The following is a 53205-nucleotide window of genomic DNA, read 5'->3' as shown; positions in this document are numbered from 1 at the left end:
TGAAAACTGAGCTTTTTGAAGCGGACCTCCCCAGAAAAAGAGTAGCATTGGTCAATTGTTCAAGTGGATTAAATGCCCCACTCTATTCTACTGCTGGAGTCGTAGTGTGACATCCTTAGGGCGGCTGTAGCTCATGGGGATGAGCGGTTGTCCTGCAACCACAAGGTAGCCGGCTCGATCCCCAGTCTCCGCCATAGTTAGCATGTCAAAGTGTCCTTGAGCAAGACACTGAAACCTCAATCGCTCCTCGGGTGCCTCTAAGCAGCCAACTGCTCCTAAATTTATATGGATCGGTTAAATGCAGAGAGCAAATTGCATGTATGTATGTAATATGACTAGGTCAAAAGGTTTCGTTCACACTCCCGTGAAAGGTCTTACGAAGTCAAAAAGGACCAAACGGATATTCGCGTCCCGTCTTTGACAAACAGTCAATGCTAGATTCTTAAACTGTCCGTTTGTACCCGGAATCAACATCGTTCAACGGCACAGAACAAAACCAAAACGCACAAGAGGCTGCTTTGGTGAACGTGCGTCGTGTCAGGTACCGGGGAAATGGCCGCAAAAGCACCGGAAAGTCCAGTTTCACGATACACCCATGAGTTTGAAAACATATATCAAACAACAAAACACTGCACATCGGTTTAGAATACTATGAAACGCGACAGACAGAAGCCTTCTCCTCAGTCTTGATGATTGCTTTATGTTTAACAGCAGAATAAAACCATTCACGTTGCTAAGTAATCTACCATAAATGTGGGCTGAGTGGTCACTTTGTCAGCTTGAATAATTCACAGTTTTGTTATTTACCATTTAAAAGCTGTTTTGCATTTCAACAAAGTCAACAAAAGTTCAGCAAAATGCTCATCTGAGTTGCTTTGTATATGCATTGGCAAAGAAACATATGATGCATGATAGTGAACCACATTATTGACGACACCTGTTTTGTGCGATTGGCTGCATTTCAAATTGAAATAATAGTAATAATAAGATCACAGAGGGAACAAAGCCTCATACTGCTGAGAGACCAACAAAGAGGAACGCACCATGTTTGTGCCAGATGCTGGTGAAAGATTTTGTTGTTTGGGACTTCTTTGAGAAAACAATGAGAAAATACAAAGCGTGGAAAATAACTGTGACACATAAAAGACATTTTCAAACAGCGCGGACAGGTCTAATGAGCGAAAGCATGCGATGGAGTCAGCTCGGGTCACATCGGCACAAAGAGCGTCTCTTTCCACAAAAAGGGGCGAGATCACACCAGAGCCGCTCTGTCAGTTTGGGAAGTTTGGGACCCAAATAAAGAAAGTAAGGGTCGTCTGGCGGGCACTGCGACGCAAAGCAGAGTGTTGCGTAACACTTGAGGTGCCTGATGATGATGATGATGATGATGATGATGATGATGATGATGGGAAAGAAAGTGGGCAACAACGGGCAGCCCTGCCAGCCTCCCCATGGCAACCCCTCGTGTTTACGTTAAATGTGGGACATGTAACAGCGGCAGGGCTCTGATGTGGTGTCGGAGGATCATGTCACCCAGAGACAGAGACCTAGAGGGAGAATCTCTTTGAGAAACGATCAACACCAACAAACACACTGATGAAGGCGCTTGGCCTCGGATTTCAAACGGCTCGTTGCGTGAATACGTTTAGACGGGCGTTCAGAAAAGCTGCTGCGGTGGCGACAGCAGATACATTTATGAGGCTGTAACTCAAATTAGATAAACAAGCGGCATAAATCAAATTACTCAGCTGTCTATTTGTGTGCGACTGCAAGAACTGTTTAAAGCACGTTCCCCCAAAGGGAATTATCATTTCCTCACATGATAACTGAACAACACCACTTCACGTCATGTCATGTGTGTCTCAGGAGCAAATAGCTGCTTCTGAGCCAGAAGTGTTTTCCCTTTTCCCAAACCTCCTTTGGGTTAAGGTCAATTTCTTTTGTGAATATGCTTCTTTTTTTTTGGTCTACTTTGTTTAGTCTGTTATTGTGTTGTTTCTTAGGCAGAGGGGTGGGCATTTTGCCCTCATTTTCAGTTGACAGAAAGTTTGGGAGAAGCAGCTCCAGAACAATGTACGCCATTGTTCTGGAGCTGCTTCTCAAATACAGAAACATTCTCATTCTAAACGTGGCCTGCAAAGCTCGATTGTTTTTCCCAAACCAGGGAAACTGCAGTCATTAAACTTGACTGTTTGGATCGTTGAAACAATCAGACGTGGGCTGCAATGCTGATTGACGATTTTTGTGACATCTAAAGAAGGTAGGACGAGACGGCAACTACCTTCCTAAAGACTTCCTACAATTAGAAATGTAATACATGACATATGAAAAACAAACTGAACCACAAGGTCACGTCCTGCTTTCATTCTGTTTCCGTTGTCCTCTTGGCTTTGTCACAAACAGATTTTAGCATCCAACTCCATGAATGAACGTTGACTAAATGTGCACACACACACACACACACACACACACACACACACACACACACACACACACACACACACACACTGTATTTTAAAGTGTAGCACAAGCATGCATGATGAGTACTTTGAGTGATATCAACAGGAGTCCTGGTGCAGTTGGTTTGTGTACCAGTGTGAATATGTGTGTGTGTGTGTGTGTGTGTGTGTGTGTGTGTGTGTGTGTGTGTGTGTGTGTGTGTGTGTGTGTGCGCTTATCTTCGTCATTGGTTCCCATGGCATCAGACCACCATGTTCCCAGTCCCGCAGTATCAGCTGGCCTACGATGGGAATCCGTCACCCAGAGTCAAAAGCGTCGGGATGTTTAGAATCAGGCCCACACAATATGGAGGTGGTTTCTGAGGGGAATAGCTCGACGAGTCGGTCCCTGGATCTGATTAACTGTGTGTTTGTGGGAAGATGTCTTAATCAGTGTGTGTGTGTGTGTGTGTGTGTGTGTGAGTGTGTGTGTGAGTGTGAGAGAGAGACAATTCACATTGTACCCTCCATACTAGCTCCTCAGATACCATTTTCGGATATGTGTTCAGCAAGTAGCAGCTGTGGACGACGTTCTCCTTTATGGAAGCTACAACCAGTAATGAGGCAACATGAAAAATACTCAATTAAGTTACAATATAATACAAGTGAAAAGTGTTGCTGTAAATTACATGAAATGCGTGTAAGACCAAATAGAATGGACTAATTAGAAAACATATGTAGTTTGTGTAATTTTATATTGTGCTTCTGGTAAAGTGAGTGGATGCTTGCTTTTCTATTTCTATTTCTAATTTTGCATTTCATTTACATTGCATCCATCTGGCTTTTGTCTAATGTGACGTGCAGGTTTTCCATGCACACATATATTTAGGGGACATTTTCGGAAAGTCAGAACACTTTGGGAATGTGAAGACAAAGTGAGGACGTTTAAGGAAAGTGAAGACCTTTTTGGAATGTCAGGATGTTTTTGTAAAGTAAAGGCATTGTTGATAGCGAGACCCTTTTTGGGGAAAAGGAAGGACATAGTGGGTATGTTTGGGGATTTTTGGCGTCATATTATGAAATGTGGATATATTGGGAAACATAGGGACACAGTGAGGATATTCCCAAGAGGAAAGAAATTGAGGACACATTTGGAAATTTTGGAAAACCAATTGGAAAGTGAGGACATTTTGGAATATTATAGGACATGTGTGCAAAGCTAGGACATTTTGGGAAGTTAAGACCGTTATGGTAAAGACGATCTGAAGAGTGAGGGCACAGTGGGTAGATTTTATTGACGTAATTATTATTATTATTATTATTTTGGGAAGTTCAGGACATGTTCTGAAACATAGTGTGAAAGTGTGGACATTTCCTCCAGTCTGCTTCGGGTTGGGAGGAATGTCTTACGTGTGTGATGGTGGTTGTGGTTCTGGTCTGTTGAGAGTTCATCTACATCAAAACGTTCATTCTCTTGGATTCACTTCATGATGTTTCTCATCATTTATTTTAAATCTTTCCAGCCTGCTCATTCTCTCTACAAGAAATCAAAACAATTTAAAACGCTTTCAAATCCCAACAGATGTTTCAAAGACAAAACAACAACGAGGATCTTTCACCAACCGGGGTTCTACCTTTAATAAAAGCTTATGTACAGGAATGCTTTCTATTAGTCTAGTTGCAGTGAAGCAGGACCCCTTGTCTCAACCGATTGTATTGTTTTATATCTCCAATCCAGTAATCCTGATAAAATCAGATAAAAAAATTAAAAAATCTAATCAGTTTAATGTAATTGTTAATGAAGTACATAAAAAGGCTGAACAAGGAAAGGTCATACATTAGCATAATTATAACAGCTTTTTTTATTTTTATTTTTTGAACAATGAGTCATTATTGCTTTTCATATCCACAAACACGACACATACTTAGGTTTAATATGATTAACTCTGCATTTCTGTGTCATAAATCTTAACTCTGGTCTCAGTGGGGGCTCCTTACCTCCAGCGCTGCCAGAAAAAACCCAAATCCACAACTCCTGTTCATTCTGTTTCCCTCCTAATGAAATCTGGTAATAAGGGTGTGGCAAAGGAGCTGAGTGAGAGCTTGTATACAGCTGAAAACTACCAGAAACTCCAGGGGAGATGGGGCACCACTGTTCACAATGTACCTATGCCAGAGGCTGCTAGGCATTCTCTCCCTCTCCTTAATTGGGAACAGATGTGTGTGTGTGTTACACTCTGGGAAATGGCTGAGATGAGAGACTGCGAGGCCGCCAGAGCCACAATAAATTCGTGGAATGGCTAATGAATAAAACAACAGCGGATTAAATGTGCCATAGCTAAAAATAATTTGATTAAGAATCTGATTCGGCGGCCAAATTGTTCGAGGCCATGCTGGAGACAGCTGCGTCTTTATTTGAGCTCTGGTGTGCGAGACCACATTTTCCCTCCTAACGAGCTTCAACGAGACTTCGATCAAGGTCTTTTTATGGGGACTTTCTGGGCAAAGCTCGAGGCCTAATGAATCGGTTGTCATCACGTGTGATTGCATGTTTAAAAAGTCCCAAACTTTCTCACTCGGTTTAGTCAGGTTCAGCCAGGGTCAATTCAAAGTCAAAACACTCCCACTGATCGGCCAATAACCTGCCTTCATCAGCAAGTGTCTCCAGCTCCCAGTCGTTTTAATTAATCACAGATCCCGGAGAAGGCACAAGTGTTTGTGGGGCTTTAATAACAGCTCCAAAGAATTAAATACAGTACAAATTTAATCAAAATAAGTAATTGGGTATGCATATTGGCTTTACTTCTGAGAGTGTGATCGATGTAAATCTCGCGTCTGTGTGTTCAGCGAAGAGCTGGAGTCAGGACATGGTTAGCCTAGCTTAGCATTAAGACTGGATCCAAGGGAAAACGGCTTGCTTGGCTCTGTCTAAATGCTACGTTCACACCAAAAGCTGCGAATATTCGCGCCGCGTTTACCGCGTCAGTTCACTCGCTCGACAATAATGATGCGTTCACACCAAACGCGTTGCGAATGTTACTCGCCCGAAAGGGGGCGTGGCGTCGTCTGCGCATTGACTTTGCATGTAATCTACTCGCGTGTCAAATTCAAAACGTCTTTAGTGTGGACGCAGCATAAAAAAGACCAAAAAAGTACACATACCAACACCTACAATTTATTTATTCACATGGTATCTGTTGTTTCTTTGACTTGAACTTAAAGTCACTAGTGTGTCTGGCAATCGTACATCTGTGCAACATCACCAGCTATAACGATACTGTTGAGCACAATTTTTTTGTTTTTTACAGGCACAATGATACCAAACCTGACAAGAAATAGTAGTCCAAGTTGTGTTGATCCTAGCTTAGCACAAATGCTAGCAGCAGGAGGAGACTGCTAGCCTCTGAAAGTTATACCGACCAACTCAAACTCAAAAATGACTACCGGAGGTTGCATCTTGTTTGCTCTGTTGACTTTGCCTCTCAGTGACAGCAGACTACAAGAGGCTGCTTGACATGAAACATAGTTCGACAACATCTTTTTGGATGAGAACAGGCAGCCAAGTTATATTTACAAGATGCAACTGGGAGTTGATAGGAGACACTTTGATCAAGTGAGGCCATTTCCGGGCTACGCTGGTATTGATCTCTGTACAGGACCCAGAGAGAATAATTGTGTCCATCTTCTCATCTGACTCTCGGTAAGAAACCAAAGATCCCAAAGAGAGTTCACATTTGCAGTTTGTTTGAGATCCCTGTGATGGATGGAGGGGTCTGTATGCCTCCGAGCTGATTTTCTTTTTCCACTTATAGTACTTCCCATGTGTCCTTTTGTTCTACTCCTGCCCTCTTTTTTCTGTGTCTGAGTGTCTGTCTTATCTAACTGCTTGTATTTTCCATCTCAACGCAAACTGACAGCCCGACTCCAGACTGACTTGCACCCTGTCCGCCCTGCCAGCTGCCGAGGCTGCAGCTGAACGTCTGGGCGTCAGACTGTTAAAGGCCTGCGTTGAAAGCCTGATCGCTGTCCAAAGAGATCACCGGTGCGTTCAAAAGGACCCGCACATCGAACGGACTGCCAGGGGAAACAGAGGGGTGGAGGCAGGTGAGACAGAGAGGCAATGTTTTGTCCTGTTTCTCCCCCTTACAGGTGAGACTCCTCAGAGTCTGCAGCACAGACCTCTGTTCAGATGGATCAGGGACACTCTCCAAGAACAGTAAGAGGGCTTGACGTGAGGTTGGCGCGACTGAGAGCCAAGTCTAGAGGAAATGGTGATGATGGTAGAGCAGCTCAAGAGAGGCCCTTATTCTGTGGTGGGACAGCCGTTGGCTTTAGCAGAATTAAGTGATGATATCTGTAGTTTTGTGTACACTTTAACCTCATCAACACCAAAGATTGTTCGAGTTTGAGTTGAAGGTTTTCCTGTGATTTAAAGATTACCACAGGAATAATCATAATAATCACTTTCTTCCTGGGATTTCATGCTGACAACAATGCGATTTTTTTGCCTGGGGATTATAACACATGGTACCCTGACTTTGGTGCAAATTGTACTCAAGATCCGAAAGCTGTCAAAAATACTAATGTGCTCAATACAAAATCCTGACGAAGCAAAAGAAGAAAAAAAGAGATGACAAAGCAGCGCTTTCTTGTCTAGAGTGAACAGGGAGGTTGGAGAAATACACAGGACAATCGAGGGACAGACGCTGAGGGGGAAGAGAGTTAGAGATAAAGGGAAACAGCGTGCATGATGTCAGGCCGCTGCTCGGCGCTGCAAACCGGCTGCAGATGGCGGGACGAGAGGTCAGGGATGGAAATTAAAGAACAAATTCAGAGCAGCAGCTAAGGGGGAGAGGGAGGCGCTCTGACTGGGGCGGGGGTCAGCGTGGACCCGGCATGTAGACCCTTTTTTTTAAAACAGCAATTAGAACTTCCTCCAGCTTCCAGCTCAGAGCCTCGGCGACGGCCTGACCCCTAATCATCCTCAATTTGGTTCAGGCTCTGACTCTCTGATGCATGTCTCCTCAGATTGGCTGTTTATTTTTCACAGCACTTCCTGTTTGATTGAGCACCCCGGGCTTTAGGGCTTCACCGAGCGCACGGGGGGGGCATAGGTGATGTGCACGCTTACTGCTCGTGTTAAATCATCCACCGCCACGAGCAGTCAATCCTCACAAAGATATATCACCTAAATTCCCATTCCTTGCACAGAATAGCGCCAAACGTATGTGTTGATTTACGTATTTTGCATCAAATGTCCACTTCCTGTGTAACAGAGAGGATGAACTTTCTCTGGTTCTTAAAAGACTCGTCTCGACACACGTGGACAACATATCTGACACGCTGAACTTCTGAACTGTGCTCAGTCATCGCGGTAACCTCCTTCTCTCCTATCAGTTCCACCCTTTCCTACCGAGGGGAATCATACACTTCTTCTCACCCCACCTCTCGCCCTGATGTGCCTCCACAGGTCACCCCAGTAATGAGCCATGTGGTCCCCTCTGGCGCTCACTAATCAGGGATCCAAGGCCGTCCCATCATCGACCCGACGCCGCGGCAGCAAAACACGCTCCGGTTGTCTCCCTTCCATCTGGCCTCCATGCCTGGCCCTGTCTCCACTCTGCCAGCGATTTATGCCCTCCTGAGGTGTTTTGCCTTTTAACTTGCACATAATTGGCCCCCAGATGCAAAAACAACGATGTGGAGGCCAGTTTTTATTAGTTGGCAAGCAGAGGTCATTGTTTTTGCATCGCTTCGACTCCTCAGTGCAGCCAAGGTTATAAAGACACACTTTTATGTCTGTACCTTGACCAATTACGGAAAGAAACGAGGAGACAAAGTCAATTATAAAATGACGCAATGATGGAATATAGAGGTGAACGAAGGCAGCGTGTGATGGTGTGTGCTGAATAACAGCGGTAAGGAAGCCACAATCAAATCATATGGACTCAGAAATACCTTCGGTTCTGTTTCCTGTCCATAGACTCCACCTCCACAGCTGACTCACCAAGCATAATACGCCTGCTGTCAATTTGTATGAATTTATAGGCGATATTCACAAGGAAAGCACATGACATGACAAGAATGAAACACTTTACGGGTTTCTGGGTAGCTTGCAAAACCAGATTAAAAGTCAGACATAATTTTTAAGTGTAACCTAAACAAGTGATAAATGGTGGAACCTGTTTCAAGGCAATGTTAAGACTGACAATAGCACTGTGTGAAAACATGTAGCCCTCATATACCTCGATTGGTACAACATGGTGCAGAGGCTACACAGCAAAAACATCCAGGGCATTTAGGAAAAAAAGTGCTTCCACCATTTAAATACGTGCAAGCACACACTTAATGATGAATTACTTTGTAATGTGAGCTATGTACCTCTACTTTACCTGATTATCATGGAGATGGAAGATGAGTGACAGCTGTAAAATCCTGTTTACTCTGTAAACCTCTGTGTTGGAAGCTCAAGCTACTATCCTCAAACCATGCAGCCTTCCTTGATCCTATTTCATCTTCACCGCTGTACCTGAAGTAACACCATCGCCAGACTTGTTTAAGACGGTGCTGTTTTGCTGGTCGTGTAACAAGAAATTCCAACGATATACACATTCAAGGCCAATTTGTTTTGCTACCCTCTTCCTTATTCTTACATGTTTAAAGTAAATCCGCTTTAGATAATTCTTTTTTTTTTTTATGAGACAGAGAGTAGTCACATTAAAGTCAACAAAAAAATATGATATAAATTGTTCTCTGCCTTGTAGTCCATCTACAAGAAAAGACCTGGGCGAGGCAGTGCATGAAACAGTTTGCAGAAATCGGATGGAAACTTAAATCAACACCTACACAATTTGGAATATCAGAAGCTGTGTACAGTTCTGTGGAGCTAGTATGAGGTACACCACAATAAATGCCTTATGCATTGTCACCGCCAAAGTAAAATGTACGTACAGAACGATGCATAACAAACTCAAATTATTCTAAAATGTACACAAAAGTTCTATAACTGTATAAGATCAAATGTGTATTTATTCATTTATATTTCACGTTAGCGTTAAGTGTTTTTTTATTTTTTATTCAGGCAATATCTGGAACATCTACTTCTCTGGTCTTTTGGGGTCCTTGACGTGGCATCAATAAACAAAGATGGCGGCGGCAGTTAGAGCTTCATAGAGTTTGACTTTATATTTAGTAGTTTAGAATGATTATCTTAAGCCAGTAGGCCCATATATGTTCTATATGCATAATTTACGCTGTGTTTTTGAGGCATTGACGGTGTGACGCTGTAAAATGAGCGGCTGGGCCGGTTTTTCTGAGTCGGAGCTTCGGAAGATGCAGCAGCAAGGTAACACTTCATACAGCTAATGCTAGTGTTAGCCGGACAAGTTGACGTCTCTCTCTCTGTTCTCGTTGTTGGCTTGTTTTTAAACACAATTTTCACTAAGAGTAAAAACCTTTGCATCTTTTGTAATAACAGACGCAGCGATGCCCGCAGCGGCAGCCCGAGGGCGGAAACCGGTTCCGGCCAACCGGAGTCGGCAGCAGCTACAGCGGGACAGGGCCCTTCAGGTAGTCGCTCAAAAGAGCGCTGGAGCCGCGGCTCTCTGCCTTCCACCCGAGCAACAGCTCACCAAGCCGCCGCCGAAAGATCCCGAGCCTCAGCCCGCAGCCCCTCCAGCAGGAGCTCCGGCTGTCAGACACGGGGAGCCGCACAAACCCACCGAGATGAAGCCTCTAGAGGAGGAGACCCCGGCCGTTAAAGAGCTGGAGAAACAAGAGGTGGCACTGTTAGTATATACTTTTTTTATATATATATCGTACTCACTATTGGGATGTCATTGGCTGTAAACAAAAAAAAGAGTCTGTCCTGCGTTGTGACTACTATTGTTGAAGCTAGTGACTTATTGTGAGTGTTTAATCCAGTCTCCCTGTAGTTGTGCTGCTTTAATGTTCAGGCGTTGACCTTGGTTTCATATCGTTCCCTGTGCAAACATTAGTAGAACAAGTCAGTGTCTCTCTCTTTCATCTATGACCAAAGGAAGCTGACTGATGAGATGACAGAGAGAGACACTGAGGAGATGTCACTCAATCAATAATCACACAAGCGACAACACTGAAGGAGTGTTTTTTGGGGGATATTCTGAAATCTGAACATGTACAGATATAGATTTGTCACTGATGCTGATATTTTATGTACCGTTTATTATGAAATAAGCATGTGTTGCACCACAAATGTAACCATTTCCACGCAATTCAAGGTTCATGTTGCATCATGGTGAATGTTATACGTTGTTTTAATTGTATTAACTTTTAGTCACACCGCTGTTTAAAGTACATATTTGTTTTGATGTGTCTTTGGCATCAGACACAACACTCCTTTCTTAGTGTGGATTTAGTTTTTAGTTTTGTATTTGTTCCGCATTTCTGTGTGTTAAATTCTCTCTGTGTTTGATCACAGACGGGAAAAGACGCGTCTGGAACAACTACAGCAGGGGCAAAAGATAATCGAAGAGAGGAATAAGCGCAAGAAAGCTCTGCTGACAAAAACGATTGCTGAGAAGTAAGCACGGCTGTCTTGGTACTGCAGTGAGAAACACGTTGTAAGGAAAGTAAAAAACAAAATTAGGGCTGAAAGGTGACATTTAACTCAAGAGTTTGTCATTGTCCAGGTCCAAACAGACTCAGGCAGAGGCTGTGAAGCTGAAGAGGATCCAGAGGGAGCTCCAGGCCCTCGATGACATGGTGTCCAATGATATCGGCATCCTGAGAGGAAAGATAGAACAAGCCAGCTGGGACTACTCCGCTGCCAGGTAGAGAGACAACACGAGGAAATGAGAAATTACAAGAAGTGAATTGTTCTTATCTTATGATTTAAATGTACAATAATGCACAGTGCAAAGTCTCCACAATATTGTGAAATATTAATTTTCATTAGCCATATAAACTGCTTATTAGGAGTTTTTTCTTTTTTGGGAATACAAGCAAAAAATGGAATATTTTGTGCCTGTAAACAATTGAGGAATCCGGTCAGACCAATCCCAAACACCTTTCTCCTCTGGTGCTAAGCGTGTATACATGTCCTCGTTGATGCACCTTGTAATACACAAGTAGCTCCTATATCTAATAGTATTCCCAAAAGCCCCTACACACCGTGCTCTCATGTTTGAAACTCTTTGAATTTGATCCAGATGTAGCGCCCCTATTTTGAATTAACCACCAGATAATATTTCACCACGTTTCTCTGAGAATTGTGAACTCTCGTCAGGGACAGACCAGAATCACACAGTGAACAGGGCCCTGAACATAGCTGGAAGTAAAAGAGTTAACGACCTGCCACAGTTGAAATTTAACTCACAGACTTTAATGGAGACGCGACAGCTCCACTAATCAAGTTAATGTCAATTTATGTTGAAATGTTTAGGGCAGATTGTCTCACCCGAGGACACTTCAACACGTGGACAGATGAGTTGGTTCACTGCTGGAACATCAGCAACAATAAGACATGTGTAAATAAATGGCCACTAAGCTTTCAGGATTTTATAAATTCACATTTGTATTTAAAAGACAAACCAGTCACTCTGATTTGAATAACTGAAATGGAACTAAACAGCACTGTGAGCTCTTAGATTTTAACAAAGCTAAGTGACCAGGTAACGCAGCCTACATCCACTGTAAATGCTGCCCCCTGCAGCTTGGTACCAGTACTCATGTAAACCCCCCCCTGGGGAGTCTTTCACTTTGCTTTTACTTACAGAAACTAATGAAGCAGGATAACATCTAAACGCTCAATATAACATTCAAATGATATGCATGTTACTTGTTATTCAGCCGCATTGAACTTCCACAGCAGTCACAGAAGGTATAAAGACTGAATAGTTTTATAACGTGTTTTATCCTTTTTCTACCAACATTGATCCATGAATCAGTTTGACAGCCTCTTGTTCACGATGAACACCGTTCATTACAGATGTTTGTATAACAGGAAGAGGACCTGACCTTCACATAGTCATGATGCTGGATTCTGTTACGATTCTGTTGATATAATCAATTGTTGAGGTTTTGCTGAGGTACAACGTAAAATCCCCCGAGGGGAAATGTTTGACATCATCTGTTTAGTTACCACAATGTTTCTAAACAGCATGTGCTGTTCTGTTCTTCACAATTCCAACAATGTTTCTGCATCCAGACATTGTAGGAGGAGCTGCGGGGTTGTTATACCATTATAATACCTTAGTTTTCAAACAGATACCAAAACGATGCTTGTTTTTATGTATGTATGTATGTTTTTCTACCAAAACAATCCCACATTCATCAAAAGAAGCCAAAGCTTTAAAATGCTAAATATTCTGATTCTGCCAATTGTCTGTAGGTTATGATACTCATATTTCAGGCCGTACCAAACAAGTTTAATGTTAAAAACCCAAGCAGGGCGATTCAGACTCAATCAATCAATCAATCAATCAATCAATTGGTCTGATCACTTTTGTATTTGTTCCAAAAATACTGATGAAAGATCTTAACAGTAACATCTTCATATTGTCAATTTGTCTTCCATAGAAATCTAAACTTAAATACATAAACGATTATAAAGGGATATAGATTATAGAAAAGAAAATCCTCATTTTAGAAGCTGGAAAAAGATAATATTTTTTATTTATGTTTTGCTTTGTGAATAATTGAAACAATGACATGATAATCGATTAACAATTAAACTAATCAGTTCATTGACAAATCCTTTCTGCACTACAACTAACCGAGCTCCTCGGTGTTTTTGGATTTAATATCAGTCAGACGTGTTGTCTCTGATCTTTAATACATTTGCTGGATGATTTCTGTCTTGAGCAAATTAGAATTATCTTATTTCCGTCTTCTTTAACACAAAAAAGCAGGAGTTAGAAGAGGAAGATGTTGCATGATGCGCACTCGGCATATTCAGCAGGTGAGGAATGCAGACGGGAGTACTTTTATTTGTTGCATCAAATATTGTAAATGAAATCAACCACCCCTACTGTCACACAATGAAGGTTATTAATCGTATGTGAGATACTCTGCAGAGTGTAAGTGAAAAATTGTGCACTGACTTTATTTAGTTTCTGTTTTAAGTTTTCTTTCAAATCGTCCCGGTGTATATTTTTCTCAGAAAGCGGTACGAGAGGGCGGAAGTGGAGTACGTGACGGCCAAGCTGGACCTGCACAAGAAGACGGAGGTAAAGGAGCAGCTGACGGAGCACCTCTGCGCCATCATCCAGCAGAACGAGCTGCGTAAAGCCCACAAGCTGGAGGAGCTCATGCAGCAGCTGCAGCTTCAGGCCACCGAGGAAGAGCTGGAGAAGCAGAGAGAGGAGGAAGAGGAGGAGAAGAAGATTAAAAACTACGTGGAGACGCAGAGTGACGGGAAATGGGCAAACGGCTCGGTGGCGGATCCGGAGGGAGCGGTGCGATCAACCAACGACGGTCGACCCGCCGAGGAGGAGACTGTGATGGAGGAGAAAGGAGGGGGCGACCGGCAGGAGCTCCACCTGACGACTGAAGCACCGACGACTGAAGCACCGACGACCGAACACGACGGTCAGACTCTAGAAAACTCTGTTCTGGGTGGAGTCGCTGCCTCCTGAGGCTCAGTAAAATATTAGCGCATGTGCCGCACTGTCGGGACTCGAGTAACGCAGTAATGTTTTCCAGCAATTCCCTCAGCCAGAGGACGTGATCCTCGACGCCGTAACGTCCAGGGCTGGTCCAACGTCTATTCCCTGGTTTTTTATGGAAAAGGAAGCGCGTCCTGTGACCGGTTGACTGTTTTAAGACGACATGTGACCTTAACAAAGGGCTCGTCGCATTTGTCCCCACGAGCTCCAACAGTGAAGTAGCTTTCACAAATTTGAAAGTTAGGTGGCGGGTAAAAGAGAGCGTTTGGATTGGGATCGGGGGAGAACGGTTGTAGCGGTGCAGATTTGTACATTGCATTTATTATGTTTAGAAAAAACACAATCTGGGTGGTATTGCGTGTCCAAAAGACATTTGCTGTTGCTGATTAGTGGTGTATATATCAAAAAACTGTCAAGTATCCAAAGTTGATACTATCTGGTTCAGCAATCTATATGTGCTGATTTTCTGATCTGATTTAAATCAAAACTTTGACAGTTTTAGACTTTATAAAGGAGATCTTCTTATAAGGCTTCTTGTGTTGAGACCACATTTAACATTTGAGAACCTAAGCTTCTTTTGTTAAATGTAGAAAGGTGTTGGGGTAAGTATGAAAAGTAGTAAAATACATATTTATTTTGGTAAACTTGAGTACGATATCGGCAGGTTGCGATCAACACTCAGCCCTCACTATGTGTGTACCTGCAGGATCAGACCCAGATCCTATTCAGCTGCAGAGTAAATCAAGTATATTTTTAATAGCGTCCGCGCCCGTGGATAAAACATCACTCGCATGAATCATCCTTCCGAGCGAAGGTTGTATTCAAACGATGAACGCGGTGGATTGTTGTCTCTTTGCGGCAGCAGTGAGATCGGCCCGGCTTACTTTCTGGAAGGAGGCACGGTTCCGTTTCTGTTTCTGAACACGAACCCTCCCGTCTTGTATGTTGTAGACGAACATGTCCGCCGGCCCTGGGCTCGCGTTTCTCAAAGCTAATTCTCGCCTTGTCAGTGCAGTTGAGGAGCAGCGGGCTTCCTGAATGGTAAGATAATACCAGTTAATGTGTGTACTTCCAGCTGCATATGGTAAGATAATACCTGTTTATGTGTGTACTTCCAGCTGCATGCCATTCTGCAGTTTACTTTCTCCGGCTGCACAATGTGTCAACAATAATCTGATGTGGACCTGTATGTATGTTAACCAATTGACATGAATATAAATAGTTATTTAAATTAAATAAATATTTAAAGATGTGATATTTAGATATACATGTACAGTATCTTTTTTGCTTTTTTTTTTTACTAAAATAAACTCTTTAAAAAAAAAACATTTCCCCTGGTGCATGTTGTCCTCATGTCAGTCATTTTAAGCGTATTAAATAATGAGTTATCTGCAGAACTGGAGCTTGTGGTGCTGGAAGGAATGTTTCCCGGGCACTTTGGGACTCGTCGCTTTTAAAAGTCGTTTTCTTTTTTTTTTTTTAAGTGCAGTAAGTGTTTCTGTAAACCGCTTTGAGATTTTACAGCGCTCCGGTCACATCTGGCCGTCTGAAGGGGAGGCCGTAAAAGCAGCTCTCTTAATTAGTTGGTAGGTAGACGCTCAGAGCGGGAGAGTGACCACCGTCCCGTCCGCACACAACCTCCAAGGTCAACGTTTGAAGTCCCCCGGAGCAGACTTCAGGTCAGATTTGACCAAATTATCTAGACGTTCCAATGAAGAAGGACTGAATTATGTCGTTTGCACAACAGCCACTGGTGGAATGTAACTTAAGCATGAAGTACTGTTGAGGTTCTCATTTGATCTCACAAGTCCATATAGTTCTAAAAAAAAAAAAGGAGATTAATTATATTATATTCCAGACTATCAATGCAGATCAACTTGTTCAAGTTTTTCTTCTTCATAATTGTTCTGCAGCCACCTGCATTATGCTGTCAAACCTTTTTTAGTTTTGTTTCCACTTTTGAGAAAATACAATTTTAGGAGTTCTGGATTTATACGATTGGGTCCCACCTCGACCGACTTCAACATTCAAATGCTGCCTATGTTATTACATCAATAGTAACAAACATCTACAATGTAAAAAAACTTTTTAAAAAAGGGCCATTTTTCATAATGCCTACGTTTGCTTTTGATATTTTAAATGCAGAGATGTATATTAAGTAAAGTATTTTGAATACTGATATTACTGGAGTAGATTTCTCATTATGGTATTTATTTATTTATTGATATTGTAGGAGCTACTACTCGTTTAGATGAAAAGCAGCAAAGAATAGTGCCAACTGAACATGAGGGTGTTTATGCTCCTCTACATTTCCACATGATCCACCTCACTGCTTCGTTTAAAAAAAGGGAGGTGGTAATAATGATTGTGCAACTCCTCAGAGGAGGTCTCCTGCGAAAAGAAAAGTACTCTGGATTATGACAAAGAAAGATGAGAAGATACAGGCAGTGGAGATTAAGGCATCGGCAGAAATGGCTTCTACATTAGAAATACATTTCCATAGGGGAGTGTGTGTGTGTGCGCGTGTGTGTTGGGCCGGACTTCAGAGAGCAGGGTTTATAAAGTAAAGTGTGATTTATGTGGCGCTGGCGTCCTCCGACAGGCCGAGAGAGACCGTGAAACCTGAGAAGTCCGACAGGCAAGAAAGAGAAGAAGAAGAAAAAAAGAAAAGAAACCCAAATCAAGTTCTCCTGAAAAAAAATCTCCGCCATCTGGACGAGCCCGAGCTTCACCTCCACATCAACTGACCTTTGAACTCACTGTCGGTTCAACTGTGAAGCGACAGAAAATAGAGAAATAGATGTAACTGGTTTCATGTTTTGTTTTTTTTGTGATGTAAAACAAGGTCTTTAATCGAGGCCTAATTCGCTTTGGCAATTAACAAAACCTGGTCCTGGTTAATTTGAGCTGCTGGATAATTAACCCAATTCCACTTGTACCATTGATTGCGTCACTGCTGTAACCGAAATAATGTTATTACCAACAAGAACCCACCGGTGGACTCCAAATAGATCCACCCGCAGGATAAATACACAATGAGTCTCTTTCGATGACAAAATGTACAGAAACGTGAATCAAACATGGTTTCATGTCACGGCTGTTAAAATATTTGATGGGAAACGAATTCAGTTCACCCAAAAAATATAGATGTTTATGAAGGAAAAAAAAACATATAATAAAAATAAAACGACTTTGACCTGTTTGGAAAACGCTTCACTCTCTAACTATAAATATAAATTAACCAACCCCTAATCTGACAAACAAGTGAACCAAAACCCAGAGGAAGAAAACCACTAATAAGCCTGACTGATTTATTTATTTCTGTCCCTGATGATCAGCTCTGTTTGCGGTGTTCCCGGCCGCCTTTTTCTGAGCGGTTTTTGGGGCTTTGCAATGAAGAGAATCTGAATTAATTTCACACGGCCACTTGCTCTGTAAACTCTGCGTGTTGTTTTAATCAGCAGCAGATTGGCTGTTTTATGTCGGAGCACCACAGACCGTTTACAGTTACAGCGGCGCGCGCAACAATAGAGACAACGAGTCGTAAAACATAAGGAGGGGACGCAGATAGTTCATATAAGTAGCACACATTTACTCACGATTAAAAACAATTACTGGCAGTGTAGTATTTATCTTTTTCTTTTTCTTTTTATACCGCATTTATCAGACAGCTGGAGTTCATTTGCAGATCATAATCATAAAACATTGCTGTTTTCTCCAAAGGAGGCTTTCAGGCTCATTTCAGCTCGATAACAAAAACGCAACACGGGCATCATGTAGAGAGTTTTCATTCCGACGACCCGGAACAACACGTGATGCTCCAATTTAATTGGATTTTAATTGGTGGGAGTGAAAACAACCTCATATCTCCTAAATGGGCAGAATTTCATTTATTGCATGTTTTCTGCTTCAAAAAGTTGGTGATTTATTGATGCATTAATCATTTAGCAATTTGCTATAAGTACATTTTAATATTAGGCCTAATTCTTTTGAATTCAATGCTTTTTAATTTAAATATTTTACCTTTGATTGAAAAAAATGTATATATATATATATATATATATATATATATATATATATATATATATATATATATATATATATATATAAATGTATATATATATAAATATATAAATGTATATATATAAATGTATATATATACATATATATATATGTATGTATATATATATATATATACATATATATATATATATATATATATATATATATATATATATATATATATATATATATATATATATATATATATATATATATATCAATCGTGCAACACAAATAATACATGAAAGGGACAAATCTGTCTCCAGGCCTTAATCCTGTGTGCATATTGTGAAGCTTCATCCTGTTATTCCAGATCAAAATATCATAGCAGCAGCATGCAAGTATTCAGTAAACGTAGCAATAGGTCATTTAAAAATGACCAATTACAAGTAAATGTCCTGCAATAAAAAAGAGAGAACATCATCAACATGTATAAAACATTATTTTTTTTAAAGCACAAAAAAAGTCTGATATATGCTGGGTAGTTTGAACAGATAGCTCACAATCCTGCAGTATTGCGTCCCATTAGCATGCACTTCGTCTTCTACCTTGTGTATGCGGCACACGAAATCTAAGAGATCGAACTTATTGTGAAAAGTGAAGGATGAGTACAGCTGCATGTTCAACACAACCTTCATGCTGACATGTTCAGGCCGCGCCGCGTCGCGAACCCGCGGCTCCAGTCCTGACTCCTCCGCCTCTGACAGCGTCCTCTGAAAGAGCTCTAATGAGCCCCAGAGTCTGCCTGTCTGCGAGGGGTCCCGCCGCTCGGCAGCAGCCGGTGCGCAGCGCAGCAATCAGGCGCACAGGGAGCGCGTCTGCAGCGTGCGGCTCCTGCACAGGATGCAGGAGCCGACGAGGAGGCTATTTACTCCCAATTAGGGAAATACAACAGGACAGGGGCCAAAGTGCTGCTCCAATCAGCACCGGGGGTCACTGGACAGCGGCGGCGGAATCTTCATCATCATCATCCTCATCCTTCACAGCCCGGGGCCGAGACGCCACGGAGGGACTGAGTTGACACAGAACCAGAGAGAGGAAGCGCATTAAGACTCTTTTATTCTAATGGCTCGTTTTGATTGACAGGTCTGGTAGGGCACGTTTTTAGACGCTATTTAACTTCCAATACCACAGTGTACAAATACTTTTCCAAAGTGAAAGTATTGCATTTAAATAGTATTATATTACTGAGGTTTTATCATGTAAGCAGCATTTTAATGCTTATACTCTATGGAGAGGAGTCAGAGGAGTACAAAGTACAATGTCCCTCTGAGATGTAGTGCAGATTATAGAAGTGCTCACAATAAGTACAGGAAGAAAATGTACTTGTGTTTATTTTCTTATGCGGCTCCACTAAAGGTCTAACACATCTCCACCACTCTCAAGATAATTGGAGATATTTACACCAAACAGGTTTGTACATGAATACAGTGTTTTATGATTTGAAGATGAGTTTGATCTCCTGTAATATGTAAGACTGTATCTGAAAGCAACTTTTTCCGTCAGACAAGTGAGTAGAAATACCCTATGTGCTTCTGAAATGTAACGTAAGGATTCTATTATATTAGTATAAGAGTATTAGTTGCTTTCAGTCCTTGTAGCTTTGTCCTTTGAGTGAAACTAAAAGGCAGTAAAGGTGGCAGGTCATCATTATGGTAAAAGAACTCTCTGTATAGAGACAGAAATGTTGGGTTTTCTGTGTGACACACACACTGTCACCTGGCTGCTGAATTCCCCTCATTAGGATTTACGCCGCTCTCAGAGGGTCAGCAGGCTTTTATGAGTTCCAACGTTCAGCTACCACCCACGGGCTCCTCGAGCTGGATCAGACAAACCGATAGAGACCTTAATTATCCCGGTTTCGGTCTTCCAGTCCTGACACGAGTTAAGGTGCGGCGTTTCACAACTCTGTGATCAAGTTCCCTTTCAGACTCACAGAACATCTGATGCCCCGGCATTCATTTAGTCATCCGTGTTCCTGGCGTGTTTCGTACAGAGTGAAAGAGATCAGTGTTTGAGATTTATGTGGAGCAACTTTATCGACGTGAACTCCGAGCCCAGAACCTGCCTGTCAGACGCAGACAGACGCCTGTATCTGATCAAACACTCGGGGCCTTTATTGAACTGTCAAGTGCTTTGTGTTGCAGATCAGAGGAGGCCAGTGATGGGACAAGTGAAGATTAATTTATTTAACACACAGGTAAAACTGTGCTAATGTGCTGTCGGTCTACGCTCCATCATGGGCCCATTTAACTATTATTAGTATTATGGCACACACACTATAGGTTCCTTCTTGATCCTGGGAATTGAAGGTGTCCTGTCTGTCTGTGAGGCCGCTGTAACGTGTTTTATGTTTTATAAATGCAACGACTGACGTGATGCAGACATGGTGTAAATATACTATAATATGGTGTAATATGTGACATTTCGAAGGTTCTCCGTTACTAGTCAGGGTGGAAGAGGTATTGGGATGTTTTGCCTCACTGCTACTGAAAAACACGCAGCAATTCAAGTAAAATACCCAGCTTCGGGCAAATTCACAATATTACGCAAGTAAAAGCATTTAAGTAAACAACATACATCAAATTTCAAAAGTAAAGTTACTAATTTTGCAAAAAACAGCCACAGTGTTAGTTATATATAAATATGGAATATAACAGGTTCATTAACTTGTAAGCAACATTTGATGTTGTTAAAAAAAGAGGTAATTTATTCTAAAATAATTCATACTGTATCATGTGATTACTATAGTTTATATAATGTTGATCTGAAAAGTAACTACAGCTGTGAGGTATAAAAAGTATATCAACTTGTGTCTGAAATGTCGCAGGAGCAACAAAAGTATGAAATATCATGAAATGCAGATGCAAGTACCTTTAAATATACATACATGTACTGTAATTGAGTTCCTTTTAAGAATGCAAGTTTTACACAGACGTTTTTAAACACAACATAATGGAGCGCTGATTGTTTACTTTGAAAAGTCTGTCAAGACTCGTGGAGGGTTTATTCTAGATGGATTTGACGTGCCAACCTTGTACTTTTGGGCACTTTAGCCTTTAATCAGATCGCTACAGTAAAGAGGCACACAGGTGTTGTCGGCCGGATTCCAACTCTGGACGTTATGACTGCGTGGTTTGCACCTTAAGCTGCTGCTGCACCACAGATGGTTTCCTGATTCATCTTCAGGGTCTCTAAAGCCGCCGACGCAATCCTGCGGCGTCGGGCTGTTTCAACTACATGCACTTGATCTGAAATGACCTAATAATTTAGTTAAAGTCTTCCGCAGTTGTTCAGGATGACTGAGAAGAACCATGACAGCTCACACTTACCCGTTAACCTCTGCAATGACCTTTAAAATATGCACGCTGCGTTTAATGTGCTCTGCTGCTATCGAGCCAATATTTTGATGACCTTTTATATCAGCTGAAAGCGGCTTTTTAAAAACTTTTTCTGTTCCTCCTGATTTGGAGGAACGGTGGCGGACACAGCACTACTTCAAAAAACATTTCTAAAAAATAAATTAAAGAACATTTGAAACAGACCGCAGCACACTTATTTTCTTGTTTTTGTTGTTTGGCGCCAAAGCATTTGAGCCTCTTTTCACAGCCTCTTCCCGCTAACGTCAGCTCTGCAGGATGGCATTTTCCTTTTCGGAGATGTTTGGACTTTTCCATTCGCCGCAGACAAACTGTAGCGGTGGGAGCAAACAGGCCACTTTCACATGGAGCTCTGAACAAAGAATAGGGCCCCTGGAGGAGAAGACTGAGAGTCTGAGACATGGGGAGGCCTTTTTTCCTCCTTTTTTTCTTCTTCTCTCTCTGCCCTAGCTGGCACCGGAATAGACTTGTAGGCAGGAATAGAGAATCTGGGGGGAAAACTAATGATGAAAAAGTCTACTCTATCCCTGTGCCTTCATTAAATACATGGAAAGAACGAGAGAGGCACATCTGGATTCAATCCGCGTCCCTTTGATGGCATCAAGTGTTCTTTTCCCAGATCAGGGGGCTGCGAGCTACGGGATGTCTATGGCAGCTTGGAGCCCAGAGTCGACTCTTGCCATCTGAACACATGACCCCCCCCACACACACACACACACACACCTCCACCACCCAGCTCTCTCCATTCCTTCATCCCTTCACCCCCACCACCCTCCAACCCGACTAACCTACAGTTCAGTAAACACTGAGAGACTTTTACTCCACAATGCAGGTTTATCTGACGGCTGCAGTTACTTTGCATATCCAGAGCGCAAAGCATTTTTTTTTACCGAAATCAGAGGTTCCTAAGAGTTTGGGCGTTTTTTGTAATGACGTGACCAAGTTATTGGTGAGCAGTTCGACCAAACAGTGAATGTTCCCTCTCAGATTTGTTAATTTTGAGGCCTTTTTAAGGGCCTGTAGAGGTACAAGTACCCACAAATACACATGTCACCTTGAGGGTGACCCCATCAAATGTTCTTGGGACTGCTTGAAGAGTCCCGACCCTCGGGTTGAGCAACTGTCTCTTCCCCCTTCAACTGATCTGACAGCATGAAAATTCCTGCTCAGTTCAAATTAGAAGAGACGGGCTGAGATAGAACATGTTTTTTTTGGGGAGTTGATGGAGTGGTCCAGACTCTCTTCCAGCTCTGATTGGCAGAGCTGAGCCTCTGTAAACCTGAGAATCACACACCTGATTAACCTTACAAGTCTGCCGCTGTGGCTTGATGATAAGAGCTGAGTCTGGCTGTTTGAGTCCCGTGCACAAACAACGAGGCAAGGAGACAAAGCTCAGAGCAGCAGTTTGATATGATTAACCAAATACCAGCAGAGACATTTCAGTTATATCTCTGTGCAACTAATGTACGTCCAATATTCCCTCTCCTTTTAGCTCTAGTTTGGTCTCCACCAACTGAGAACTGACTCGTACATTCCTGTTGTTTTCCATGAAGAAGAAAATCCACCAGGTATCCTTTCAATACTTTGCGTTGACCCTCTGCTTTCTTGGAAAGAGCATAGAATCTGTCTGCAAAGAGACAAAACAAAGAATCTATTTTCTCCGTGGTTTTCTAGAGCGAGTTGACAAATTATTCTTTTGTTCTTTACTTCTGTGCCTATGAATACTCTAAAGCAGGAGTGTTAAACTACTTTTCTCCCCGGGCCACATCAGCATTATGGTCGCCCTCAAAGGGCCGATTGTAACTGTAACACAGTATAAACTACTCCCTAACATATTGTTAAATAGCTGTCTTTGCATGTTGTTATTGTTTATTCAAGTGTACAAATATTGTACATGCATTTATATAAATGTAAAAATATAAGTAAGCAAATTTCTCTGTTATTACAACAGAAATCCATTTAATTTAGGGCTAAATTACACATTACTCACCTGCTCACATTATATTCTTCATCACCGACACTTCCTCATAACACAGAAGACTTACCGGTTTGTCTCCTTGATTTTGGGATTATTTGTCGATCATTTTTAAGTTAATCACTTGTCTTTAGTTAAACGCTGATATGGAAGCACTGATTTTCTCGCGGTAGGATGCTGTTCATTCGCAGGTCACAAAATCAATATGCATTGTGGGAGATGTAGTCTATGGTCACTGTACTCTGTAAAGCAGCATATACTTTAATTGTAAGACGATCATTTGCCTTTCAAGCTGTTGTGGGCCACATAAAATGACGTAGCGTGCATTGAGTTCAATATCTATGGTCTATAGCTCTACGGTGTTGAAATACATCATCATCAAATAAAAAAAAAAGTAACTTAAAGCTACAACGTGGAACTTACATTTATTTGTTGATTCTGGCGGTCCCTGTGGACAAAAGCGGAAGTGTTTAGCACCAGCAGGGTCTGACAGTCTGCCAGCAGAATCTGGTTCTGGAGCTTTCCCGTGCCTCTCTTCCCCTCCAATACGGACGGGGCCCTTCAGCAGCGTGGTGCGGTGTCCTCGTGGTGCGGAGCAGCGGGGCCCAACTCTGCCTCTTGCTGCCGGGTCGCAGGGCTCAACACGTCCCGCCTGAGATCTGACTGCAGGTCGAAGGCTGCGGTGAAGCCAGATGTAGAATGTGCCGCTGAAGGAGTTTTGGTACCTGCATGATTTCACCAGACCCAGTGGCCCCGATGACAAGCATTAAGAATACCTAAATCGCCAATATTTTTGCTTTTCTTATCATATCGAGGAATCAGTATTATCTGAGACAGTTTCATAACCAGTTAAAGGTCCTTCCAAAACAACCAAAACTAAGAGGCTGAAATGCTCCATAGAGTTGGTGACAAATCTCTGGAGGTTCGTTACACGTGACACTTTTCACCTCATAGTCATGTAACTCATGTATTTTCCTGTTGCACATTTTGGGGCCCCACGGTGGCCCCAAACCGCTGCTCGCTTCCATTTATTTTTCCCAACTCCATTTTTTTCTTCTTCTTTGAAATCATGGATCCAGTTAGACTTCTTTATATTTGTGTTCCCTGCTGCCCCGACAGCCGAGCCTCATGAGGACGGATCTGTGGACAGGCTGACTGGCACGGGCTGCGTTGCTTTCATCGGTGGTGGACCGCAGGGCAGTCGGAGAGGGTTTATCAGCACAAGCAGTGATAACACCAGTGTCTCCTGCAGACCCCCCCCCCCCCCCCCCCCCCCCCCCCCACACACACACACACCCACACACACACACACTTATTAGGCGGTGAGGTTTGCCAGCCAGGGGAACAAAAACAGGCCAAACCAGGGTGTTGATGGTGCTGATGGTGATGTTTCTGCCTGTAAGGGGGTGAGGAGGAGGAGGAGGAGGAAGAGGAGGAGGAGGAGGAGGAGGAAGGGGAGGAGGAGGAGGAGGAGGGGCAGCTCGTGGTGAGGGCCTGTGAAACGTCAGACACAACATAAAGGCATTGCCACGTAATTACGGGGCTAGCTTTCATTAGAGAGAGAGACAGAGAGAGAGTGAGAGAGAGAGAGAGAGAGAGAGAGAGAGAGAGAGAGAGAGAGAGACTACAGGATATGTAGCCTGGAGGAGCGGCGGGAACGTCCAGCCTCCCAGCGCCTTGCTGCCGCTGAGCAAGTTTTTGCGCACACTGAGCTTCGCGCATCTGGTCGTCATCATCATCATCATCCTCATCATCATCATCATCATCAGCAGCAGCAGCTCTTCCTGCTCAGATGTGACTCAACCAGAGTAGGAAGAGAGCTCCTTCTCCTCAGAGGACTTCTGCGAAACGCGTCTTTGAGACTTTGAGACTTTTCTCTCTCCGGCAGCAGGACAGGCTGATATTTTTCCTCGTGTGCCGGTGACGCGCGCCGCTGGATGGATTGTCTGTGAGGGTTTGATCGGGGGGAAAGAAAAGAGAAAAGGCAGGCGAGGAGAAAACGTTGCTGAAGTTTGTTCGAGCCCCGCGCGGCTGATCTGGATGTGAACAGATCCGCGTTCCGCTTTTGGAAGAACCGAGTCTCTCTCGGGCTGCTTCCTGGAGCCCGTGCGCTCTTCACGCGCGGATCTTTTTCTGCTCGGTTGTTGATTCCCTCTCTTTCTTCTCTTCAGCGCTTCTTTTTTCTTTTCTTTGCAAAAGTTTTTTCTGTTTCTTCCACGCTTGCGTCATGACTTCTAGCTATGCACATGTAATGGACAGGCAAGCCTCGCTATCAAACCGCCTGGAGAGTCCGATCTCGTCGAACCTGGACAACCTGCAGGCCAAGAAGAACTTCTCGGTCAGCCACCTGTTGGACCTGGAGGAGGCCGGGGAGATGGTCGGCACCCAGGCGGACGAGAGCGTCGGGGAGGCGGGGAGGAGTATGCTGGAGTCCCCGGGGCTGACGAGCGGGAGCGACACGACCCAGCAGGAGAGTAAGTGAAACGCAGACCGAGGCTGGGACCGAGCGGAGGAGATCGAACCCAACTTTTAAATCGCGTGACTAAAATGTTACATGTCCACCCGAGTGTGTGTGTGTGTGTGTGTGTGTGTGTGTGTGTGTGTGTGTGTGTGTGTGTGTGTGTGTGTGTGTGTGTTAGTGTAGCCTCGGTGGGAAAACCCGGCTCGATACCCGGGGAGAAAACCCCACAGATCTCACACAAATGCAGTTCTAGTGTCCAGCTGAGAATAAAGTCATTTGTTTTCATTACCTTCCGGCGTGTGCGCGTCGTGCATAGCGCATGAATGGAGCTCTGCAGAATGCAGCGCGCACGGAAGGAATCCTTTAGTGAGTTTTGGCAATGCATCATCCCTGACGGCCTCCCCCTCCAAATGGCCATTAATTTACCATTAACACTTTGATGTCAGTGAGGTATGGTGATGTTGGTGGACATGGTCAGTGAAGGAACCTCGCGAGTCAGACTCGGGGGTAATAAATCTCTCTTTCATGACCTAAACGAGGCCACGTTTCTTGATCGATTTTTTGTTTTACTCGAGATAAATACAATTCAAGACTAATTCAAAATAGCTATATGTTTTAATTACTTAGAGCGAGTCACGTGACGATTGCGTCACGTGTATGATAGTTTAATGACACAAATATGTATTCATTTATCACGAAATAATGATGTGCCATTTTTTTCTTCTTCAATCCACACATTCCTCCGTGTGTGCGTAGAAATGTGGCCGATCTAAGCCGGGGTTGGTGAGCTAAGAGGCGGGTACTGCTCGCTGAGCTCCCGCTCGTGCACCAACCTGACAATCGGAGCTATTATTTTCAACTTTTTTCTGTTTTTTTTTCTTCTGTTTTCGTGCGTGGAAGTTGACGAAAAACAGGGATAAGCCCACAAAAAGGCGCCGCTCGCTCTCTCCGGCGCACCGTCGAGAGAGTAAATAAACGCTCCTTCCTTCCACCTCCTCCTCCTCCTCCTCTGCTCAAAGGGCCATTTGCAGCGGCTGACAGGAACGTTATGGGCTTTAATGAGTGTTATTGTTAGTTTTTTAAAAGGCTAAAAATCGTGTGAGAAATATGCGGGAGGAAGTGGCCGGGTCACGTCGTTAATTCCCGGTTATTTTCGGCCTGTCAAACACTCTCAGAATATCGGAGCCTAAATCATTTGTCATAATTACAGCGCGTGTCCTCGCGCCAACAATTAAGGAATCAAATGGCAGCATCTCATCTGGTTTTAAAGTGAATCAGTCGGGTTTAGGAAACATTTTCAGATTTACACAAGATACAGAAAGAAATAATGACACGTGTTGGACCTAATCATAGAGCCTATAATTCATAGTAATATTTTTTCCGATTTTTTGTCAGGAACGTGAAAGCAACAGTTTGACTTTTGGCATGTTTTAATCAATTTCACAAATTACCATTAATATTAGCAAAATAGACCACGAACACACAACAAAAATAAAACCAAATTTCAAAGTAAAATGGGGGGAAAAGTGTTTTATTATTTTAGGAATCAGTAACCTCTCCTCTCACGAATGAGCTTTGGCAGCAGACTAATTAACTTTCACTGATGGCTGCTAATGAGATCAGTCTACTCACACGTGTTGGTCACACTGCAGCTGGATGATGATGGTGACGGGAATAGCTTTGATTTGTTTGATTTAGTTTAAATGTCATCTTGATTAAAATCTTCCCATCCAAACGCTCTGCAAGACTAATGAAATCAACACAGATCCCTTTATGGGATATTTGGATTTCATCTGTTATATTTGTGTTATTTTGAAGCTGCCAGGACAGAATATAATATAGTCAAATTAATTCATGAAAAAAATGGATATATGTATTTAGATATTTTGCATACAATGTTTTTGCCACAAATATTGCTTTCATAAAGAACAAGTAGATTAAATCTGTTTTATTTTGTCATGCGATTCAATTAACATTTTTGAAATCTTTTTTAGTGATTTAAATGCTCTACAATTGCTTTAAAAATAGTAATTTCAGTAGAATACATTTTTAACATGCCAAGACCCAATCATATTTAATAACCGACTTTATGTCGTTTTAATATGTTTGTTTATGTTTTTGTAGCTCACTCTTCGACAGACACACCTTAATTTGTTGTCGCACTTTTCTCCGCTTGTCACGTCATCACCGGGCGCACTAATGAAGTGCGTCACGGTTTTCATTCTAACCTCGAGCCTGTAAAACGGCTGCGCGCGCGTGTGTGACTGCGCGTGCGCGCGCGTGTTTTTAAGGGGGAAACTCTGCGCGGTCGCTGGTTCGCCATGTGCGGCTGCCATCCGCGTTAAAGCCGCACTTTACTGTCCCACTGCTCAACTACCCTGCTGCCGCATGTGCTGCGCCAACTGATCCAACGAGTCAGCGTCAGAGGAGAGAGCACGATCAGCTGCTAAGTGTTTCCTCATGAACCACAAACACGTTCACGACTGTATTAAATATGACCTCATCTGTGAAGTACAGATTATTAGCACAGAATAGTTTCTGGTACATCATTTTCTATTTTGTTATTTTTTAGATTTCTTTCATATGACGGATTTAATCACAGGAACATGTTTTTGAAAGACATGGCAATAATAATAACAATAGTGATAATCATTGTTATAATAATACTAATGATAAAATATCCACCCAACAAATGCAATGTTGCTTTCCCTTTTCTGACATGTGGAGTTTTACTTTGTCAAAACATAATAAATTCATCAATGATTTAGTATTTTATGTTTTTAATCTATAGGCGTTTAACTGCGGGGTCAGGACCCCACAGAGGAGGGAAGATAAAGTCTGAAAGGTCACGGAAGGATTAGCAGGATTAGGAAGAAAGAAAAAAACAATTTACTTTTCTTTATTTGTATTTGTAATCTTTAAGTCTCAGTATGTGAATTGATTTGTTTTTTAAAGAGCAAAACAGCCCACAAACGAAGAGAAAGAAGAACTTTAAAACAAAAGGATGGAGAGAAACAATATACGTCTCACTAAAAGTCAGTCTGTTTAATTTAAACATGACGAGTGGGTGTAGTTTCATTGTGGAGCAGCGTTTTAAAACTTCTCAACCACATATGGGCCGGCACCATAAAAACCCTTAACGCATCTCAGTCTGCAGAAATGAAAATGAGCATTTGTTTTTTATGTAGGCAACATTTGACCAAGATTTACATCCGATGTACAAGGTGAATACACCCTGGATCCTCAAGTGGTCACAGGATGATCAAATTAAATTCATCAATGAACAAGAATAGTTTTTTCTTTCTCTCAATTTCTTTTTCTTCTCAAATCCTTCCCTTTTTTCTTCTGGTGAAATACCGAACGCCTTTAATGTGGCTTGTAAAAATCCTTCAATGTGAGACGTCCCTTTCAAGCGGCTCAACAACCAAACTGTAGTTAAACACAGACTAATATTTGAGGTCACACGTGGTTTTTGCTTTATAGTCTGTTCTGTCATTTTTCAACCAGCAGATGTGAGAGTTTAAATCTAGTGTCTCCTGATTGGCTGAGACTGCAGGGGGGCTTTTCTCTCATTAGACAACAAAGAAAACAGGCCCAGTGTTGACACACTGCAGCATCTGACACCGAGCCTGCTGTGTGTGTGTGTGTGTGTGTGTGTGTGTGTGTGTGTGTGTGTGTGTGTGTGTGTGTGTGTGTGTGTGTGTGTGTGTGTGTGCGTGTGTGGAAGAAGTAAAAACAATCCTTTACAAGTTGCTCTGAGCATGTTTGAGTCCAGCTGAGAAAGTTTTGGTGCAAGTCTCCTGTTAATTTAAAAAATAAAATAAAGGTACATGTACTTACACTTCAATTTAATATTGACATAATAATGTTCCCGAAGAGTTAAAATATTAATTAAGTAAAATTGCTGTGGAGATAAAAAATCTGTCGTTTTGTGATTTGAAGGACAACCTGTATACCTCTACATTTTGGGGATTTATTGTATCATCCAGTTCTTTGTCTTTTAAATCAAACATGTCCTCAACCAGCTGATAAGAAAACACTCTAAATCTTTATATTCACTGAGCCATCCCATCTGCTGAATGACCTGATTTGTTTTTGTTGTTCTTCTAGAAGTTCATAAGGTAAAGACTGAACTCTTAGTTTCCTCTTTGGATGATGTTTCTGATCATGAGGTGACATTTTGGAGATACAAGTTGCACATGAGTGATGGACGGAGGGTTCAAATCATTTAAGTAAAAGTATCAATATTGCCGGGGTTTTCAAAATCTACGCTGAAGTAAAACAGTAAACAAGGAATCAGTCGGTTCTCCGTAATATTGCATTCATACGCGGCTATTTTGCATCAGCTAAAACATAACGCTGCAGAGATTTTATTTTTTGAATCAGCAAATTGCCAAAATCCTCACACCGACAATCTGCAAATGATTAACTTTTCTTTTCAGCATCCCTTTAAACGCATTTCATGAATCTGATTTTGTTCAGGCATTTATCGTAAAAGGATCATAAAAGACGTCCAAACCTTTGAGACTTCACCAGGCTGTAACACACGACTGATGTTAGTTTGATGCTAACATTTGTCCTCCACCACTCGCTTCATTTAATCCAAAGAAATAACACCTTTGTCAAACTCTAAGATAATAAAAAAAATCTTCATACTACAATAATACATAAATAACTTTTAGATCGTTGCCGTTTGAAAATGTACATTGAACTAACATCATTTCAATACTATTTTCTGTTTTGCATTAGTTCAGAAAGTTTGTTATTTTAGTGACACAAGATTTTTAGCGGACGAAAGGGCGTTTTTTAATTCATGATGAAACTAAAATCTGACTTTGCAAAGTGCGTCATTGCTCGAGCCGTCAGATAAACATAATGCAGTGAAAAATATGAGATTTCCCTCTGAAAGCTCTCAACATCAAAATACTTGAATAAAGTTTATAAAGCCCTAAACTGTACTGCAAGAGAACACGAATGAATGTACAGAGTAACTTCCCACCTGTGTGTGTGTGTGTGTGTGTGTGTGTGTGTGTGTGTGTGTGTGTGTGTGTGTGTCTCGCTACAGATTGTGTAGTAAGTGTGTAATTAGGCAGTAACATGGATGATCACGGCCTGGGTTTTTCTCGATGTGAAAGTGTTATTTGTGGTCTTGTTGTGCAGCCACAAGGCACCGGCACTGCTTCCAGCCTGCAGGAGCATTCCGGCCCAACACCTTCACACGCAGCACATGCAAGGTGCTCGGGGTCCAGAGCGGATTACATATCCATCCTGTTTGTTTGCCTGGACGTGTGTCTTGTTCGTTGGTTAGTCAGGCTGTGGGATCCAGCAACAAGTGGGCTGTTTTTTTGGTGCAGATCCAGGAATTGTTTTGAAGGATCTTTTAAACAATCACGTCACCCAATTTCCCCACATGCCATCAGTGTTCTCTCGCCATGTTTTGAGATGGCTGTCCCTGACATGTCTGCCTCCACACCCAATATACTGGGCCGTTTTTGTATTCATTTATTTGGGTTATCCAGCTTAGACATTTTTTTGTGTCATTTCGTGCTTTTCTTTTTTCTTTTAAGAACATTATTTTGGGGCATATTTGCCTTTAATCGATAGTTTAGAGTTGAGAGTCAGACAGGAAGTGTAGAGCGACAGAGAGAGAGAGAGAGAGAGAGAGAAGGAGAGAGCGAGAGAAAGAGATGCAAAATGAGGGCGTTGTAGTCTCTCGTTAGTTACAGCTGCCATATTATCAGATTATTAGCCAGCAGCATTCAGAATTCAGATCTTTTACTTAAGTAGAAACAGTAACATAGTTGTGTTGTAAACATGTTCTGATGAACAAAAGTATGACCTGTACTCGCCTGTCAAAGTGAAAGCACTCGGTAGAGGCTGCAGGTGGAGAGCATCGGACCTGAACCCCAAAGTGCGCATGCATGGGAAATACAATTGGACAAAAGCTCATCAGACAAAAGCGCCTAAATGAATGCAATGCTATGCTTAATTTAAAGAACTGCCATCTGTATTGAAGGGTCATTGATATATTAATGTGTCAGCAGTATTTTAATGCAAATTAAAAGTGCAGTTAAGTTACATACTGCAAAGATCGCCCGCGTCGATACTTCATCTTCTCTGAACAGCCTTGAGCAGCAGTTGTTGCATGAATGCAGGGAGCTGTATTTATTATTAAAATGTAACATGGTCCGACACGGGGGCTTTTGTTTTTTTTATAATATTCTTTTTGCATCTCCTCGGGCAAAGTGCACCGATGGGAGAGCTGTGTTCCCGTCGAGTCTTATCGAGGCTACATCACCCTCTTCTTCTCCCCGCAGACGAACAGATGAACACGGAGGAGAAGAAGAAGAGGAAGCAGCGCAGGAACCGGACCACCTTCAACAGCAGCCAGCTGCAGGCTCTGGAGAGAGTGTTCGAGAGGACACACTACCCCGACGCCTTCGTCAGGGAGGACCTGGCCCGCCGGGTCAACCTCACCGAGGCCAGAGTCCAGGTAACCAAAGCCTGTTAATCTCATGTGACCTCTGGAGTCAGTCGGGTACTTCTATTTTTGACAGGTCCTCCCTTACAAAATAAGAGCCTTCCTTGAAGTCCTTAAGCAGCAGTGATTTATCAGGCGGGTTTAACCTTTGATCAAAGAAGACAGCAGTCATAAAACTCACCAGATCTCAAAGTATGTACAGACTCGAAGTATAGAAGGAGGCCCTTTAAAACCACTTTGGAGGAGGGACGCTCAAATAAACCGATTCTTATGAACACACAGAAACTAGCTGAACCCCAGTGGGACCTATTGAGTCCTTTGGGTCCTCATGACTCGAAACAGGGGTTAAAAAACGATTAATGAATAGCTTTGTTTGTATGATCAACAGAGAGCAGCAGAACCAACTTGTTATTGAAAATAAGTTTTACAAAACACTGGAGGGCATCTTCACGCCATCATTTGGCTCTCACCCTAATAGATTCAGCTGTTAGTCCTACTTAGTGGCGAGCAGTTATCATGGTCCATTAATATGTTTAGCCTCTCCATTATGGGGTTTTAAAGGAACTGATAAGAACTCGTCAGCATGCCACAAACATCCTCTATCATTCTCATGCAATCTCTGAAATGACCGCTGAGCCTTTAAGCAGCTTGCAAACTCCCAGAGGGGACTGGATGTGATCAGAAAAGTGGATGTAATGATTGTATAATTTCCTCAGCGGTTTACAGATCAGTGATAAAATGTGCAACACATGCGGGCTGCAGCAGAACAGGAGCTACAGGACGCAGTATTTGGCCAAATGAGTGAGATCACTCCCCTGAATGTCGTCATTGACACGACCGAGAACATGGATTCCATGTTTCCAAAGCCGCTGAGAAAAGAGACCGCTACTTTCTGTCTTTACATGCAGTTCTACAGTTAACAAAAGAGCGAGAAATGACATTGATGCGTGAAGGCAACTGAAAACAGCCTTTAGTTCCACTGAAAGAGAAGTGAGACTGAGATAAGTTGTGTTTACAACTTAAAACCAACATTATAAATTAAGTACAGCGAAAGAATGAAGTGGATGCGGGAGTGTGTTGCTGCTACCGGCCAAGGGGCAAAAGAATAAACACTAATTCACGATTTCAAATAAAGAAAAAAAAAATCCCTCAATAAACTAGTAAAAAAACGCATCTAAATCAAAATGAATTGATTTTAAAATGTCTATTTCTGACTTGTGTAATCAGAACATCCCTGCATGTCACCCCATGGAGCTCTACCAATTATGTTGCTGCATCAACCAATGTTATGCCGGACATAAAATAAACAAGGGCAAAAAAAAAAGTCCTATGAATACTTACTGTGGCTCATGAAGCTGTGAGATTGTGGATCTGCATTTATGCAATCAGAATGTCTTTCATCTTCAAGAGAGGACACTGTTTTTAGTGATTTTGCAGAGTCACTCAAATGGCAACTGTAAAAGTCAGAGGAACACAACTGTGATCCTGATTAGTGAGGGAGGACATGTCCCCCGCTCCTGGTTGCACTGGATTAGCTTTGAAATAAAAGTACATTTCTTCTACTCACGAGCAGCTGAAGATAAGTAGCGTGCAAATATAAGATAAATGCACACTTGCTTTATGCACTTCTTTATCCAATGCATTCACATTAATATGTAACTATCAGGCATTTTGGTGTGTTTTTGAAGACAACAGTGAGTATTTCTTCAGTGGGCAGAGAGAGACAGAGAGAGAGAGAGAGGGAGAGGGAAAGAGGAAATGGTGATGTCGGAGGGAGAGAAGCGGCACATCTGTGAATAATGTGTAGCAGAGAGCGTTGCAGCGCGGCTTTGATAAAAGAGACTTTGGGCTCATTCCTGAGGCTGTGCGTCAGCAGACACAGAGACCCTGCGAGCGCCCACGGCATCTAATAATGGATTTGATTTCACAGCGAGGAACAACACTAGCAACCCCCGAGTCACATCATCATGTGTTTGGTAAAGGGCGGCGGTACGTTCTTAGGAAAGGGCAGGAGGGAGGAAGGATGAGGGGTGGATGGTGAATTGGAGATGAAGTATGCGTGTGGAAGCGAGAGGGGGATGCATACGTGAGAATATAAAGTGTGTAACTGAGAAAAGAGTTTAAAGCCAGAGAATTACCCTGGGAAAAAAAAACAAAAAACACTTCTGGTTTATTTAATTTAGATTTTAGATTTTCATGGCCTCTGTTTCCTTTAAGAAACACAGTCAGCACACGGGAGAATCGTCTCATGTTCAGGCCGGAATACAACCAGGAAGCGTGCGTTGTTTAACCCTCTGATGAAGACCATGAGATGTGGTAGAGAGCGCAGAAGAAAACGCTGAATGGTGGAGCTTTGAGTTGAGAAGATATTGTCACACAATGTAAGAGCAGACTGAGGAGCAGAGCAACATTTTGCACTTCAGGATCCCATTGGTTTACCCTTTAAGGTTCAAATGATTCGGCCTCTTTGGAACTGTGAATGCTTCTGTAAAGAGTTTGTAATGCTAGTAGCATCCGCGGAGGAAAATATGACAATAAGACAACAAGAAAAGTGACGTTTGAATTGCTTCATCCCGTTGTCTTCTTTGATTCCAGGTTTGGTTTCAGAACCGGAGAGCTAAATTCCGCAGGAACGAGCGCGCCATGCTGGCCAGCAAAAACGCCTCGCTCCTCAAATCGTACTCGGGCGACGTGACGGCGGTGGAGCAGCCCATCGTCCCGCGCCCGGCACCGCGCCCAAACGACTACCTGTCCTGGGGCAGCGCCGCCCCCTACAGGTAGAGCCCACTCTGCTCTCTCACCTGACAGCAGCACCCCATCACCTCACATTCACACAGCCTGTTCCACACTCTGCGCTCCTTCTGCTTCTGCACTGACGTCTCCGGCAGCTGATCTGCAGCACAGAGCGAAGAAGAACTCAAACTACTGGAGTAGAAGCACAGCGAAGAGTGTCGGGCCTTCAGAAAGCCCAGATGGAAAAGTTTCGCCAGTAAAAAGGTCTCTTTATTTGTAAATAAGGGCTTTGTGATGTGTTTAAAGGCCTTAGATTTAGCAATGACAAAGTAGGATTTCACATCATCTGAGGCTCATAAGCGCTTTTACTTTGGTTAAAGAAGGAAGAAAGAGAAGAAGGTTAACGGCAGAAGAAAACAGCATAACAGGAGAGAAAATAAACTACACATGGAAGGAAACAAGGAGAGAAGGGACGGACTTGAGATAGGAAGGAGCAAAGAAACAAAGGACAGAAAGAAGAAAAGAAAGGAAGGAGAAAGGAAAAAGAAAAGTGTGAAGAGCAGCAGAAAAGTAGGACAGACAGAAAGTGATATATGTAATAATATAAATTACATGAGTTATCTCATGTTGGATGTAAAAATCTCGAACTGGAGTGGTAGTAGTAAATATAAAAAAATACTCAAGTACTACTGCAGTACTATAAACTGTACTTCAGTACTGACTTACTGGTCCTCTGCTCTCTGCTGCAGAACACCAATCACACACGTTTCTCCAGATGAAAAAGTACAGCTGATACCACAATAACCACATGTTAATACCACCGTCTCACACACACACACACACACACACACACACACACACACACTGACCCTGCTCCCTGTTATTGTTTCATTTCCTCCTTCTCTTCTACCTGCACATGCTTCTCATAGCTCCTCTGACCGTCCTCATCTCTTCTGATCCACCTGGACTCAAACTGCGGAGCTGCAGGTCACCGGACCCTTTAATGTGTGTTGTTTTATTCATTCAACCTTTATTTATACGCGGATATAAAAAGTTATAGCATGGGTCTGGTTATACTCTATATTATCCTTAGAGTCATTAAATCCCATGTTCAGACTCCAACGTGTTAGTTCCCTGACTTCCTGGCTGTGAACCCACTGGCTCCTACTAAAGATATGAATCTTTAAAAACAGTAGTTTTCTTCTTTTAAAAGAAGCCCTGTAATTTCCTAAAAGCAGCTGGTCACAGTAGTTTTTATCGAACAAACAGGAGGAAATAGGACATTTGTTGGCATATATTTTAAGCAGTGTATTAATCCACATTTGGTACTTGGTAGTTGGTATTTGTGGCAGCAGAAATGTTTCTCTCATTCTTTTAGTCTCATCTGAACTTTGAACACCTCATGAGCAAATATTCCAAGTGTCGGCAGTGAATATTTTGTTCATATGTTGATTTAAAAATCTGCATAACATTTCCCTCAAAATGTTTAGTAAATGCAAATGAACTGTATATGCACATAATTCCTCTGAGAAACAGATGGTTCCCTGTAACCATTTTACTTAAAGGGACAGTCACCCCAAAATCAAAACTACATCTTTGTCCTCTCACTTGTGGTGTTTTTTTTCAATCTAGTATTCAAAGTTCCTACATGAAACTACTCTGTGGGTCATCTTGAGTAACAAGGTCACAATTTATGGGGAGAGACATCGCTGCTGAGTTTTTCAAATGTATCTTTTGGCTCTTTGAGAGATGGCGCCTCTACGGCTGATATCGCCAAAACTAGCAAACTCTCTCCAAAACAATCAAGATGGACGAAGAGCATGAAATGAAAAAGGACTAAATGTATTTTTGGATTTTGAGGTGAATTGTCTCTTTAAGTAAAAATAAAAAGCAGAACTTTTACTTGTATTCTCCCGCTGCGATATTGCAGTATTTTATGGCTGCAAAACACTAAATAACAATAATTGTTTTAAAACGTAAATGTACTGGTTTATGCTTGACAGCATTGTAGTATGTTAGAGCGTTGGCTTACAATTTAAATGATTAGTTAAACTTCTAAGTAATGAAAATATCTAATGTTTACTGTAGTGTAAAGTACATTATCTAAGTATTGCAGTGCATTCAACATATAAGATGCAGACTTCTTAAGTTGCAAGTTACTATTTTGTCAGCAAACTCTGTGTTGATGAGGATTATTTAAAAGCATTATTTTATCATAAACTTACAATGACCGATTTTGTGTCATAACCAATATGTATTATTTTCGTGCTGGATGAGATGTTCCACCGAAATAGGAATACATTATTTATGTTCAGCTAGAGTTCAGCACATTCTCTTTCTTACATTAAATTCTGCTGTGAAACTTGAGCCAAAGTATTCCTAAAACACTCTTTTCCTTCTCTGTCTCTTCACTCTGCTGTGGCCTTTTGCCTCGTTCTTCCTCCATTTTCCAGCCATTTTTTCTACACTGAATATATCACAGTCCTGTCTTGCACATATCTTACTCCAAACTAATTGTGTTGAATAAAAACACCCTTTTCCTCGCCCTCAGTCCCATCGCTCCCCTCTGTCAGCATGAGCAGGGCGGGACCAGATCCTGTGACCCTCCTGACGAGGTGATAATGTGAAAACAAACCGTATTAAATCCACTGTTGACCCCTGTGACCCCTACTCTGCTACACTACACCAGATAATGAACGCTACGCCGAGAGACAAAGCTCTACTGGGCAACATTTTTTGTGACTCTGGTTACATTGGTCATGATTTACAGTAATCCTCCGTTATGAAACTCGGTGTAAAATGTCAAACCCTGCGGCCGCGGCTCAAACTCACTGAGAGCTTTTTGGCCGGACGCAGAGCAGCGGGGGAAATCTTTTGTGAAGCAGGAATAATGCGATGTGGAACACGCTAATGTGGTGCTAACACTTCCCTGTATATTATCCTAAAGCTGGTATCCGATGCCGGAGGGGGGGCCAGTGCGAGTGCCACAGAAAATGCTGCCCTCAGAGAACAAGTACGCTTCCACTTTACTACATTCAGTTCTTTTCTTTTTAAAGGAAACTCACCGTATTCTCCTTTAAAGAAGAATACTGCTGTTTTTTCACATAAATTTACTGTTTTTAAAAGAATGTATAAGTTATTTTCTGATTCTATTTCTTGAATTTGAATGTGCCTTTTGAATATTGTTGTGTACATTTTACACTTCTACTTAAACATGGTGTTTGTTTATAGTTTATTTCTATAAAGGATGATTACAGTGTTTATGCGCATTTCAACACATTTTAAGAAATATAACTGTATGCTTTCCTTTTGGCAACAATATCTTTCTAAATTGTAAAACCAATAGATAATGCTTCTTAAACACTCTTTAGAAATATAATCCATCCATGAGCATCATGTCTGCTTTTATTTTGGTCATATTTTAGTCATGTAATCGTTGTGTGGTAATGTAGTTCAGACGTTTTAATCCCTCTGCTCTCAACTGAATAATCATATAATAACCGTACAGTATATAATGATTTAAACACAGTTGATCCAAAGTGTTGAACAGCAACAAGAGAAAAAAACAACAATACAAAGAAGAGAACAAGAAAGAGCAAATACAATCACAAATTAAAGTTTACTATTTTTACATTAAATTTTCACAAACATTTTTTGTGCAGATAATTGTTACCCAGCTCCTGCAAATAATGTCTGGATGCGTATGTGCCTCATGTTGATTAAAAATAATATTGCATATATTATTGCATGTATAAATAAAGACAAACTACAATAGCACAAAAGCAGAAACGATCATCACCAAAATAAAGCCCATTTTTAGCCTCTTCAACTGAAAACAAAAGCTGTGCAAATTTACGACATTTTGGTTAGAAAAAAAAGGCAATAAATCATGCTAGAACGAGGGATCTGTCCTTTGCTAAGGAGACGAGGAAACACCCTTCAGTACTAAATAACACAATTAAACAGAAGGATAATGAAAAAAGGCACAAATAAGACAAGCATACAATGATTATCAATTCCTTATCCTAAAAACAAATACATCTTCAAATTGTACATTTTCCACAGCTTTCTGCCAAATCTCAGGACGTTCATCAAACTCCATCCGTTGATGAAGGCCGTGAGATGTGACAGAAAGCTCTGGAAAATGTACAATTAGAGGACTAATTATCAGTATTTGTTATTTTGCCATTTGTTTGACTTCATTAAACAAGCAACAGACTTCAATACTCAAACTGTGAGCTGAAGACAGAGTGGGACAATTTACAACAACAACAACAACAACATGTTCTAATTGATGGACAAACTTAATGAATAACTGTTCTCTCCATGGAAATAATAATCCTGGACAAAGTCAAACTATGTCCATTAAAGTGTCAAACAACAACAACATAAACTACAGTCTTTATGATCAGTAGTGTGGAAGGAGATAAAACGTGTTTATTTTGACAGTCTTGGAAACCAGATGAAGCAGATGTCTTCTTTCAAATTGTTTTCCAGTTAATCCCTAAAATAAATGGCTGAATATTTAGTTTCCAAATCTAATCAGTTACTGTATGAGGTTTTACGCAGAAAGGCGTAAACTTACACGCTCTCTGAGAAATGTGATGGTTGGGTAAAAATGTGCAGGAACACTGGTTTGACTTCCTTTCGGTGATTTTTTTGGGGGGGTTGTGGGTTTTACCTTCAGCTTTTGTCTGAATCGCATTACGTGATCAGTGATACCTGTTTTTGTTCCTTTTCATATTTCCACAGCTGCGGCTCATGCTGAGCTTCAGCTCGCTGTCAGCCACAGGTGATGTAACCTTTTCCCCCCTCCTCTTGTCTCTCAGCGCCATGGCCCCCTACCCGCCCACCTGCTCCAACACCAACACGTCCCAGGGCATGAACATGGCCAACAGCATCGCCAACCTGCGGCTCAAAGCCAAGGAGTACAGCTTGAACCAAGTGCCCACGGTGAACTGAGAGGAGGAGCGGCTTGGGACTGGCGCAGGAGGGGAGGGGAACCTCCCTGCCGCTGGAGCCCCGCGGACGGACACCGTCTCTGGGTGGAGCATCACCTTACATACCCTGGATCATGAGGCCGCCCGTCCCTTTTTTGGAGCGGCCTCGATGGCGACGCTACACCTATATGCAAGTTGTTGGACACCGAGTGATGGCAGGATTTCTCCTAAACCGCCTTTTTACATTTTTTTTTTTTATTCTCCTGAGCATCACCGAACTCTCATTTGTACAAAAAGACACCTAGACTGGATGCTATAGTCGCATATCTGCATAGTTTTACATTTGTGATGTGGAGGGCGAGTTTTTCAAAGATCATTTTGTTTTCAATCAGAGAAGTTGTTCTCGACGGAGACCCATGTACGGACTACGTGGAATTCCCTTCGTCCCTTTGGCTGTGGCGTCGGATAAAATTACAGACCACATTTGGGATCAACACTCTTTTAAAACAACAACCCGAAAAGGACTTCCTCTGACATTTATGCAATTCTTTTAAGAGAGAGTTTTGTTTTTCCACATTTCTTTCCATGTTATACCACTGATGAGCAAACATTTTCAACGCATTTTGATTTTCATGTAATAGTCCAATATAAAGGAGAGGCTAATGTATTTCTGAATCCAAAACCATCTCTTAATTTCCTATGATATCCTTTATTTGTAACAGAATAAAAACTTGTATATTAATAAAAATGCATTTCAAGCAATGCAATGCCACAGTGTCCAGTTCAACAGATCTTACAAAAGAGGGTCAAATAGCAAATTTCTACTTAAAAAAACAACCTATTTTGGATTTCTCTGAGTAAAACAATCTCAATGCAGACGACTAAAATAATGCAAGAAGAAGTATATTGATATTTGAGACGATGAGGAAAGCAAAGTGATCCCGGACCTCGTGCGCGCCCCATAAAAGGGAGATTTACAACTTGAGGAACAGTTTCTCCTCCTCAAGCCGCTCTCGCTTTGTGTGTTTTCTTTTTCTCTGATTGCCGCAAACCTGATTTTTCCATCTTAAAAACAGGATATTCATGAGCATGGACATCCTCTCCTCAACATGGAGGGCCCCTGGGCCTCGTTTGACTCCGCGGCTGTCACACAAGGTGTTTCTTCTCCTTGGCCCCTCATAACCTCTGCCATCAACAAACACATGTCGACACTCGTCCCCGTACGGCGCACACGACCATAAAAGTGGTCGACTGAAACTGCAGCTGATGTGGTGGAGTCTTCCTTTTTCAAAGTGCTCAATAGGTGCACAACACATGTTTTTGGGGAGATGTGTATTGTTTACAACTCATAAATACCCAAGAAAAGTGCAACGCTGATTTGCTTCTTCTTGTCAGGAATTGAACTTTCTTCAAAAGTTTATTTTGCTTTGACGAGCTCAAGCATTAAACACATATTTTAGTTTTTTCTTTAATATGGCATAAAGCTAAACATGTTAACTTTCACTTATTTCAGGTGTTTCACCTTCTTGTTTCATTTCAATTTTCAAGTTCTCTTACATCAGTACAGCTTTAAGATGCTGGAGCGTTTCCTTTTTCTTTTCATTGTAATTTCTACCGTACACATCCAGACTTTACACTCAACATGAGTTAAGGCCTTTTGTAAACTCTTAAACAGCCTTGTTGTCGCTTGATGTTTTTGTAAAAAAAAAAAAGGAATGAGGTCTGAGGATTTTTACAACTTTGGCATCTAATCCTCATGATCCATCTGATCTGAGAGCAGCACAATCCCCATGAAACCATGACAATTTGGGGAGCAACAACATGTCATTATCTCCAGTGTAGGTGGTTCTTGCTATCTATTTCGGTCGTAGTACTTTTACCTGTAATGGAGCATTTTCTCCATTTTTAATCAAGTAAAAGCTCAAAGGACTTCTCCCACGTGTTGCGTGTTTGAGCCGAGTGAGGGTTAGTCAGCAGAAAGAGGCGCTTCATCGTTGTGACTTGAGGGGTTTTCGCTGCCTCCTATGCCACATTAAAAAAAGGGATATTTCTGTTTTCTCTGAGGCTGTTTTCTTTTCTGCTGTTGGTTGTTTTCCTGATCACTGATCCCTGACTGTGGTGTCAGACCCCTGTCCCCCTCTCCCCTGCCAGGCGCCCGGTCTCACCTTTCACGGCCAGGGCCTGGGCTGACCTGAAGTGATTCCAGATGTGGGGATCTTTTTGGCCCCTCCTCTTCCCAACCACCCGCCCACCCTCCTGCCCTCCTCCTCTTTCTTCCCCCCCCATATTCGCCCCCAGGCCCTGGCCAGCCACTCCATCAGGGCTGACAGCGTCCCCTCGGACAGCGTCTCTCCTCGCCTGAGCACATGACATGCAAGGCAGCCCCCTACCCGCCCCCCCCTCGCTCCTCCTCCTCTTCCTCCTCCCTCGCCCTCACCCACCCACCCCCATCCTCAGCAACACATCTGGAGCTCATTACAGAGGAGACAGTGAGAGCGAGGGAGGGGCGGGGAGTCTGCATGCAGAGTGTGTGTGTGTGTGTGTGTGTGTGTGTGTGTGTGTGTGTGTGTGTGTGTGTGTGTGTGTGTGTGTGTGTGCGCGCAGGGGGAGCGGGAACGAAAGCGTTTCTTGACCCTTCTCCCTTAAAACATCCACCTCTTTTTCTTCTCTTTGTTTCTTTTCGTCTTAACTTCTGCGTTCTCCCTCTTAGCATGCAGCGATCTTTGTCCCGCTGTCAGTGCCACATGATCAAAAAATACTACATTAATGAGTGGTTTTGGAAAAGAGCTCGGCGCAAGAAGAAGAAAAAAAAGAGAGAGAAATTCTCCGAGCGGCTCGAGTGAAATACTGCACAGCTGTTAACAGTGTGCGGTTTGGGTGAACAACCAAAAGAATTTCCCGAGATGTGGAGTTTCCACGCAAAGTCAAGTTGACGGAGAGGTTGCACTGTTTGTGTGATTAAGTCACAATTATTACGCACTTTTCCTAAACACAGATGCGGGCTCGAATACACCCTCTGTTGGATCGTAAAGGAAACATAATTAACTTCAAACTGCCATCTCAAGGTTAACGCTGATGACCATGTGTACTGCATCGCCAACAAGTGCTTGGGTCTTTTTCTCAGGAAGTGAGACAATCTGGCTGCTTTTTCCCCCATAAAAAATAAAGATGCTTACCTTTTTTTTTGCTGATTAACATACTATTTTTAAAAGTATACATTTCACAATGCTTTAATGGGCTGGAAGGTCATTAAATCCTCTTAGAAACTGGAGACCGTGTAAACTTTAAAGGAGAACTCTGGTGTATTAAAACTTTGGCCTTATTTTTGTAGTTACGCAGCACAATTTCCCTCCAACGACGGCGCTCAGTGCCAATGCAGGAGTAGAGTGCCTTTACGTGGCAGTGCAGAGAGTAAAGGGCTCGTGTAGGCCTTAAACAAAGCGCCTGTCCCAGTGTCTTGTCAGACTTTATGAGCCTCTGTACGACCGTTTTTGTCACTTTCCAAAACAGACAGTCACCCTCACCTCAGCCAGTCATCGGCCAGGTGTGTGGAGGTGAGAGTAGGTTTGAACTCTCTCTCTTAAGCTCTTATTTCAGTTCTTCACCCAACAATTTCGTGGGAAAGACCAAAAGCAACACATTTTCCCCATATGTACGATTCCTGGAGCTGAAAGACACAGAGTTGTTGGAGGGAGATCAACGACGGCAGGCTTTTTTTGACCCCGCCCTCCAGTGAGGACATTCAGAACGATAGAAACACTTTGATTTTGGACAACACAGTCGTAATAATTAGTTTGTTTCAAGCACGCTGACCCCCTAAGGCTGGTGGGTGGGCGCGCAGTGAGCTGACTTTTATGCAAGAGTGGATTTTACGTCCTTTTGCTGACCAATAAATGCTTGCTTTTAAAGAAACAAGTCTTAACCATCACTTCGCTGCCATGTGCTTATTTCATTATAATTCCCTTTCATGATCACGACACTAAATGTTAATGTTAAGTCGTCCTCATCTCTCTAATATGGATTTGGCTGCAACTGAGACTGCTTGGTTTATTGCAACTTTGGTCTGGTTTTGGTAGTTCAGGGCATCATTTATGAAAAGTGGGAACATTTTAACTTCTGAGATGCATTTGCGTCGGACGGGTCGAGAGGCGAGCAGTCGGATGAACACACTGCCACAGGTTACATGGATTATATACATCACCTCATGTGGAGGTGAAAACAGAAAGTGAGCGCTCCAGTGTTTTGCACTACACTCCACACGACAGAACTTTTCCCATTCAAAAGCACAGGATGTCGAATGTCACATGCTGCGTTTTCCCATGCTGCACGTAACACAGTGCCAAAGATAGTTTTTAGTAACTTAATTACGGTGTGATAAAAGCTTCTGGCTCGACTTAAATGGCTGCTGTGAGCCTTCTGGTCCTCGGTGAATTAGCATTTTAATTCTCTCGGCCGTGCCGAGGTCCGGCAGGGCATCAACCAAAACAACAATTATGGTGAGTCACATGTCCTGAGCTCCGAGAAATCGTCACTATATATATAATCATCGCCAGAGTTCATATTCCCTCATGGCACATGAACTATTTTCAGTGTTTGGAGGACTTTTCTCAATCTCTTACTTACAGGAAGTCCGGCCTCTCTCAGCAGGACACGTGCATGAGATATGTAGGAAGTCTTAGGAGCACGGACATTTACTGACCACGGGGAATATTACATTATTCCTCCAATGGGCTTTGCAGTCCGCTCGGGTTTTGATGCTTTTAAAACTTCAAAAGACGTTACCAGATTATAAGCAGAGCCTGTTGAGTGCCCACAAGGGGCTCTTTCAGCTCTGGAGTCAAGACGTGAAGCGGGTCAGAGCTGCAGATCCATCTCCAACGGCTCCAACTCCAACTGTCAGGCTAAAAATAACAACAGGAAAGAGTTTGGTTGAATAAAAAAAGAAATACGACCAACATCTGATTTTTGTTGCTCAGAGACAACTGTGACTTCTGCTCACCTCCGAAGGTAAAGGTTATGACATGGTTGTCCATGTGTAACCTTTACAGGGACTCGTCCAGAGATTATCAGCTGTCTTACTCCCTCTGCTGGACACTGCCGGTCCACACAGCTGCAGGTCAGAGGAGCTGCTGACCAACAAGCTGATCAGTGATAAACTAATCTCGTCAAGTAGTTTCTGTCTATAAACTAAAACTAAACCTAAACTAAACTGAACTAAAATGCTCTTGAAATAAGTTCTTGACGTTTAATCAGAAATCGACCTGAAAAATCGTCTGCAGATGCATCTTGAAAGAAGAAAATATAAGGAAAGGTAGAGCCGCACTGCGATCGAGAACTGGATCTTAGAAACTAAGTGAAACTAAGTGGACAGATTCGGTAACTGAAGATCAGAACACACAATCGTCCTCATCTCATCGAGCCTCCCAGTCGAACTGACATGTTGATTAAAGTGAAACTAATTGAATTACTCTCACTGCACTGTGGGAAATAAGATTACATCTTTGAGTTGCTGAACAAAAATCAAAAAAACACTTTTACTTTACCCTGCCTGACTTTGATGGATTTTCTTTCCTACAAAAGTCCTTTTTACTTCCAGGGAAAAAGCCACACTTCTCAAACTTACAGTCTAAAATGTTTCAATTTGACAGACTCCAATTAGTAGATAGAAGGAGGTTTGATATGCAACTCTAATAATTAGTTATCAATATGAGTTAAATGGATCAAAATCAAGCATGGTTGCCAAGAAAAGACCTGGCGCACACTAAAACAAAACGTAACGATAAAAAGATGATCATATACGATTATATTGCAAACTAATTACAAGGTTGAGCGAGAAACTGTTGATATTCTGTGATGAAATGATGCATGTGTGTCTTAATCTCTTTATTTTCCTCCCATGTTCCTCTGAGCTGCCGACTGAGGCCGAGAGGAGGAAACTACAAACTCCCTCTGTAGTGGAGTTTTCTGTAATGGGCTCCACACCGACCAGTTGGAGGTGATTATTCAGAGAAACACGACACTGGGCTTGAATCAAATCAGACCGATGTGGGCACATGTTACAGGTCTGCATGTGGACGTCCGAACACAGTGTACATGAGTGTGTGTGTGTGTGTGTGTGTGTGTGTGTGTGCGCGTGTGCGTGTGTGTAAGAGAGCATAAGAGAGGGATACAGTGTATGTGCCTTTTGATCAGTGCCTAAACTGGAGGCTATGAGGAATGTTTCTTTTTCTCCTTTGAAGGCAGTTTGAGTTTTCTGTAATAGTTTTGGTTCAGCTGGGGCCTGTGTTTGTGTGTGTGTGTGTGTGTGTGTGTGTGTGTGTGTGTGTGTGTGTGTGTGTGTGTGTGTGTTTAGCTCAGTATAAATGGGGGTGAGCTCTGAAATGAATATCATTGTCACATCTCGTGCCAGAGCAAATTCCCCGTCCAAAACGAGCAATTTAGAGCCAACGCCTGCCGCTGGAAAATCTGCCTTCAATTTTCCTCTACTAGTGGCTGTGCATGCGCTCGCCCCTCCAACTCTTTTTCTCTCACTCACTCACTCACACACACACACACACACTGAACAAACCAAACGCCATGCCCCCCTCCCCCCCACACACACACACACACATTCACACACATTAACTTGCAGATCCATTTGGGCCGCAGCAAGTGGACCCCACAGTTTATTTTTTTCTCAATTATCCATTTAGTGTAAGTGGCAGGCGCCTGATGGGCTCCACGCCGAGAGGAAATGTTTGTATTGTCCTCATTTAACAATGGCGTTTAAACTAATACCTGATTAGTGAGAGCGAGTCACCACTGAGAAATAGGTTTGTGAGACAGCTGGCTGCGACGCGGCTTTGTTTTTCTAGTTCCAGTAATCACCTCCGACCATCACAACCTCTCCAGACTTGTTTTTTTCTTTTCTTTTTTAACTTTAATTAGCCATCGAGTGCTTTTTTTCACAGACACAATTGCTGCATCTGCTCTTCTGACTTCTGAGCTGTGGCTTTATTTTTCCGTACGCATTAAATTGAGATCCAAGTGCGAATGTTGAGAACGTGTGTGTTAGAGACTCGTGTGTAGAATCCATGGAGTGTGAGTAACGCACTGATGGTCGATGTTTTTCAGTTCATTGATAATTATGTTCTTCCCATGCAGAGCAGCAGCCAGGATAAAAAAAAAATGCTGACGTCACAAGTTAAAGTCCCCACGCTGGACCCCCTCCTCCAAATACCACAAGGCAAAAAGGTATTTTTTGTGTTGCTTTTGTGTCTTTGTATGAAATGTAAACGCATCCATGGGATTGTGAATATACTAGTCTGAATATGTGAGTAATAGGTAATAAAAAAGTGATACAACATGTGTAATATACTTGTTGGGCACATGGATTATTTTGAGCCCAACCATATGTTTCCTAAACCTAACTAAGCGGTTTTGTTGCCTCAAGCTAACTGTGGCGGTCACTCCGGGTTTTGTTGCCTAAACATAACAGCGATCGCTTTAAGATGACGACATGGCGTTATGTGACTTGAGAAATCCCTAAAATGCATATTGTCACACAAAAATGTTGGAAATCTTGTGCTACTTATAGCACTTCCTGTGAGACCGGGTTGATTATTTTTATTTTTTATAACAATTGATTATACTTCGTTCAAGTTTTATACCCAACATGAAAGTCTGAAGGCTGCTTCACAGACCTCGTCTATAATGCTGTCACTTCTCATCCAAAGTACAAACACATTCAAAGGAAGGAATTCAATCATTAATAATGGAACAGAATTCTACATTTGTCTTCACTCCCATCCCTCTGATCTATTGTCTGACTTGTTGACCTCTGAATAAACTATATTATTGTTCTCTTGAGACTGTCCTCCTATTCACAGCATCAGTTGTTACATTATGTTTCACAAAAATAAAACATCTGTCTACATTCAAGTGGCAAAGACCTCTAGCGGCCGTAGAAATGATGACAGGAAGTCAGGAGTTTGCAACCAATCAGGGTTGTTTTGTAGCTTCAGCATTGTCTATATATATATATATATATATATATATATATATATATATATATATATATATATATACCGGATATATTTTACAACTGTTTGGAAGGCCCTGACAGATGATAGAGGGGGGTATCGATCCAGTCTTTCAGTTTTACCTTAAAAAAAAACATTTTCTGAAGTCTATCTATCGATTTATTCATCGAGTGAAGTAGCAGATGCAACATGAACAAATGTAATGTTAATTCTGGATTAGCCTGGTTTTTAGTTTGAATTCATTCCAACTTTAATCAGTTTTGTATTGACTATTTTCTTACTCAAAATAAATACAGATAATTGAATCGGGCCAATAAAAACATACCCAACATGTGTACGTTTTGAATGTAAACTCCTCCCAATGACAAGGACATCACCTCACTCGCACCCTGCGGTTCCTGAACCGACAATCTGGACTTGGAGAGCGGGTCCTTCGTGTGATCCAGACTCTGTTCACGCTCTGCTGCACGAGCACAGGAAAGCACAGATGATTCCAGTACACATGCAGCACGATGAACGAAACCGGGCCTCGAGCTCAGCCAAAGCAGCCATAAAAAGCGCTGACTCGGCAGTTTCCAGAATGTGTCTGTTCTGATCGGCTGTAACTACAAGTTTCCATGACGGAGACCGACTTGGCGAAGCGGGGAGTCGAATCTGAATTGAAACGATAACACGTTACGTCCAGCGGCTTATCATTAAACGTCGTCCAAGTGTTTTTAGTCGCACTCTTCGGCTCTGCAGTTGTTGTTTTTCTTCTGACTCATCATCATCATCCTGAATGGGCCTCATGAAACATCTCTGACGCCTCACTTCCCCCGAGGAACGACTCTTCTTCATCTTTATTTTTCCCTCTCCGCTCATTATGCGTGCTGTTGGACTATTGTGCAGCGGAGGATCTTTTTTCTTCCCATCCAGACAGGCAGATCTGCCCTGCACACATGTTAAATCTACAGGGACAGCAGGAATGATGGGAGTGGGAGAACATGAGGTGGAGACGAAAGGCAGAGCAAACATCAGAGAAAAACATAGTGGTTCTTCTCTGATCTACTACATAGGCCTTCGGTTTACTTTAGTATTGTCTCTTAGCTCATCGCAATTAACTCAAGTTTGTATTCGTCCTGCAGAAACCAGCTTCTTGCATCACAACCTGCAAATGGTGACTGCGCTTTTTCTGCAACCGAGCTACAATTTACACATTTCTCGCAAACAACAACACTTAAGCTACTACACACGAATACTGCTTACAAGCATTTTAGGGAATGAGTGCGATTCCTGTCCTGTCAGATGAGAAGATCTCTAACCTCCACCTTATGTGAATCCAGTCAAAAAGAAGTGCTGATCGATGGATCTTAATTTAGGACAACAACTAGACACCCATTGGCTACTAAACAAGCTCCATCACAAGGTAAACGAGACGAAGCAAACTTGCTAACACCCCCAACAACTGCTCGAAGCTCATACTGTGTGCTAGCTTTTAGCATGTGACATTAAGCTAACGTTTGGCAAACACTCTCAATGTAACACTAATTGTTGAGAACATAGAGCTGATGCTGCATTCATGTTGGACCATTGGAAAGCCTTTGAGTTGCACCAGATAAATAGAAATAAAGTTTTAAATACAAATACTATTTGTGATTAAGATCCGCTTGAGAACCGCCTTTGCAAAGGGGCACCATGTTTTCCTCGTGAGCTAATCAGAACCGGGCTTTTTCGGGGGAGGGGCTTAAAGAGACAAGTGCTAAAACGGAGCGTTTCCGACAGAGACACAGGCATATATTTAGACACTATGAGAAAAATTATGTGTTTTATGAACAATAAAGCATGTAAACATACTAGTACACGGACCAAGTATGAACCAGAAAATGAGCATGACCCCTTTAAGGGTAGATTTTATATCCAATATATTCTTTATTCCTGAGGTCCCTGATGGAGCCACACCTGTTCCTTAATCCCTCATTAAGCCCCAAACTATTTTTTGGGTGTCGCAACACTGCCGCTGTATTCCAGCAAATCCTGTTTGCCTGCAAGAGAAAATGATGAAGAAGGCAACAGATGTGTTTTTTTTGTTGCCACTAATCGATCGAGGGGGAAGAGAATAATAGTTTTCATCCGTGAATTCAATAGAGTTGTATTCTGGAGTTGGAGTTCAAGTGATTTGCTTTGTTACCTTGGAATTATTTTTGAGTCCCACATCCGTTTTGAGAGCCCTTTTTATTACGAGGGTAACTTTGTGTTTACTTTCTGATTTGTCATCATTGAACCTTCATCGCCACGGCCATCATCAAGGACAGTGACGTCAACCCCCTTCATCATTCATCAGCGAGTAACTCAACAACAGAATGAAGTACCGTTGTATGCGTAGCATGTGTTCGTAACGCTTGTGATGGACCTCACTGCCAGGCCGGAGCCGGGCCGCTGAGTATCCTCCAGCGAAGAGGGGTTTGACCTCCACATCAGCTCTGGCTGCAGGAATGGGCTAATATTAACAGTCAGCTGAAATGTCCTGACTTCGGCCTGCACGTCACACACAATTATGACAAATTCAAACAAACACAGCAGGAAACTGAAGAGAGGGCGGCCCCGTATTTCAGCAGCCAGCAGCACAGATTTTCATAAACGCAATGTCACTCATCAACACGTCTACACGCCCGCAGTCAGTACACACGGCATTTGATTCATGCAAGGTGGTTGGGGGGGGGGCAGTGGGCTACTCACATATCATATAGCCTTCAACTGCCTCTTAAAGAGCTTTAAAGTTGACTGATTCAACATTATGACGCCCCTGCTTCCATAGCCTGTAGCTGCCTGTTCACCTAATTGCAGCTCAGAGAAGATCATTCCCCAAGAAATAGTTCAAACACGTAGCTCCCCCTAAAGTTAACTGATTGTACTTTTACCTTTTCTGTTTATTGACAAAGATTTTCTTCGGCTGACTACAGCAAGTTAGAACGGCGGTGTTGCCTTCTGACAAGAACCTTGCAGTGTGTGTGTGTGTGTGTGTGTGTGTGTGCGTGTGTGTGTGTGTGTGTGTGTGTGTGTGTGTGTGTGTTTGTGTACTATGATGGATCCAGATGTAGTTTACACACTCACTCTACTCAATCTGCAGAGTGACTCCCTCACTCACACAGAGAAAACACATTGAGTCCACATGTATCCGGACTGGTCCTCTCGCATACTCACAACTATTTGAGTAATTCAAATGCGCACGCACGCACGCACACACACACACACACACACACACACACACACACACACACACACACACACACACACACACACACGCACAGACATACAACAGAAGTGACGGTTGAGCAGTCACAACAAAAAGTGTGTAGTTCAGCATTTGGCCACCAGGGGACATAAAAGCAGTTGTTGGCTCAGGCTTGTTTGGAGGGAGTACATCTGCAGTGTGGGAGAACTGAGGAGTGATGAAACGAAACCTAAAAATATATAAACGAAAGAAATGGAGGGAAAAAGAAGAAACGATGCGAGTTGATGTGGGTCAAAAAACAAGAGCAACAAGCAGAGAGAGATTATTATAAGCATATCATTATGTCGGTTGGAGGGAACAGGACCAGCAGACCTAAAAATAAAGCCTCGCTGGAGGTTTTCTATAAAACGTGTAGAACGGTCAAGAAGTCGACAAGAACCTCAGCTTAGTTCAGTGCTTCCTGCATTTTTTTTTACGAGAAATACGTTTTCCAGTTTTGGTTCTTCTTCAGAAAACGATCTCAGGGGTCATAACTGGATAATCAGGATTCAAGAAATGTTTGCATATTCAATTCAGTTCATGCATTTTTTGTGTTTTCACACTGGCAACTTCGGCAACATTTCACAACTGTGTTCCCCTTATTCATGGATCATCTTTGCGTAACCATTAAACTCACCATGTTCCCACAAACACACAGCTAGGACATGACCTCAGTGTCCTGCGTGATAACGTCAATGTTCGGTGCTGTGTGAGCAGTTACCTGACGGCTCTCCCTCTGTTTACAGGACATCCTCTCCTGTCTCTCCTGTAAACAGGTGTTATTCCAGACTCATCGCTCATATGATTGTGCGCCCAAAACGAGAGCACAGGCCTCCCGAACCGCGCGTCACGAGGCTGTTTTGGGTAATGTTTGGGTACGCCGCACTGCTGGTGGTGGTGGTGGGGGGGGGGGGGGGGGGGGGGGGGGGGGGAGACATCTGACGCGTCGGGGCTACCGACCAATGAGCTGAAACGGGAGCACCGGCTGAGAGCAGCACAGCATCCCTCTGACTCCAGATTGAGGTGATAATCGGGGATACCGGCGGATGGATCTGGGCTCTAATGAGAGGGAGGCGAGTCGGATGACGGATGGTTAATCTAAGGACGCCTGCGACCCGGTGATGTGCGCGGAGGATCCCGTCGACGTGATTAGGAGAAGATGGAGAGGGGACCGCGGCTGTCACCGCCTCACACTCCACTAGTCCGGGACTGAGAGGTAATGCACGGAGTGCTGCAATAGCGTGACATAACTGTTTTTTTACGTATTGCTATCATGCGAGTGTGATAACAGCATTGCTCTAAATGTGTTTATACGTGAGCAATGTGTTGCTGATTGTAATTGCAGCAGATTCAACACAGTTGACAGTTCCTGCAGGCTCACTGTGTTGTGCTGGAGTTAGATTTTAAAGCAGGGTGTTGATGACAGCTGTCTGTCTGCTGCAGGCCAAGAACAGTTTCCTGTTCAGTATTGACTTATTAATTTCTGAGCTGCATGACGCCCAGCAGGCCCTGTGTGTGTGTGTGTGTGTGTGTGTGTGTGTGTGTGTGTGTGTGTGTGTGTGTGTGTGTGTGTCTAAATGGGATGTGTGTTTGTTTGGATACGTTATCAAAGCAAGTTTTAAGTATGGTCAAGTTGATGTTCAGACTGTAGTGAATGAATGGAGGCCAGCAGCTAAGCAAAGCAAAACTCATTCATAAATCTGCTTTGGGATATGTTGGCAGTTACCGGGTATTATGGAGAAGAAGAAAAAAACACTGATGGTCGATATATCGCTATATGTTTGCATCATTCTCAGAGTGTTTAGAATAAGGCTGGTTG

General features: G+C 42.5%; 2 protein-coding genes across 3 annotated transcripts; both read left to right on the top strand.

Moving 5' to 3' along the window:
* Positions 1–9728: 9728 nt before the first annotated feature.
* gorab (golgin, rab6-interacting) lies at positions 9729–14416 on the top strand (the record flags this gene model as incomplete). The annotated part of the gene is made up of 5 exons (XM_079220741.1): positions 9729–9783; positions 9916–10225; positions 10897–10998; positions 11108–11248; positions 13579–14416. The coding sequence occupies 5 exons, from the start codon at positions 9729–9731 to the stop codon at positions 14051–14053; spliced, it is 1083 nt and encodes a 360-aa protein (XP_079076867.1). The 3' UTR covers positions 14054–14416.
* Positions 14417–25408: 10992 nt separating this feature from the next.
* prrx1b (paired related homeobox 1b) lies at positions 25409–40869 on the top strand. Of its 2 annotated transcripts, XM_079220596.1 has the most exons (5): positions 25409–25974; positions 32279–32454; positions 35038–35219; positions 38123–38188; positions 40005–40869. In XM_079220596.1, the coding sequence occupies exons 1-5, from the start codon at positions 25728–25730 to the stop codon at positions 40135–40137; spliced, it is 804 nt and encodes a 267-aa protein (XP_079076722.1). In that variant the 5' UTR covers positions 25409–25727; the 3' UTR covers positions 40138–40869. The 2 variants fall into 2 exon arrangements, with proteins under 2 accessions (XP_079076722.1, XP_079076723.1); XM_079220597.1 differs by lacking the exon at positions 38123–38188.
* The last annotated feature ends 12336 nt before the right edge of the window (positions 40870–53205 follow it).

Source organism: Taurulus bubalis (genome assembly GCF_910589615.1).
Source record: "Taurulus bubalis genome assembly, chromosome: 7".
NCBI lineage: Eukaryota > Metazoa > Chordata > Actinopteri > Perciformes > Cottidae > Taurulus > Taurulus bubalis.
Note: the sequence above shows the minus strand (reverse complement) of the source record. Positions and strands in the feature narration are given on the sequence as shown.

Excerpts from the sequence above, each read along its gene's own strand:
- prrx1b (XM_079220596.1), top strand. The coding sequence starts at position 25,728 with ATGACTTCTAGCTATGCACATGTAATGGACAGGCAAGCCTCGCTATCA. Across the intron at positions 25,975-32,278 it reads CGACACGACCCAGCAGGAGA|ACGAACAGATGAACACGGAG; the intron begins GTAAGTGAAACG and ends TTCTCCCCGCAG. Across the intron at positions 38,189-40,004 it reads ATGCTGCCCTCAGAGAACAA|CGCCATGGCCCCCTACCCGC; the intron begins GTACGCTTCCAC and ends CTTGTCTCTCAG.